We start from the raw sequence: 72089 nt of genomic DNA on the forward strand, positions 1-72089 counted from the left end.
GGTGGTTACTACTTTCATCATCATCATCATCAGCCTGACTACACCCACTGCAGGGCAAAGGCTTCTCCAATGTCTCTCCAATTAACCCTTTCCTTTGTCAGTTGCCGCCACTGTATACCCGCAAACTTAATCTCATCCGCCCACCTAGCTTTCTGCCGTCCCCTGCTACGTTTGCTTTCTCTTGGAACCTACTCCGTTACCCTTAAGGACCAGCGGTTATCTTGCCTTCGCATTACATGCCCTGCCCAAGCCCATTTCTTCCTCTTGATTTCAACTAAGATATCATTAACCCGCGTTTGTTCCCTCACCCACTCCGCTCGCTTTCGATCTCTTATCGTTACACCTATCATTTTTCTATCCATAGCTCGCTGCGTTGTTCTTAAAGGGGTCGTGAAACGTTTTCCGAAAATTTTGAACGACGTGTGTATTTGGAATTCTGACCCTTCATTCTATAGTATACTTTGGTTCGTTTTATCGTCTGTGTTAATTGAATAGCGAAAAAAACTAAATTTCGGTTTCCCAGCGCGCGTCCCCCTCAACTCACAGAAAACGTCATTTTAAGAAGCCAATCAGAGGCTTCTGTCGTCAACACAACATGGCGGCTTAGCGAGGCCTGCTTAGCCATAGTTGACCGAGGTTACAGCACGCATATTGACTCGAATGTGGCACCGTCGTCTGCTCAGAATGGAGTCTGCTAGCTCTCAAGCTGACACATGCGCGAAAACTTGGACGGCGCGCCGCACCAGTCGCCGCTTGCGAACTGCCGCCTACAGCAAGCAGGGACACGGAGCGGCAAGCATCTTTGCGCCACTTGACTCATGCCCGGCCCACATCCGGTGTAACACTTTGCCACCGCACACCAGCGCCTGCGCGCTGCTTGGCTACTGAAGTTCGCACCAGAAAAGACAAAATAGCGATGTTATCAGAAAGACTGCCGGCTGTACTCGGGCGGCCACAAAGCAATCCTGCCCACGTAGCGCGCTTTCGGCAACGGCGCTGGACGCGGGCGCGCCGGGCGACGAACTGCACTGCTCTCTGGCTGCCCTGGTCGTCGCTAGGCCTGTTTCGCACCGAAGCCGCGGTGGACAGCGCTTCGGAAATAGCCTGGGTTATTATAAAATGCCTGCTTTTGGCATCGCTTTACTGTCAACAGCATCGTCTCACAACAAAACATATGGTCATTGTTGCGGTGCGCTCGGCAGCGGAGCTTTATAGCGGACGCCAGGCGCGCAAGCCGGACCGCAACGGCCGCAGGCAGCGGCAGCTGAGCGGCGGTTGTGGCAACAAATTTGCTCGTATTACAGTTGCTGCTTCTACCAGCAACTCGGCATTGTACAACGATCCTCAAAAATGATCTATTTTCCACACTTCTTGCTGCCAAAGTTTATTATTTACATGAAGAAAAATATTTAGCTCATTTTTATCACGCCAGCGGACGGGATCCAGGTTTGCCGGCCGGCCTGCAGCCGCTGTATTTCACATTCGCACCAGAAAAGACAGAACAGCGCCATGCTATCAGAAAGGCTGCCTGTTATATTCGAGCAGTGGCAGCATGCCGAGCTTTCGGAAACGACGCCGCCTGCGGACGCGCCGGGCGATGAAGCTAGCTGCGATCGAGGCTTGCCGGCGGCCCTGGTCGTCGCTAAGCCTACCTGGTTTTGCATCGATACTATCGATACCGCAGCTGAGGGAGCTTCGGAACTGGTCAGCGCTGTAAAAGGTACTACTCTCGTCACCCCTTTAACTGTGAACCTGTCCCATAATAAAATAGATATGCACGATTTCCGCGACGCCAGCGGAGCTAGCAAATGCCAGCTATGCGAGCGGCGACCAGGCAGTAAATAAAGCGGTCATTGGATGAAATTTGCTTGTATCGCCGAATTGAATACTGCCAGCAACTCGGCATCAGCCAAAGATCCTCAAAAATGATTCATTTTTGGCATTCATCTATTCCAGTGCTTGTTATGAGCGTGAAAAAATAATACTAGCGTGTTTTTCTGACGCCTGCGGCCGGATTCCAGGCTGACAGGCCGGCCCCGAGAAACGCGTCCCCACGTCATTATGACGCTGGCGCTCTGCGCGCTCGCATTCTGCCCCTTGTCAGTGCGACGCGCCGCGTGCGGCCTGTCATTGACATCGGTTGGGCGCAGGCGGCGAGCTGCTGTCAGTCGTTGTTACGCCGCTCGAAACGGCACGTCGCGCGCCCGGCAAGTAGCAGTCATGCCGAGAGACCGCGACACACCTGCCTGCGGGAGCCCCGACCGTTAACCTCCGAACCCGGTCGTGGACTCGAGTCATCATCTCTATCGCAAGGCGTGGGTTGACTCGCAGCCCCATCTGCAAATTATGCCTAACCCTCTTCACGCTTCTGGAATATATTTTTCTGCAGCAAAGAACAGAAGCGCGGAGCCGATGCGCGCCGCGATAGCTGACTCGTTCGTATCGAGTTCATGTAAAGAGAGAGTCGTCGAGATGGGCTGGCCTTGCTCAGCTCGATTCTCTGACTCAAACCACCGCTGTCAAGGAACACCACCTAGATAGGTTCACGTAAGCAAGGCTATGTCGAGCCGCTGATACTGAAGCCTGTAGGGTCTGCTCGCGGGCAAGTCAAATCCCGCGCCGCTCACCGCGGTCGGTCTCGGACCCCTTCTTCCCGAGTGGTGGGGCGGGGGGAGAGAGGCGAGGAGAAAGCCTTTATAAGGCGAGACCGGAGAGGCTCGCGGTCTCTCGCTCCTGGACCAGCCCTGCCGAAAGGACCACCTGACCCAGCTGCCACGACGACGACCGTCCCCCCTGCCATGTGAGAATAAACCGTTTGTACGAAGTCCTGCCTCGAGTGACTGCCTGTGCGTCCCCGCGCAGAGGAATCGCCCACAAATAATGGCGCCCAACGTGGGGTTTTAATTAACACCTTGTGGACGATTTCTCTGCCGATTTTGGGACGTGCAGCCAGACTCGTGGCAGGCCCTCTTTGTTCAGGGCCACGCCGGACCGATAGGGTTAAGGAGCGGGTCAGGCGGAATGTTCGCGGGGTAGCGACTTGTGTAGTGTTGTAAATTTGTTAGGGGTTTTGTGTTATTTATGTAGTTTTCGGGCGTTTTGTGTTGTGTATTTCCGCGTGTTTGTAGATAGATTGTTGTGTATGTGAATGTTCTTGTTGCCATGAGCAGTTAGCCGGTGCGGCCGGACAGTTAGCGCGAACTATGCCTCCCAGAAAGGATGTTTCAGCCACGGCTTTGGATGGCGGGGCAGCCGGTAGTGAGACGGCCGACGCGGCGGCCGTAATAGGGGAGGTGACTGAGATGTTTGCCGCATTAGCCCGTCAGCTCGGCTCGGTGGCTGCCGCCAACCAGGCCGCAGCATCGGTAGCATCGGCGACAGCATCGCGCCCGCGGATAAATATGGAGGTCCCCTCCTTTTCCGGGTACACGGACGCGAAATCAGTCCACGAGTTTTTGCAACAACTCGAGGACTACCAGACGGCTCTGGGCGCCCCAGATGACGTAATGCTAGGGCAGGTCCTGCCTGTAGCACTCGTCGAGAGCGCGGCGCGATGGAGGCGCTGCCAGCCGACTTTCCAGTCGCTGGCGGACTTCAAAGACCGTTTCCGCGCCGAGTTCTTGCCGCCTGATTATGAGCGCCGGATGCTGGATGAGCTCGCGTTGCGCACCCAACACCCAGAGGAAAGCCTCCTCGAGTACGTACGCGCAATGCAAGAGCTGTACAAGAGGGCAGACCCGACGGCAACCGACCGAGAGGCCATATAAATAAATAAAATTGATTAAGAAATTGGTCGTGCTCAGGAATCGAACCGCGGCCTCGGGCGTGAGAGACGAGCATGCTATCCACTCCGCCATGCCAGCTCGATAATTTGTAACGAACAAAGGCGCGTCTAGTGAATACGGTGTCTTCGCTCACTATCATCCTCCCCCCTTCCCTTCCGGCCAGGTTTAGGTGTCCACCGAGATATGAGAGACATACATTTCCTTTCCTCAAAAACCAATTTACTGACGAGCGAGGCGTAGAACCGAATGGGCGATAGCGTTCTATGGACTCCTTGGCAGCGTTGCAAGACGCTGTCGCGTTCCACTCTTGGGGCATCAGTGACCACACTTTAGGTCAAAAAAATGCCCCCCTGAATTTTGTGAGACAGTTACTGCGTAATTTCCTTTCCTCAAATACAATTTTCATTTTCTTCATTACGGCTCCTCTTTATCTATCTTCTTTCACTCCCAATTCCTCCCTTCCTCCACGGTGCGGTTCAGGTGTCCACCGAGATGACAGAGAATTACTGTGCCATTTTCTTTCCTCAAAAAGCGTTCGTTCAAAGGGCAAGGCATCGCGCTTAACGGGTGGTGTTCCGTGGACTCCCTGGCAGCTGTTTGCCAGGGAGTCCACGAAAAAAGGGCCACAAATTGGGCTTACGCCGCACGAGGCGGACTTATGGTTGCTTGGCAGCCCTTACAAAAATTTCTACCCAGTTTTAATTAAATACTTATTGACTCTCGGCAATAAATTGTATTGTGGTTTAATTGAGAGATTATAGACTTTTTTTGTCGAGTTTCAATTTAAAATTGGCCACCGTATTCCAATTGACTGTTTATTAACTTAACTCGATAGATCCAAATTGAGATTTTATTGACTGGCAATACATATTTAACTGACTGTTTATATACCTGCAGTTCACATTTAATTGCATGTCAATTAACACTGAATTCATATTAAGTTAACATTTAATTGCCAGTTTATTATGAACTCTTTTGTGGTTTAATTGACAGTTTATAGACTTTTTTGTGTTGAGTTTCAATTTAAAATTGGCCACCGTATTCCAATTGGCAGTTTATTAATTTAACTCAATAGATCTAAATAGAGATTTTATTGACTGGCAATACATATTTAACTGACTGTTTATAAACCTGCAGTTCACATTTAATTGCCAGTTTATTACTTGGCATTTTTATTTAATTGACCTGCAGTTCACATTTAACTGACTGTTTATTAAAAGATCTAAATACATCCAGTCGAAAGTTTACTGGTTGTTTATTACCTTGCCACAGTGTTCCGAGCTACATAGTGCATCCGCTATGTGCGTGTGGTGATCTCAAAATCACAACACTGCGATACACTCGCACAAAAGAAAATTGGCGAATTACCCTTCCTGGTGTTTCGAGACCAGATTTTCAGAAATGAGTTCTGTGACATGGCATAGTGTGTTCTCATCTGGTGTGACTCAGCCGGCTGATACCAGCTCTGGTGTGCTTTGGTTTACTGTTTCCTGGTGCGGTTGGTGTAGCATTCCGGGATGATGATGTCAAAGGAAGGGTGAACCATCCAGAAACAAATTTGTTACCTAACATGTCTTCATAGTGATGCTCAATGTTTGGACATACTATCGTGAGCAAAATTAAGAAACCAATGCAAGTGCATGCTGAAACGTGCCATATTGCATATGGGCATCGGTCTCGACAACAGGATTGCTTCGTCAGGCGGCGCCCACATGCAGTTTGGTAAAATTCGGCAAGAACTCACAGGGGTCTCTCAAATTTGAGCACGGTAGTATGTACGTAGCAGCATGCAAATAAGTATTACATGATTCATGTTCTTGAGAAGCACGAAGAGCAAGTATGTATTGAAAGAACAAAAAAAAAATGCTCACATTTGCCTAAGAGCAACCTTAGCTTTATTAGTAGACAAAAGCAGCGAATGAGTCGCACTGGAGGCCCCTCGCGTCATAGCGTGCATCTTTTCCGAGAAAGTCGAATATCTTTCATTGCCTTGATGGCAGCTTGAATCCATTTGTGTGTAGCGACAGTGCCTGAAGATTAAGGGAGAAAAATTATATTTATTATGATATACACTGCTACAATGATCCCATTGCAAAGACAACTAGCAAATGCTGCTATTTGCATTAGAGGAGGATGGCTAATGTGACAGCACCCATGAATGCCAACACTGAATCAGATCTCTTAGGCCTCAACACTTTTAAAATACCGAGCTTCACAGCACATGGCTGCCAAATACCAACAGCCTTATTTCTAAAGCATGACAGCTGAGCATTCATGAAAATTTGTTAACTCCTGGCTAGTTTTTCTGCTCATGCACTGCCCCATTGGTCTCAGAACCTCGCCATTTAAGCTATTTATACTGTCCCTCACATGAGCTACAAACTATGCCCATCAATTAACCTCTTCTACACAAACCTTCACATGATGACATACCTACAGTGAATTGGTCACTAGCTTCCATCCCATACATTTGTTATTACCCTTTGTTTTGTGCTTCCTAATAAACCACTAACAAATCCTGAGTTGCAATTCTCGAATACACTGACGGAGTGAATATATACTTCTGTGCTAAATCCAGCTAAAACCAGTAATCACCTGTGAGTGCATCCATTTTCACTTGCGTGAGTGTCTTCTGTAGAGCCTTTTCCTTGCCTTCCAATATCCTTCTCCTGAGCAGCTGCCAATGAAGCTGCGCTGTACCACTGCTTCTCTTCACCACACAGTTGTGGTGGCCCGCTTCAGAAATACTGCATCCTTCTGGATTCCGTCCAGAGTTTGTACACAGCCTTTTCAATCTCGAAGCAATAAATGAATGCACCTGCAGGAAACAGAACACAGGAATAAAATTTCTATGCTATAGTCACAGCCAGGAATGAGGCGTTAATTGCGGGTTTAACGTCAAAGCGACTCAGGCTTTGAGGAACACCGCAGTGAAGGGCTCCAGAAATTTTGGCCACCTCGGGTTCTTTAATGTGCACATACATCGCAGAGCACACGGGCCTCTAGATTTTGCCTCCATCGACATTACACCGGCGCGGCCAAGATCGAATTGCATTTGTTGATTGCATAGTGTCATATGGTAATATGCTTTCATGCCTGTTGAAGCATGCAAGTCAGAAATCATGTAGTTGTTTAAAATAAACACAAAACTTACACCCTCACAATGATGGTGTCATGCAATAGTAGTAGGTTCCGATGTAAGAAAGAAGTGAAAACGGTAATTGTGTACTTTGCCTTTTTATAACGTTAACTGCACAAATCATTTAGGAAAATGATTTCATGCTGATGAAAATCACAGATTAGTGTGTGTAATAGCAAATATTCAAAAATAAAAATAGTATGCAACAGTAGGAGCACTGCCTGTATATCACACGAGGCTGGGCTTGCTAAGAGCAATTCTGTAATTCCAGCTTTTCCACATGCCCTTGACACAACACTGAAATGTGCAATACCTAAAAAATTTAAATGTGATAAAGAAGGAAGTGTAACACACACTGACGACTCACTAGTAGACAGAGGAAGTAGAAATAGTAATGCAATAACCAGCACTAAAACGCACTAGCCTTCATAACAAAACATGATGCAATTAGTCACATCAAGATGCAGAGCCATGCCAGACAAGCCAGTTTCTTAGAATGGCAAAAGCACCACTACACTCTAGTATTTCCAAAAAGGTGCGCATGTTACAAGCCAAGTGCTTCTTTATTGCTATGCTATTTTTCACTATGACCATTGCTGCTAAGTGCATGAGAAAAAGAGGGTAACATTTCGCATTTTACCTCTTTGTTGTTTGGTTTGCTTTTCTTTGTACTTGGCTCCTTTCTATTTCTGAGTATATACAGTGCAACCCATATAATGTGGAAAACTGATAATATAAACAGTTGTTAGTGCAGCATGCATTCATGTCTTATATCCTATTCTTTTCAAGTTGTTTAGCCATGCCATCAGGTAGCAAGCCAAAAATCTGAGTCAACCAGGTCGCTACAATCTCCTAGACAAATATATGTGAATTAGAGCAAGTATACTCACCGAAATGGCAAAAATCTTAAGGTTTACAGTTAAATTACTATTAATGCCTTTCATATTTTGCTCCTCAAGTGAAATCAGATGCCTTCGCTGGAAAGGTCTCTGAGGATCAATAACTTTGTGTGGGCTAGTCGGTTAAGCATCGTTGTAAGAGGCAGCGCAAAAGAAACCAGGATGAAAGGGAAGACACATATACCACAGGACGAGCGCTGAACTACCAACTGGTAGTTGGACGAGTGCTGAACTACCAGTTGGTACTTCAGCGCTCGTCCTTTGGTATACGTGTCTTCCCTTTCATCCTGGTTTCTTTTGCGCAGCCTCTTACAATGGGTCTCTGAGGAGTGTCATGTGACACTGGCGTTACAGTAGAAGAATGAAAGTTATCCTACGGCTACAACTGTTTAGGAGGAGTGCTATGTGACACAGGTATTACAGTAGAAGGATAACAAGGCTGTCCTCCTGCTGTAATATCGCCTTAAAATGCTGCTCTGTAGCCCGCCACTTCAAATCCAGAATCAAAGTTGCAGTATTGGATGACGCCTTATTGAGAAGAAACACACATATACTATTTCAAAGGCAAATGCCAACATATGCCGTCAACACTGGTTCAAAGCACACTGGTGCAACACACTGATCTCAACACAGAGTTCTAGAAAAACGCACTTTAGAAAACTCAGTACTTACATGTGTTCTGCAATACACGTTGAACGGGCACAGACAAGGAAGACAGCCCCACAGTTGGACAGCGGAGACATCCTTTTCAGTGACAGCTCTTTTCAGACCACTTCACCATTGGACAGCAGGCACTTCACCTGCATAACATCATAATTTGAATTTCACCTGTGCAATCTATGGAAGATGACGTACCCACAATGACTGTGTTAATGGGTAAGAATTCGTACTGCCAGTTTCACACAAACACAAAGCAAAGTTTAAACAGACAAAAGTTATCTTGCTCACACTTGAATCCACAATAAGCTCTGCACTGTTTAGGGTTCTTCAGAAATAATTAATCTGAAAGGGCTGTTAGAAAAGGCTGCAAAGTGCTCGAGCCTATTTTTGGACTGGTTATTCTTCAACATCTAACAATGATTTTTCTTCACGGTCGCCTGCCACTAAAAGCACTTTACGGCTACACTAATGATCAAACAGGCAGTTTTCTCATTGGGGAAGCCGCATCACTCCTCTATTTACGCGAATACGCGTTCATACAGCCTGTTACTGGATGTGGCTTTTTGAGGCGATTGCAAGGCGATTGCACCGACAGTTCAGCCTTGGAGGACGACGTATTCAGTCTGCCTTTGACTCCAACGCGATTAACCGCCCGCCACAGTGGCCAGTAGCGCGTATCGCTTGGTTTGGTTTGGTTTATTGGGGTTTAACGTCCCGAACTATAAGGGACGCCGTAGTGAAGGGCTCCGGAAATTTCGACCACCTGGGGTCTTTAACGTGCCCTGACATCGCACAGTACACAGGCCTCTAGAATTCGCCTCCATCAAAATTCGGCCGCCGCGGCCGGTATCGAACCCGCGTCTATCGGGTCCGGCAGCCGAGCGCCGCAATCACTGAGCCACCGCGGCGGGTCTGGTGCCGCACAGTCCGCTGCAGCGAACACGACTCGATGTCGTATCGAGCAGAGTATATCAAATGCCGAGCCCTGACGCGTACTCGCGTAGCGCAGTATGCAGCGCCAGAGACCGAATGACGCGCACTATGGGCCACCGAGGCGGGCAGCTATGGGTTAGCTGCGTCGAATGCAGAGCGAACACAGCATACCCCTAGAGCTCGACAGCAGGTTTAATCGTCTCGCATAGGTGTGTTCAAAGCTTACGAAGCCACTTCAAGAAATTGTATCGACGCGTGTACGCGCAGCACATAATGCAACGCTAAACAGGTCAAGTTGCGTGCACTATCGTCAAACCGCTGCGAGCGAATAGCGACGAAAAACATGCGTGCAGGCAGCAGTGCACAACCACGTCGAACAATGATTTTAGCTTATTTTCACGGCGTTCGCGTCGCAACGGATACACTGTGAACACAGACAGGCCAGCTAGTTATAGTGACTCAATTAGAGTGCATTTTGCCACCGCAGAAATAACCGTGCACAATGGCGGCAGCGCCTCATCTCTTCCGTTTCTTCTCGCCTTAGTGCTAGGTGGTTAATTTGCGTGGTGGCAAATTGCGCGCATTCCTGCGCATTATTACAGGTCTTACCTGAAAACGAAGACTCGACGCCTTCCAGTAACCGCTTTCTTCTTTTGTAAGGCGGTTCCGGTAGATAAAAGATGCAGCAGCTTCCATCGGTGAAGTCCAACGTGCTGTCATGACGAAAAGCCAGCAGGGTTCCCGGCGCGGTCGCTTTTTCACGAAGCACACGAAGGGCTGGAAATTGTACTGCCAGCGGTGCCAAAAGCTACGATCACAAGTCAAACCAAACACGAGTTTGAAGCAGCGATTTTGAAATAAATACAACACAAAACATGCCCCAACGACCGAGCGGCGAGCACAAACGGCAGCACGCCGGAACGACCCACGTGGTCGCGTGGTGCCCGGATGTGTTCGTCTTGTCACGTGACCTGCCAGCCTGCGCGCTCGATTTGAACGGCGTTAGCAAGTCCGCGGCGCGGGCGCAAGGTACATATGCTGTATATTGGTTTCTCAATAGGTGTGTTGAATACTGGTCTCACGAGGCATTTCAACAGCCTGTATGCTTATACTCTATGGTCCAATCAAGATGATGCCATTTTATTTCATGTGTTTGCCTCCTTTTTGTTGTAATAGTCTTTAGTTACCCTCGTGTACATACGTGTGAATGCTCCCTTTGTGAGCAAATGTGTACGGCCCCTTATAACCCACACCTGTAAAAATCCCCAATTGGATTGACATCTTCAATCGTAATAAATATCAGGTTTTTCAGGGAAGACTCGAAAATTTTCAAAAATAGGCTTTTTGGGGTAAAAATATGGCTTTTGCGGCACATTATTACCAGTATCGCTGGACACCGGGAAGCCGGTAAATTGTCTTAGGTAGTAAGCTGGTAAACTAATTTCTAACTTTTTAACTATCAGAGATAGGCAATTCGTTGCAATTAGAGATTTGTAGCCGGTCGTTAGTAGTAGCCATATCAGTTTTTAGAATTTCTAAAACGCGATTACACTCGCTGCTGTGGCTCGACAAAATTTGGCTGCATCGTGCGAAAATACATTCGGTTTCGAAAGCATGCAGGCAAAGCAAGCCCTCCAGTGCATGTAACTAGTCGAAAAAGCCAAATTTTGTCGAGCCGCAGCCCCAAGGGTAATCGCGTTTTCCAAATTCTAAAATCTGATATGGCTATTACGACCAGCTACAAATCTCTGATTGCAACTAGGCGCCTAATTAAAAAGTTATTTATTAAAGATTAGTAAACCAGCTTACTGAAGACAATTTACCGGCTTTCTGTTGTCCGCCAACACTGGTGATAGCACAAACCATATTTTTACCCCAAAAAGCCTATTTTTGAAAATTTTTGAAGGTGATTGCTGAAACGCCCGGTATTCAGGTAATGCTGCCTCCGCACCATTATGCTGTCACATTTATGAATCAGTAACTCAAGTGAGCTCTCCCTTACATTGTGCAATTTAATTCCAACCTAAGGATAGTTTCATACCACATTTCTCACTTGGTACCAAAAAAGAATACTGTGTTCAGTTGTACGTTAAATTTTACACTGCGGAGCGACCTCATGAGCAGTGTTTTTCCGAGTCACAACCTACAACCAACTTCAACATCATGACCTCTCCCATAGCAGATATAATATGAATAAAGGCTGTTCAGCTGAAATGGGAATCGTTTGAGCTGTTGTTGCGGTTGGTTCTAAAATTTGTGAGAAATCTGTTGTAAATTTAATTTTTGTTGCTAAAGTTTTAATTCACTTGTAGTCAATTAAATTTATATTGGGTCATATCAGTCAATAACATATTGACTTTTTAATGAGTCGTGAGAAATGGGCTGTAAATGGAATTTTTGTTGCTTGAGTTTTAATTCACTTGAAGTCAATTAAATTTATATTGGGTCATATCAGTCAAGAACTTATTGACTTTTTAATGACATAGTGAGAAATCGATGTAAATTGATTTTTTGTTGCTTGAGTTTTAATTTACTTGTGGTTAATTAAATTTATATTGGGTCATATAAGTCAAGAACTTATTGACTTTTTAATGACATAGTGAGAAATCGATGTAAATTGATTTTTTGTTGCTTGAGTTTTAATTCACTTGTAGTCAATTAAATTTATATTGGGTCATACCAGTCAAGAACATATTGACTTTTTATAGACCAAAGTCATTAGGATTTGAGTATTAATAGACTTTTTATTGACTCAATAAATACTCTATAAACAGTTAATTGCATCTCAATGTTCATTTTTGTAAGGGAGGGGAACTTATCACTCATCCGCCAAGGCAACTGTTTGGTCTAAGACCCTTTTCCCAAGCATTTCACCCTAGAAGAGCCGAGCACCAGGCCAGGGGAAATCTTGTACCCATTAAAGAAACCGGTGGGTACCCGGCGGCACTGGGGATCGAACCCAGCACCTCCCGAAGGCGAGGCGGATGCTCTACCACAAGGCCACGCTTCGGTTCATGGTTCGGAACAATGCACGCCAGGTGAGCAATATATTCGATGTTGGGAACTGTTTCTGCGATTGCTATCAGGCTCCCCGCGTGGAGCAGTAAGAGTATGATATCACATAATACAGGTAGCAGGGAGTCAGTGTACAGTCGTGAGGAAAAGTGGTATACAACACGCAGCCGGCGGCGGAGCGCAGGAAAACTGCACTGGAACGCCATCTAGTGACAGCTCTCTGGGATCGAGACAAACGTGGCAGTGCCCCTTTTTATCGACAAGCATGTCAGATAGCTCGGCTTGATGCGTCGCGCTCTTTCTCGCCTAATCTCTCTGGCGCAACATCAGTCTCACTCCGGAGCAAGCGCCGGCCGTCCGTGGTATCTTGATCGCTGAAAAAAAGAAAAAGGGTGCCACAGGTACGGTTCTGCTGTGGCACCGCTAGGCATTTCACCAAGCGGTAGCGCGACACACCGAAAGGATTCAACTTACATGCCTGCAGATAAGACGGGTCCCCCTTCAGCTGTCGCGACCCCTGTCGCTGTGGCTAGATGGCGTTTCGATGCAGTTTTGCCGAGCTCTGCCACCGGCTGCGTGTTGTATACCACTTTTGCTCACTACTGTACTTTAAGAAGTCGATAGCCGCCATCACGCTGAAGAGTTCATGGCAACGAAGACTGTGTCTGGGCCAACGAGACCCGTAAATTGTTCAGAAGCAGGATCGGCGCCTCCGCAACCAGAAGCAGTCAGCGGAACGTCAAATGATCACGAGGATTCTACTCACTTCGAGGAGCACTATCCATGCTTGACGGATCCCCAAGAATGAAGGCACGATGCGCGTACAGAGATTTCAACGGGGCGCAGTGCTGATGTTACCGATGAAGAACCCCTCCAGGGGTGGAAACAGAGCCACTGTGAGAGGAGAGAGATCGGGCCTAGAGGTAAGGAAGGCAAGCATTAGCAAACTTCCGAAATCTGCGCTGCCAGGCGTCCACTAGCGTGACTCAACAATTCACCCTATCTCTCGTCCACTGACGGATTTCTCGCATTCGTTTCCGAAGTGGAAGGCGGAGATGCCTCTTAACGTTCCTGAGTGATAGGTTGTCGAATGATCGCAATAATCACCGAGAAACGCTTCCACTGAATGCAAGACTGCCTTTAGTGTAAAATCTTGTTCCTTCAAGTGCACTGGCCTCTAGTTTATGCATAATAAAAAAAATGTAGAGTCACAGCCGCGTGGGAGCTCGCGCTTTTCCTTTTGTGTTCAGGGCAGGGGTGCGAACACGAGAACCAAGAAGAGGTAGGTACTGCTTAAGGAAAAGGCACCAGTTTATATAAATTACGTACTGCCTGTAGCAAAAGTTTACAGTCGTCCGTGCCGTTGCTTCTAATGGCGCAGCGGACTGTAAACTGTGGCAACAGACAGTGCATGGGAAAAAAATGAGTTTCTTGCACAAGATAAATGCATGCAGTGTGTTCATCTATAAGTAAAGAGCAAGTAACACCAGAAGTGACTGGTTAAAGATGAAGATTGCACATGTATTTGTGTAAGTTAAATCCATTTCTAATTTTCATTAGGTAGTTAGTTAGTTATATTGATTTTAATGGCGCAAAAGCAACTGAGGCTATGATGCGCCAAACACAAGGTTGGAGTTTTTGTTAAAGGTGAAGCTTTTTGTACCTAGAGTTTGTTTAAAACGGTGGCTTCCGTGAGAAACCTAAAAATACATGAGGTGTCAACCAGTGCACGATCGCCTAAAAGTAACATGGGGTGTAATGGGAGTCTTTCCCTATAAAATGTTGTAAAATATTTCTTTCTTAGTTCTTCTAGTTTGACACATGAAATTAAAATGTGGTTCACTGTGAGTTCGGCACCACACATTTCACAGAGAGGTTTGTTTTGTTTGGTTAGCAGAAAGCTGTGCGTGAGGTGGGTGTGTCCAATGCGGAGCCGACATAAAATAACTTCGGTAAAACGTTCTTGATGCCTACATGATTGCCATTCCCCTAAAATGGGCTTAACAGAATGTAATTTGTTGTTTACGTGCTCTTGCCATGTAGCCTGCCACTTAATTTTGAGTTTACTGTATATAAACTTTAAACAATCCCTGTGCGGTATGTTCACTTGCTTTATTTGGACATTCCGGGCTTGTGCAGCGCATACATCTGCTTTCTCATTACCTACAATTCCAACATGGCTAGGAACCCAGCAGAATTTAATGTTATGCTTTTGTTTTGTGATTTTAACTATATTATGTATGATGTTTCCTATTATAGGTTCAGATGCATTTCTGGAGTGCAGTGCTTTAAGCATACTCAGGGAATCAGTGTAAATGACGCTATTTTTGATATTCTCTCTTACTATTTTTTCTACAGCTACAAAGATGGCATAACACTCAGCAGTAAAAACCGATGCGCATTCTGGTAGTCGCATTATCTGTTTATTTTTTCCTTGGATTACTGCACTTCCAACGTGACTTTCTGTTTTTGAGCCATCGGTATAAAATTCAATGTAGGTGTCATACTTTTCTTGTAGTGCAAAGAATTCCTGTAATATGTACTCATTTGGCGTTTGCTTTTTATCTAAAAGTGTCATTGTGAGGTCACATACTGAAGGCAGGCTGTACCATGGTGGTAAATGTTCATTCCTTTGTGCAATATTCGGTAGGGCATCTAGTACTGTTAGCTCTTCACATTTATATTCAAAGCGCAGTAGTAATGGCCTGATAGAATGTGGTTTGTTGATGAATAATCTTTTAGATGGGCACTTGGTGACAATTGGATGGCAGAGATGTTTCGGAAGAGAACGGTTTTTTTAAGACATATGAGCATGTAAGGGCGATTCTTCGATCCTCAAGAGCGGCTTCATTAGTTTCAACGTAAAGGCTAACTACTGGTGATGTTCTGTATGCTCCAGATTATAGGCGCGAACCAAGATTATTAATGGGGTCTAATCTTTTCAAGTAGGATGCTCGTGCCGAACCATATACTATGCACCCATAGTCCAGCTTGGAGCGCACCAGAGAGCGATATATTTGTAAAAGGCTTGCTCTATCGGACCGCCACCGCTTCCGTGAGAGCACTTTTAAGATATTGAGGGTTTGAGAAGCTTTCTTTTTAAGGTTGTTAATGTGTGGTAGAAATGTGAGTTTCTTGTCGAAAGTTAGGCCTAAAAATTTGTGTTCTTGTTTAATTGGTAGCGCAGTGTGATTCAGGTATAGATTGGGATCGACCTGTAGGCCTCGTCGCAATGAAAAAAGAACAGCTACTGTTGTTTGAGGAGAAAATTTAAACCCGTTTCTGTCTGCCCAAGCACCTAGTTTATTTAGTGTGATTTCTATTTGTCTCTCACAGGTTGATATACTGGAGGACGTGCATGCTATCTGTAGGTCATCTATATAAACTGAATACATTATGGACTTGGGTATTACTTTAGCTAAGGAATTCATTTTTACTATGAAGAGTGTCGTGCTTAGAATGCACCCCTGGGGTACGCCGTTCCCTTGGGTGAAAGTCATGGAGAGAGTTGCTCCTAGGCGGACTCGGAATGTGCGGTTAGTCAGGAAGTCGTTCAAGCAGTTCAACATCCTGCCGCGGATACCTAGCTCTGCTAGGTCACGGAGGATGCCGAACTTCCACGTAGTATCGTAGGCCTTCTCCAAGTCGAAGAGGACCCCAATACAGTGCTGCTTGTGGATGAACGCCTCCCGGGTGGTGTTTTCTAGGCGGACAAGATGATCTGTGGTGCAGCATGTTTTCTTAAACCCACATTGGTGTTTATCTAGTAGTTGCCGAGATTCAAGTACGAAGGTTAGTCTAATGTTTATTACACTTTCGAAAGATTTAGCAATGCAGCTGGTGAGGGCTATTGGTCTGTAACTGCTAGGACTTGGTGGTTTTCCGGGTTTGAGAAAAGGTATTATGACTGCTTTTTTCCACTCGTCAGGTATATTTCCAGTTATCCAGATTTTATTAAAGAATTTTAACAGTGCCTCTACAGCAGCCTCGGAGAGATGTGCAAGCATAGCGTAATGCACGTTGTCTGGTCCTGGTGCTGTCTTTTTTCCAGAAGATAATACTTTATTTAATTCTTGTAGTGTGAGAGGCTGGTTGTAATCCTCATGTACACCTGCTCCTGATGGGAATTTTTGTTTTTCAGCTATTGCTTTGTGTTTCTGAAATGTGTTTGTGTAATTGGATGAGCTTGAGATCTCAGCAAAATGCTCGCCCAATATGTTGGCCTGTTCTTCTAAAGATGTTTGTGTCCCGGGTGCTGTCAAGAGAGGAAGTGTGAAAGGGGTATGGTCACCAGTAAATTTACGAACTTTTTCCCACATTTTCTTTGATGTTGTTGAGCTGTTTATTGAGGAGACATATTTCTGCCAAGAGGTTTTTCTGCATTTCTTCAGACATACCGCGCTCTGGCTTTTGCCTTCTTAAAGGTAAGTTCTCTGCAGTGGGATATCGACGCAGAGCGCTCCAGGCTTTGTTTTGTTGTTTTTTTGCTAATGTGCATTCTTTTGTCCACCACACATTGTGTTTCTTTTCTGCAAGTCCTGTTGTTTGTGGTATAGCGAGTGTTGCGGCCGATATTATGCATTCAGTAAACTTCTCATTAATTTCATCTGTGCTAAGGTCGTCACAAAATTCCTTTTCCAGAGTGGCACTTTTTGTAAAAAGTGACCAGTCGGCGAGCTGAATTTTCCAGCGCCGTGGCCTTGTGGGGATGATTGGAGTGGATGATGAGAGCCTGATGACGGTAGGTAAGTGATCGCTGTCCATGGGGTCATTTAAAACGTCCCATTTAAAATCGTTAAAAAGTAATGGTGATGCGAAAGCTTAATCGAGAGAGCTCATTTTTGCTGAGTTTGGACAGCAATATGTGGCTTTTCCCGTATTTAAAAGACAGATATTATTCGAAAGTATAAAATCTTCGATTGTTTGGCCTCTAGAGTCACAGCGTTCGCTTCCCCAAAACGGACAGTGAGCGTTAAAATCGCTAACTACCAGAAATGGCTCCGGCAGTTCATCGATCAGGCCTTCTAGATCTTGGCATGTTAATGTGATGTGTGGGGGAAGATATACAGAACATATTGTTATGGTTTTGTAGCTGATGACGCTAACCGCAACCGCCTCAAGTTTTGTTTTCAGTTTGATTTCTTGAGCCGGGAGGCCGCTTTGGATGATGATTGCGCCTCCCGAGAGTCTATTTGCATGTTCGCGATCACGCCTAAAAGTTGTATAATGTTTTAAGATATGTGAATGTTGTGGACCAAGATTGGTCTCCTGGAGACATAGAGCTGGAGGCATCACTGACCCTAGAATATGAGTTATATCACTGTAGTTCCTCAACATTCCTCTACAGTTCCATTGAACCACAAATGTCATGTTTGTTTTTTTTTTGGGTGGGAATGGAACGGAAGAAATTTACTATTCTGGGCCCGTTACCGGGGTTCTATCTTTTCTTCGCTCGTGAGAGCCGGTCCGCCGCTGCAAAGCGGGCGGAGTGGTAGTTGTATCCATCACCTCACCAGAGGTGCTGGAGGACCGCGAAGCCGCGGATGTGTTGGTGTCAGGCCTCCCCCGACGGGGGGAAGTCCTGCGGGATGCTGGCCCATGGGCCGGCACTCCCTGGCTTGTAGTTGGCAGAGCAGCCTTGGCTGTCTCTGCCTGGGGCGTTGATGGCACTGCCACAGGCGTGGTGGGAGTGGCCGCGGCAGGTGCCGGAGTGCTGCGTGGTGCACCGCCCCTGCGCGCCACGTCAGCAAAGTTTGGTTTGGCTGTGAAAGAAAATGTATTTGTCAGTGCAAAACGCCTTCTGGCTTCTTTGAATGAAATGTTTTCTTTGGTCTTAATGATGATGATTTCTTTCTCCTTTTTCCAGGACGGACACGCCCTGGAGTACGCAGCGTGGTCGCCTTCGCAGTTAGCGCAGTGTAGAGCTGCGTCGCATTCCTCAGAATGGTGGTCCTTTGACGCGCATTTCGCGCAAGTTTTGCGGCCGCGGCAACTCTGTGAGCCGTGGCCAAACCTCTGACAGTTAAAGCACCTTCGGGGGTTAGGGATGTAGTGCCTTACATTTACTTTAAGATATCCAACGTCGATTGTTTCGGGCAAAGTGCTTGTGTTGAAAGTCAGAACCAGATGTTTGGTATCTATTTCGTTGTTGTCCTTGCGGATCTTTATTCGATATACATCAATGACATTTTGCTCGGAAAGCCCTTCCAGCATTTCTTTCTCGGTAAGGTGTAGAAAATCATTTTCTGACATGACGCCACGGACAGTATTGAGTGATCGATGTGCAGTGATGGAGACAGGTGTGTCCCCAATGTACACTATGTTACAGAGTTTTGTGGTTTGGACATTGTCTCGGCGTTCCAGCAATAAATCGCCACTGGTCATTTTGGATACTTTGTAGCCGGGGCCCAAAGCTTCTGTTAAGCATTTCGATACCATGAAGGGGGATAGAATTCTGGCTTGTTTATCTTGAACTTCACTGTGGACGACATGGAATTTGGCAAATGTTGGTTTCTTTTTAGAAAAAAAGTTCTCTGCTTCGTTCCGCCCTCTCTTGAGAGCGATCAGGTTTTGAAAGGGGGGGACCCATAAAAAATTGATGTTTTTCGGTCATGGTGCCAGCCACCCACCATGGAGCCCAACAAGGGGACGGGACAGGAACTTGCAAGCAAGTCCTGCCCACGCCAGCTGTACCCTTAACTATAACCTAATATGACTCAACTCAGGGTAGTTGGTGACACACGGTTAACCCTCGCCGCCAGGAAGGACAGGAAAAAACGAAGAAGAGAGGAGGATACAGGAAAGTTGTTAGAAAGGAAATAGGAAAGTGAAAGATAGAGGGCCGGACAGGAAAAGGCGACTGCCGATTTCCTCCGGTTGGGTAAGGCCGGAGGTGCGGTCTACAGGAAGCTGGGGCCGAAGTGGTGTGTTGCCTCCGCCGAGGGGCCTTAAGGGTCCAAACGCTCGGCATCGGCTCAACCACCAGGATCCCCTTTTCCCCGGACACGGCAATGCCACGCACTGCTAAGCGCGGATGCTCGGGTCCGTGGTGACGCATTGTTCACCATCATCCCCTTGCGGGGATGTCCCTGCGGATGCTCGGTTAACCCCGTGGTGTCGCCACTCACCAACGTCTGCATGCTGCAAACGCCTCCCTGCGGGGATCTAATTTTCATTAGTTGGATATCTTAAGAATATTACATAATCACAAACGTCATAAAATAAACAGGAGCATAAATACTAGGCACTTCGATATTGCTATGTTAGCCACTTAAGTGCAGAAAGAGTGTACTTTTAAGGTCTGTCACGTCGCCGCAGTGGCTAAGTGGTTATGGCGCCAGACTGCAGAACCAAAGGTGCACTTTCCATACCTGCCTGCACTATGACGTCCCTCATAGCCTGAGTTGCTTTGCGACGTTAAATGCCGGAAAACTCTACTATAATATTTCAACAATTCTGCAGCCAACCTTACACAAGCGGTGACTGCTTTGAGGGTTTATGGGGTTTAACTTCCCGAAGCGACATGGGCTATGAGGGTCCGGGATCAAGAAATGTCGCAGTTCATTCATGTCAAGTAAGACAGGGCAAAAAACGGGAACTTCTTGGGTTAAGTACAATAAAATCTGGTTTAGCATATGTTATATTGAGTATTATAAATTATAGTAAATTGTAACACATAAAAAGGAATCTTGAAAATGACAGTAGAAATCGCATATTATTTCTATAAAACATTTCTAGTTCACGAAAAATAAAAGCATAACAACACTATTTCAATTATTCAGTTCTACTCTGCACCTGAAGCTGATACGTCATCATCTTAATTTTGTGCATCAAGTCGTCGGCCAAGTGACGTGGCAGGCATTGCTGACGAGAATACAAAACCATGCACAACAGCCAGATGTATTTTCTTTGATTTTCCCCCTGCACCACATTTCCGTCGCCTGTATTCCTGTAGACCAAGCATTTTAGAGTCGTGGAAATTGATGAGTCAGTTCACCAAAGTTCTTTGAAAAATTTTTAGCAAAAGATATGGGACAAGGGAAAGCAGCAGGCAAAGCAAAGTCGCACAATTAACATTACTCTCAATGCTTTGGACTGTGGGAACAAAACGTGTGCACTCTCAGCAAGGAACAGACTGTGAGATCTGTTTTTTTTTTCTGCGACATCCTTGGCCTACAGTGCAACACACACTTTTCTACATTATACTAAAGAACTTTTCTTGGTACGCTTGTTTTACCAACTAACCATTCTTACAGAAACTCTGCCCACGTACTGCACCTGCAAGACGAGTATTATTAAGGCACTCTCCTTTTACATGTAATTTACAGCGAAACAAAGCCTACTGCGAAGTAAGTGGCTTACAAGAATGCAAAAACCTACTTGAGAATTTCAAATTTCTTTCACTGTTGTCCCCAGGATTCTCCCTCAATATCACTGCCAGTGGAATGAGGCAGTGGCTCCACAAGCCCCTGCATTGCCTGTGTGGAGCTGCGATGCCAGATATCAAGGATCAGTATGGTTTAGGATTAGGCTTATGGGGTTTAACGTCCCAAAGCGACTCAGGCTATGAGAGACGCCGTAGTTGAGGCCTCTGGAAATTTCGACCACATGGGGTTCTTGAACGTGCACTGATATCGCACAGTACACGGGCCTCTAGAATTTCTCTTCCAAAGAAATTCAACCGCCGCGGCCTGGATCGAACCCGCGTCTTTCGGGTCAGCAGCCGAGCACCATAACTACTGAGCCACCGCGGCGGCCAATAAACCACAATCAATCAGACCTTTGCTATTACGCTTTGAAGATGCATGTTATGAACTAGGAATACTAGATGCTCTACCTGAAATTGTGGCACTAGTTTTCTGTGGCACTAATTTTCCGTTGCGTGCGACTTCACATTAACACAGGTTCGTAAAAAAAAACACATGAACACTTACCACGAAAATACCAGGCCTTGAAAGAGAAATATGCAAACTACATGGAATTTTACACAGATGGCTCCAAAACAACAACACACGTTGTAAGTGCAGTAGTACAAGGCAAAGGGGACAAAATAGTAAGATTGCCAATTTATGTATCAATTTTTACTGCCGAATGTTATGCAGTGTGTATTGCTCTGGACAAAATAGTACATGGGACCATCGAAAAAACTATAATCTACACTGACTCACTCAGCCTACTCACAGCGCTACAGTCAAGAAATGCAGCTGAACCATTAGTAGGCAGCATCATAGAAAACATAAAAAAAAGAAAAAAAAGTCGCTACACAAGGACATATGCTAAGGTTCTGCTGGGTCCCGAGCCATGTCGGTATTGAGGGTAATGAGAGAGCAGACTCAGCAGCAGTACGAGCTCAAAATGGCGAAATAAATGCGATACCTTATAAAGACTTTCTAAAGTTTATATGTAGTAAATTTAAGAATAAATGGCAGAAAGAGTGGGATAATGAACTTAACAAGCTACACTTCATAAAGCCCTCCTTGGGGAAATGGAAGTCATGCACACACCAGCAACGTTTCATTGAAGTAATCTTGTGTCGCCTTCGCATAGGACACACACACTTGACTCACAACTACTTGCTGGCGAAACATGACAAACCAGTTTGTGAAACATGTGGAGAGGAACAAACATTAAACTATATTTTGTCGACATGGTCAAAACTAGAAAAACTAAGAATACATACTTCTTAATTCAGTCCTGCTCTTAAGTGATAATTCAATTGTTAACGCGTCTCATGATTTCAGTTTTCTAAGAGAAACAGGTTGTCTTCAGAAATTTTGAGTTCTTATCCAGTGCCCCGCTTGATTTTACAATACACGTCAGCCAATTTGTCACTCCTGAGAAAAAGGCTGAGGTCTTTATTTTATTGGCTGGGAGCCTCAAGATCCTTGCTCTGCCAAGGATGGTCACAGATGTTACCAACCCCTTTTAAAGCTTTTGCTAGTTAATGCTTTCAAAATTTCCTTCCTTCATCATCACTAAGCAGCAATAAGTAACATTCTAGGCCCTTAACACCAGCGATCGCTTTTCACTTCCGTATAAGATTCTGCAGAAGACTTTCTTCTACACCTTGTGCTTGACGCATGATAGCCTTAGCCGGTTATGCGCCATTAAACTCAACACACAACACAACAGCCATCACTGTGGTTTTAAAAATGGATGCTCTACTACAGATCTTTTAGTTCGTCTCGAAAAGACGGTTCGACAAGCGCTTGTCCCCAAGCAGGAATGTCTTGCTGTATTTTTCGATTTGGAGAGGGCATATGACACGGCCTGGAAGTTCGGGATTCTTCAAGACCTTGCAGAGTTTGGCATCCGAGGCAGAATGTTGAACTGCCTAAGAGTTCTTGACCATCCACTCATTCCATGTGCGCCTAAGTGCAACCCTTCCGAAGAACTTCGTCCCGGAGAATGGGGTGTACCACAGGGGTGTATTTTAAGCACTACACTCTTCGTTGTAAAAATGAACTCTCTTAGTAAAATAATCCCAAGATCCGTTATGTATTCGGTGTATGTAGATGACCTCCAGATAGCCTGCACATCCTCCAACATATTAACGTGCGAAAGACAAATACAGTTAACATTAAATAAACTGGCAACATGGGCGGATGGAAATGGTTTCCGGTTTTCTCTACAGATAACAGTGGCCATTTTTTTCTCGCTCAAACGAGGTTTACAGGCAGATCCCACCCTACACCTGAGCGAAATAAATTTACCCGTAAAAAATGAACATCAGTTTCTAGGCATAACATTTGACAGAAAACTCACTTTCCTGCTTCACATAAACACGTTAAAAAAGAAAGCCTCTCGATCCCTTAACATACTCAAAGTACTCTCCCAAAAACACTGGGGTTCTAATAGGACATGTGTTTTGCAAATTTATCGCCGTGTAGAGAGCTCTTCGCTGGATTATGGTTGCATAGTGTATGGGTCAGCGAGACCATCGTACCTGAAACTACTAGACCCGGTATATAATTTAGGTTTGCTTCTTTCCAGTGGTGCATACAGGACGTCACTTATAAGCAGTCTTTATGTAGAAACAAACGAACCATCACTTGCAGACAGAAGAACGATGCTCCCGTGTGCATATATTTTAAAAATCCGTTCACTACCTTAAAACATATGTCACCAAATATTCACAAAGTGGCCATCAAGAACACTATTTAATAACAATCCACAGACAACTAGGCCACTGCTCTTGCGTTTCGAGGAGATGTGCGAAAACCTCGGCATACTAGACACATTAGCTGGCATTGCTCCAAGACGAGATTCATTACCTGCATGGAACCTTTTTCCTTCAATATGCGATTTCGCTCTTACAAAGTTGCGTAGAAAACACCCCACAGCAGCATATAATACAAGAATTCTTTGCACTCGAGGCAAAATACAGTACTTTTACACCTTTTTATACAGATGGCTCAAAAACAGATGTTTACGTTGGAAGCGCAGTGGTACAGGGGAATTGGAATCAAATAGTAACGCTTCTGCAATCTGCATCAATCGCCAGTGCCGAATGTTATGCCGTCTATGCAGCCACTCAGCAAATAGTAAAGAAAAAGCTCACAAACAGTATTATTTACACAGACTATCTAAGTTTACTTACTGCTCTCCACTCTAGAAGTGCATTCACTCCGTTACTTGGTGACATCATACATAACATAGTAATATCCACAGGTCAAAGACAGAACATTAAACTCTGCTGGGTCCCGAGTCATGTCGGAATAAAAGGAAATCAGAGACCATACTTCTGCGCTGCTCAAGCTCGTGGCAACGAAATAAAGTAAATATGACCTTTATGGATTGCGTGAACTTAATACAGCGTAAAAATAGCAGTAATCTTACAACGGTGAGGTAAATAGCAACCTGCACTTAGTAAAGCCAGTTTTAGGCCAGCGGCAGTCCTGCACCCACAAGGAACGTTTCAAAGAAGTCATTATGTGTCGTCTTCGTATAGGGCACACGCACCTCTCACGCATAATTTCCACTAACAATACAGGCAAAGCCACAATGTGAATTATGTCATGATGAGCTAACAATAAACCATATTTTATTCTCATGCAGAGAACTAGAAAAACTGAGGAAGAAGCATTTTAAAGTTTTTTTTTATAATGAACACATACCATTCCACCCAACTTTGCTCTTAGGTTGACATACACTTGTGGACATTTCACAAGTTTTTAAGTTTTTAAACATAGAAGGTGTTTTAGACAGATTGTAGATGTACTAACTAACCAGTGTTTTACAACAACCACATTTTTTTGAACCACACCTCAGCCACTCTCTCGTCCTGAGAAGAAGGCTGAGGTCTTTATTCCATTCGTCGGGAGCCTCGAGATACTTGCGCCGCCAATTATGGTTGCAAAGGTACCCGAAGTTCTTTAAAGCTTTTACCATAAGTCACTTGTAAATCTTTTCTTACATTTTTACTAGGTTGCACGAAATAACTTTTTAGGCCCATTACGCCCCCGTTGATTTACACTTTTGCATAACAGCCTATATAAAACAATTTTCTATACCCTGACCTTTGCGCATGATAGCCTTAGCCGCTTATGCGCCATTAAACCCAACACAACACGAGCGCACGCCGACTACGGCGGCGCCGACTACGGAACGACACATTGGCTCAGACAAACAAGGCATTTATTGCTACAACAACAATAGCGCCAGCAAGCAACAAAATACGCTGAGGAATCGAGGATGTCCGACTCACCAGCACGGTTACGAGCGAAAGTGCGCCTGCGCCGGGGCACGAGCGTAACTCTGAGGCCGGACAAGACGGCTGGCGGGAGGATGTTCCCACCACGAAGCCGCCCGCCGGCGAAGAGTCGAGCCTCGCGCCGTACTTCCGCGCGCTTCCCCGGTCCCGAGCAGAAGAGGCCCATCTCCCCCGCGCTCGCTCAGCAAACACGCCATCCGTGGCGCTCGTGTCGCTGCGACGCCAGCGCATTCACCTGTTAGTTAAAGCAACACAACTAAGGAGAGTCCATTGCGGGGAAGCGAATCACCGGGGACGAGTTTAGGATGCACTGCGGGGAAGCGAACCACAGGGGACGAGTAAAGCGGGTACATGTGACAGTATTTCTGGCAAAACGTTGTCAATGCCAAAGCATGTAGCGCACATCTGTCACTACCGCCACGTAGCTTAAAGCACGATTGAGGTGTCTACTCTTCCAATAGGGTAGTTATGCGCCTTCCCTCTGGTCCAGGTATCCATCGTGATGTGTGAAAGATACTGCGTATTTCCTTTCCACAAAAAAAAGCCCAAGACACTTTGGAAATTCTAAAGTGTGCTTGGCGAAAGCCTTATGGTCTACTCACTGCTGCTTCTCCGAACCGCTTGGCGCGGAATCACTGGGCCACTTCGAAGCCATGCGTCTGACTCACTCGACTGTAACGAGACGTCTGGCGAAGAAGCGGCGGTGTAGCTGCCACCGCCGACGCGCGCGCGCGCGCGCTCACGGTTGCTATGCACAGCAGCTCCCCCCCCCCCCATTGCCAAGCCAGTTGCTAAGGGGGGGGGGGGAGTCGCGCTTTTACTTTGTCCTTTCCAAGCCCCAGCTTTATTGCTTTCGCAGCTTAAAGTGTGTCCACCGCTGGTTACTAAGGACAACGGCGACGGAAACAGCAACGGCGACACCGCGAAACGCAGAAACGGGTGCCTATGATCTGCGCTCTAAAAAGTTTACATCAACATAGGCACATAACTTCAAGAAGCGCCTTCATGGGTGAATAGGAAATGCCAAGTGCTTAAACCACGTCACCTCCGAGTGCGCGCGTACTATGCCTTTTTCAGGGCGTACGTATTGCAACCGGCGATCCGTGGCAGACACCTGAATCAAGCACAAATCCGTCTCGGCCAACTAGAGCTCAGAATTTGAGTCAAAATCGCTCGTTGAAGTACGCCTTTCGGTTCGTGTAGCAGGAAAACGTGCTTCTGATCGCTGATTGAAAAACGCCTCAGATCTCACATGCGGTTATTGTGACATGGCTCAAGTTAACGTCATGAACACTTTTAGGGGGTCAGTGGGGTGTGAGCTGGATTGCCGTCAAAAATAAATAAAGTGGTCATGACATGGGGTACCTACAAATCGTGCTTTTACGTTGAAGCTACTAACCACGACATTATTATGGATATTCAAAACAGAAGTAGGGCTCTATGCGCGCACCTGAGCTAGGAATAGTAATTCGAAGTTATTGGTGCGAAGGCCCTCCACCTTGAAGGGACGGCCATTTTAGTTAGTTAGTTATATGGGGTTTTATGGCGCATAAGCAACTATGGCTATCATGCGCCAAACACAAGGTTAGATGATGTTATGTCAAGTGTATAAACGTTACATTATAATAGGTTTAAAACATTGGCTTTCTTTAGAAACTTACAAACAAGTGAAAACGCGACAAGTGTCTGCTCGCCTAAAAGCAATGCGGGATGAAATGGAATCTGTTGATTGTAAAATACAGTAAAAAACTTTCTCCTAAGTTCTTCGAGATGGGAACAAGAAATTAAAATGTGATTAACTGTGAGCTCCTCACCACACATTTCACACACAGGTTTGTCTTTTTTTGTTAATAAGAAGTTATGGGTGATGTGTGTGTGACCTATGCGTAAACGACATAAAATTACTTCCATAAAACGCTCTTTATGGCTGCATGATTTCCATTCTTTTAAAATGGGCTTTATGGTATGCAGCTTGTTGTGTACTTCATTTTCCCAAGAAGCTTGCCACTTGGCTCTTAGTCTGCTATGCACTAACTTCATGTAATCCCTAGGAGGCAAATTCACATTTTTTATTTCCATGGTTCTGGCATGAACAGCACACATGTCTGCTCTCTCATTGTCCCTAATACCAACGTGACTGGGAACCCAGCAGAATTTTATAACATGATTTTGTGCTGCAACCTTTACTATATTGTGTATGATGCTCCCTATCAGTGGCTCCATGGCGTTTTTGGAGTTTAATGCTGTAAGGACGCTCAGTAAATCTGTATAAATGATGCTGTTTTTGATGTTTTCATTTGTCATTTTCTGTACCGCAACATTAATGGCATCACACTCAGCGGTGAAAACTGTAGCACATGAGGGCAGTCGCACTGCATTTTCATTTTTTCCTTGTATTACTGCGTTTCCTACATGAGCATGAGTTTTTGACCCATCAGTACAAAAGCCAGTATAATTTCTGTATTTTTGTGGTAGTGCTAGATATTCTTGTATTATATGGACGTGTGGTGTACAGGTTTTGCTGAGGCGTGTTAGTATGACGTCACACACTGTGGGGAGAGTGTACCACGGTGGTAGCGCTTCGTGTCTTGGGGCAATATTTTTGATTTCGTTTAGTATGTTCAGAGTTTGACATTTTTCTTCGAAGCGCAAGAGCAACGGCTTAATCGCATGGGGCTTGTTGTTGAAGAGCATTCGGGATAGGCATTTCGTCACAATTGGGTAACAGAGATGTTTGGGCTGAGAAAGGATTTTGAGGATGTATGTACAAGTTAGTGCAGTTCTTCGATCTTCTAAGGAAGGTTCATTAGTTTCCACATACAGACTTGCTATTGGTGAAGTTCTGTAAGCACCGGAAGACAACCTTAAACCAAGATTGTGGACAGGATCCAGTCGTTTTATGCAGGACGGTCTTGCTGAGCCATATACTATGGACCCATAGTCTAACTTAGAGCGAACCAGAGAGCGATATATATGCAACAAGGAAGCTCTATCAGACCCCCAGCGTTTTCTTGATAGTATTTTCAGCACATTAAGGGCCTGGGAAGCTTTTTTCTTTAAGCTGTTTATATGTGGCAAGAAAGTGAGCTTTTTATCGAAAGTTATCCCTAGGAATTTAAGCTCTTGTTTGACAGGTAGTGGGGTTTGGTTTAAATGTAGTGTGGGGTCGGCCTGTAGGCCTCGTCTCAAAGAGAACAGAACCGCTACTGTTTTCTGAGGGGAAAATCTAAATCCGTTTCTATCTGCCCAGGTAGCCAGTTTATTTATTGTTATTTGTATTTGCCGCTCACAGGTAGGTATGCTGGAAGACGTGCATGCTATTTGGAGGTCGTCTACGTAAACTGAGTACATTATGGATTTTGGGATTACTTTTCCTATGGATTTCATTTTGATGACAAATAAGGTCGTGCTGAGGATGCACCCTTGGGGCACACCAGTTTCTTGGATAAAAGTCTTGGAGAAGGTTGCGCCTAGGCGGACTCTGAACGTTCGATTGGTCAGGAAGTCGCTCAAACAGCTCAGCATCCTGCCGCGGATACCTAGGTCCGCTAGGTCACGGAGGATACCGAACCTCCACGTGGTATCGTAAGCCTTCTCCAGGTCGAAGAAGACCCCGATACAGTGTTGGTTGTGGATGAACGCTTCCCGGACTGTGTTCTCAAAGCGTACAAGGTGATCGGTTGTGGAACATGTCTTTTTAAAACCGCACTGGTGTATATCTAAAAGTTGCTGGGACTGAAGTATGAAGGTTAGTCTGATGTTTAAAATGCTTTCGAATGATTTTGCAACGCAGCTAGTGAGTGCTATTGGCCTGTAACTGGTGGGACTAGTTGGTGGTTTGCCAGGTTTTAGAAAGGGTACTATGATTGCTTCTTTCCATGCATAGGGAATTTCTCCACTCATCCATATTTTATTGAAAAATTTTAAGAGAGCCTCTGTGGCAGTCTCCGAGAGGTGAGCAAGCATGGCATAATGTATATTGTCTGGGCCTGGTGCTGTCTTTTTACCGGATGTTAGTACTGCGTTTAGTTCCTGCATGGTAATAAGGTGATTGTAGTCTTCATGTATGCATGTTCTGAAGGGAAGTTCTTGCTTTTCTACTATTGTTTTGTGCTTTTGAAAGGAGTGTGTGTAGTTGGATGAGCTTGAAACTGTAGAAAAATGTTTACCTAATATGTTGGCCTGCTCTTCTAATGTTGTTTGAGTACCGGGTGTTGTTAGCATTGGAAATGTGAATGGAGTAAAATTTCCAGTGAATTTCCGCACCTACTCCCACATTTTTTTGGATGTTATTGAGGTGTTTATCGAGGATATGTACTATTACCATGATGCCCTTTCTGCGTTGCGTCTAATGTATCGTGCTTTGGCTCTAGCCCTTTTGAAGGTGAGCAAGTTCACTGCAGTGGGATATCTGCGAAGGTTGCCCCAAGCCTTGTTCTGCTGCTTTTTAGCTAATGTGCATTCATTTGACCACCAAACTTTATGTGTTTTTCGTGCAATTTCAGATGTTTGTGGGATTGCTTCTATTGCTGCAGATGTTAAGCATGTCAAAATTATTCATTTATTTCTTCTATCGTAAGGGTTCGGCATATTCTTTTTCTAGTGTGGCCTTCGTTCTGAAAAGTGCCGAATCGGCGAGGTGAATTTTCCATCGCCGTGGCTTAGTAGGGAGGATGGAGGTAGCTGATGTTAGCTTTAAAACCGTAGGTAAGTGATCACTTCCCCGAGGGTCGTCTAAAACATCCCAAATAAAATCATTAAAAACCGATGGTGATGCAAACGCTAAATCTAGGCAGGTCATTTTTCTAGAGCTGGCGCAGGAGTACGTTGCTTTTCCTGTGTTCATTAAACATATGCTATGTGAAAGAATAAAATCCTCGATGAGCTGACCCCTGGAATCAGTATGCTCACTTCCCCAGAATGAGGAGTGTGCGTTAAAATCCCCAATTATGACATACGGCTCAGGCAACTCTCCCAGAAGTTCTTCTAGGTCATGCATGGTAATTGTGTTGTGTGGTGGTATGTACACAGAACATATTGTTATTGTTTTATGGCTAATCATGTTTACTGCGACCGCTTCTAAGTTCGTCTTTAATGATACCTCTCTTGCAGGGACACCGCTTTGCGTAATGATAGCGACGCGTCCTGAGAGTCGGCTAGCTTGTACTCGGTCTTTCCGGAAAATATTATATTTTTTAAAGATGTTTGTGTGCTGTGGCCCAAGGTTCGTTTCTTGCAGGCACACAGCTGTAGGTGCCATTGTTTTGAGCATATCGGTTTTGTCTGTGTAGTTTCTGTGTAGACCTCTACAGTTCCATTGTATTAGATACGCCATTGTGATAAGTTGGGGATTGGGGAAGTTACTTATTCTCAGGAGCAGTGATCCGTGGTGTCCCTTTCTTCTCTAGGGAGTCTCGCCGCCGCTGCAGCGGTGGCGAACCAGCAGTTGTATCCATCGCCATTTTCGTGGCGCCGGATTTCCGCGGAGACGCCGCGGATGTGTGTTTTAGATGTCGGCGGACTTTCGCCGACATCCATATCCTCCACGGTGGACGTGGGGGATGCTTCATGGTTGCGATGGCCCGTGGCCTTCGCATTCGTCTTTTTTGTTGGCACCGCTGAACCAGGCCCTGCTCCAGCGGCAGTCTTTTGGGCCAGCAGGTGCCTTCTTAGAGGGGTGGGGCGACAGGTACAGTTCAGCTGAGCTGTTCTGGGTGTCTGTCGCCGAGGATGCCGCTGCTGAAAGTGGGGCCTGAGGGCCTCCAGCGAGAATCGCGGGGTCTTCTCGCGAAAGTTTCAGCCCTGTGGACTGTACCACCGACTTCTGTAGTGGGGACTTGGGTGTCGACACCAGGTCCACCGGATAGACCTGTGTGCCGACAGAAACTGAAGGCGGCGGCCGTCCCCGCGTCACCGCTTCAGAGTATGTCCCTTTCTGTTGGAAAGAGACGCGTTTTTTTGCCTCAAGGTAGGACAGGTTTTCTGTGGTCTTCAAACTTATAATTTGTTTTTCTGTTTTCCACACTGGGCACGACCTGGAGTACGCGCCATGTGCGCCATTGCAGTTGACGCATTTTGCTGTGCGTTCGCATCTTTCTTCTGTATGTGCGTCTTCTGCACATGTGACACAAGTGGGTTTACCGCGGCAAGCCAACATGCTGTGTCCAAAGCGCTGGCACTTAAAACATCGTCTCGGATTTGGTATGTATGGGCGGACTTTGCAATGGAGGTATGCGGCGTCGATGGAGTCAGGCAGAGTTGTGCCATTGAAAGTTAGGACAATGAGTTTTGTTTTGATTTCTGCATGTTTCTCCGGATGGTTATTCTTCGGGCTGCTATTACTCCTTGTTGAGCTAGTTCTTCTTCCATTTCCGCATCGGTACTCTGTAGGAGTTCATATTCAGATATGACTCCCTTCGAGTGGTTCACGGTGCGGTGCGGGGTTACCTGTACGCTCATTTCTCCAAGATTCTGTAATGACATCAGTTTGATACTTTGTTCTTTTGTGTTTACTTCTACAAGGAGATCTCCGGTTCGCTGTTTTTTTGCTTTGTAGTCTTTGCCTACACAGCTTTTTAGGGTGTTGGCGATGACAAATGCAGAGAGGTTGGCTACCGGTTCATCAGTGTTTGAGTGAACCATAAAAAGTTTCGCGAACATTTCTGCCTTCTGTGGATTCAATTTCTTGACATCGGTGCGACCCCTTTTTGGTGGCCGATCAGATTTTTTTGCAGATTTTTCCATACGGCATGTATAAACTAAGGGTTCCTGACACTTTGTCGCCTCTGATTCACCCTTATACACAGAGGAAGGTCCCGGGACTCCCCGCCTGGTAGACAGACGAGGAGCCCATCGGCCGAGGATTGACCACTTCCTCTACCGCCACCGTTCAAGGTTTCTTCCCTCCACCTTTCAACCTATCGCCACGGTACGGATGACAGCTTCGGTATGGGGGCTAAGGGTCCGTGGTGGCGCCAAGCACCAACACCTCGTTACACAAGGTGCCCTTGCGGGGGACGGCCATTTTCAAGCAGCCTCTGCCGTCATAGACTCGCAGTGTCGCCTGCTACATAACAGGGTGCGCGATTACGGCCTTAGATTTATCCTTGCGGTGACTCCCCAGAAGCGACAGCCGCATGTAGAAAGTTCCGCGTACAGAGATGCCGAGACCTGCTGCGGTAAGCGCTACCTCTTCGCCTATGTCACGTGACATACTCAAAATACTTCAGCTGGTGGCGAGTACGCGTTCAGTCTGCACGAGCCGTGAACTTCACAGCACTGAACAGCAGCTACCAGAGAGAAGAATCGTGAGGAAGAAAAAACAATATCAACAATATCTCTATGACAGCGCCTGCAAGGTTCCAGCTCGTACAAAACGCGCGCTTCGAAAGAATGCTGAGCAAAGGCTGAGTAACTTTGTTACGGCGCCAGAGCAGAACGACTTTGACAACACTGGCAAATGGGAAAAGGCTGCGGACACGCCGCCACTTCACCGCAGGATAGAAACCCAGCAAAGGCATGGACAAGAAGAAGGAACCAATTCAAAGGACAGTGGCGTCGATGTTTTGACACCTCACAACGAGAGCATGGAAATGTTCACGACCGAAGAAAGCCTAGACTCATCCTCTGATGACGACGACAGAGACGCAGCGGTCGACAGTTCAGAACCTGGCGTTAAGGGGAGTAGCACACTTGTACCTATAATGTGCTGGTGCTAGCCTGAGCCAGACGAAAATATCAGTCCTGTATTTTTCGTAACATAACTATAATGCATTATTTTACTGCATAGTTTCCGCCGGTGCTTCAGTTTATTGATTTTTGTTGCTTTGGTTTGGTTTATGGGGTTTAACGTCCCAAAGCGACTAAGGCTATGAGAGACGCCGTAGTGGAGGGCTCCGGAAATTTCGACCACCTGGGGTTCTTTAACGTGCACTGACATCGCACAGTACACGGGCCTCTACAATTTCTCCTCCAAAGAAATTCAACCGCCGCGGCCGGGATCGAACCCACGTCTTTCGGGTCAGCAGCCGAGCACCATAGCCATTGAGCCACCGCGGCGGCTTATTGATTTTGTGTAGATTTTTCTAGTACGGCAGTGCTCCAGCTGCCCGATAGCGGCGCTAGCCACCTTCTTGCTTATAAAGTCTCCTCAATATCATTTTATATAGGAGCAGCTGCTGTATCCTGAGGCCAAACTTGCTAAAGCCCAGAGCCTCGTCATGGTCATGGCCCACAGCTGGAGGCATCATTCTTGGAAGAAAGGCACAGAAAGCCTCCTTAATGTGATTGATGCCCACATGCCACGAAACACAAGTTTTCCGAAGACGAAATACTTGTTTTTCACGAAGTTTTCATTGTTGTATGAGAGCAAACACACCTACACATGTCTATTGTCCTGAGTGCTTCGAGTACCTTCTCAAACTCCCGTGTAAAGATACTGCTGTTCTTTGCAGCAGTGTGGACCCCTTCAAAGTGTCCCACCCACTTCTTTTGGAAACGGGAATTTTTTTTTCACACCGTGGATATTGCAGTAGAAATCAAGGACTTGCTTTTAGGTAAACAACTGTTCAAGCGCCGTCCAGAGGCTTCCTACGATGTAGACGACATTACACACAGTGTACTTTACAGATGCTTGCCTTGAACTGAGAACGATGTATATGGAACCCAGATGGCGTTCCTTTGTTTGAATCTTCAGGGGGATTGTATGTGGCATATGTTGCTGCAAGTTAATGAGTTTCCATATTAAGATACGCTTCAGAACCTAATTTTTTCTGGTTTGTGGTACGGAACACGAAAACCGAACATGAATACGTTTTTGAAGCCGTTCACGAAAACTACGAACCCCTTTTCTTCAGAAGGAAATACCTGGAAAAGGAAGAATGGTGTTACTAACACGCTTCGCGTCTTTCCAGGCCCATGCACTGCCGATAGCGTTGCATGTTAATGAACATGGGGCAGTTTAACGGAGCATATGGATGTGCATGGTGTGAGCACAGTGGTGAAGTGGTGCAAAACGGAAGAGCGCACACTAGGGTGTACCTGTATGAGGAGCCTGCGGCAAAGCTGAGGACGCAGAATAGCTTTGTTAAGCATGCTGCAGAAGCGGAGAGGACAGGGCAGCCTCGCCGAGGAATAGAAGAGGCTAGTATCCTTTTTTCTAGCATACTTCTGCTTTCCTAGTTTCTTTTTTTGTCGTGGATTTGTCGTGATGATGATGATGACATGTATGCTGTGTGCAACGGCTTAGTTAGAACCACAACATCTATGTGGATAAGTCACAAAACACTCGGAATAGTCTCTTCGTCATATCATCATCATCATCATCATCAGGCTGACTAAACCCACTGCAGGGCAAAGGCCTCTCCCTTGTCTCTCCAATTAACCCTGTGCTTTGTCAGTTGCCGCCACTGTATCCTCGCAAACTTCTTAATCTCATCCGCCCACCTAACCTTCTGCCGTCCCCTGCTACGTTTGCTATCTCATGGAGTCCACTCCGTTAGCCTTAAAGACCAGCGGGTATCCTGCCTTCGCATTACATGCCCTGCCCAAGCCCATTTCTTCCTCTTGATTTCAACTAAGATGTCATTAACCCGCGTTTGTTTCCTCACCCACTCCGCCCTCTTCCTATCTCTTAACGTTACACCTATCATTTTCCTTTCCATAGCTCGCTGCGTTGTTCTTAACTTAAGTTGAACCCTCTTTGTTAGCCTCCACGTTTCTGCCCCATATGTGAGTACCGGTAGGATACAGCTTTTGTATACTTTTTTCTTCAGGGATATTGGTAAGCTACCATTCATGATCTGAGAGAACCTGCCATATGCGCTCCACCCCATTCTTATTCTTCTAGTTATTTCCCTCTCATGATCCGGATCTGCGGTCACTACCTGCCCTAAGTAGACATATTCTCTTACTGCTTCCAGCACCTCGCTACCAATTGCAAACTGCTGTTCCCTTGCTAGGCTGTTCAACATTACTTTGGTTTTTTGCATGTTAATTCTTAGCCCCACCGTTCTCCTCTGTGTGTCTAAATCATTGATCATGCTTTGCAGTTCATGTCCTGAGTGACTTAGCAAGGCAATGTCATCAGCGAATCGCAAATTACTCAGGTATTCTCCATTAACTCTTATCCCCAACTGTTCCCATTCCAGTCCCCGGAATACCTCCTGTAAAGGCCGATTCACACGACGGACCGTTCGCCCGCGGCCCGCGCACTACGTGTGCATACGTCAGCACTTTGAGGGGCGCGCTGTCGGCCGCCATCCATCCATGCATCCAGCGCGCCTCTCAAAGTGCTGACGTATGCACACGTAGTGCGCGGGCCGCGGGCGAACGGTCCGTCGTGTGAATCGGCCTTAAGCAGGCAGTGAAGAGCATTGGCGAGATCGTGTCTTCCTGCCTGACACCTTCCGTTTTGGAATTTTATTACTGACTTTATGGAGAACTATAGTAGCTGGTCAATCGTTATAAATATCTTCCAATATTTTCACATAACACTGTTCTACACCCTGATTCCGCAATGCCTGCATGACAGCTGAGGTTTCCACTGGGTCAAATCCTTTCTCGTAATCAATAAAGGCTATATATAGGGGTCGGTTATATTCTGCGCATTTCTGTATCACCTGATTGATAGTGTGAATGTGGTCTATTGTCGAGTATCCTTTACGAAAGCCTGCCTGATCATTTGGTTGACTAAAATCCAAGGTTGTCCTGACTCTATTAGCGATTACCTTTGTAAATACCTTGTAGGCAACGGACAATAAGCTGATTGGCCTGTAATTCTTCAAGTCCTTGACGTATCCCTTCTCATGAATTAAGATAACGTTAGCGTTCTTCCTAGATTCTGGTACCATCGAGGTCACAAGGCATTGCGTATACAGGGTGGCTAGTTTTTGTAGCACAATCTCTCCACCGTCCTTCAACAAATCTGCTGTTACCTGATCATCACCAGCTGCTTTCCCTCTTTGCATTGCTCCTAAGGCTTTCTTTACTTCCTCCTTCGTTACTGGCAGGATGTCCCATTGCTGTGCTCGACTGCCTTCCTCAGTAACTTGGTGTTTAGATTCGCTACTGTATAGATTTGTGTAGAACTCTTCGGCTAATTCAACTATCTTATCCATATTGCTGATGACATTGCCCTGTTTGCCTTTTAGCGCATGCATGTGGTTTTTACCTATGCCCAGTTTTCTCCTCACTGATTTTAGGCTACCTCCATTCCTTAGAGCATGCTCGATTTTCTCCATGTTAACCTTTCTTATATCGGCTACCTTGCGCTTATTAACTTCGATAGCTCTGCTCGTTCTCCTGTCTGTGGAGTTAGACGTCCTCATGCTTTGGCGTTTCTTAATCAGATCTTCAGTCTCCTGAGATAGCTTGCTCGTATCCTGTCATACCATCCTACCACCCACTTCTGCGGCGCACTCTAACGATAGCTGTAAGATTATCATTCATTGTTTCAACACTACGGTCGTCTTCTTCAGTTAAAGCGGAAAATCTGTTCTGCAGCGGCATTCTGAATTCCTCTACCTTCCCTCTTAATGCTAACTCGTTAATAGCCTTTCGCTTCACTAGTTTCCTCCGTTCCCTCTTCAAATCTAAGCTAATACAAGACCTTACCATTCTGTGGTCGCTACAACGGACCTTACCGAGGACCTCCACGTCCTCTACAATGCCAGGGTGAGCCCACAGTATGAAGTCTATTTCATTTTTAGCCTCACCATTGGGGCTCTTCCAAGTCCACTTCCTGTTTTCTCGTTTGCCGAAGAAGGTATTCATAATCTGTAAATTATTTCTATCTGCGAACTCTACTAATAACTCTCCCCTACTGTTCCTAGAACCTATGCCATAGTCACCAACCTCATATACCTCAGATAAATGACAGGCTCAGACAGGTAACTCAAATTTCGTAAATGAGTAAACTTGCGCGACCATTGTCACAATTCAAATTCTGGAAAGCACCGGAATGGAGAGATTGGCTGTTGTTTTATTCTCCCGCTGTTTTAAGAGAGTTCCTGGCGCGAAAATATTATAAGAATTGGATAAAGTTTGTTAAGATCATGCATTTTTGCTTGCAGTCTTCGATTCCAATGGACAAAATAGAACACGTGAAAAAACAAATGGTGGCATTCTTCTCTGAATACCAAGATGTGTCGAAAGCAATACATGTCATACAATTCACTTCTTCTTTTATACATGGCGGATCATGTAAACCAGTAGGGATACCTGTGAGGCTTCTCGGCTTACCCTTTTGAATCAATGAATGGTAGAGTGGTACGCTTTGTGAATGGAACGCGGTATGCGGAAATTCTGCATCCTTCAAAGCCTTCCACATGTTTTGCCTGCAATACAATCGAAACATGACGATGTCAGTGTTTTTGTGGGTTCTTTGATTAAAGGCTATAATTTAAGAAAGAATTGCTCCCAGAATGGCATGGTGGTGCTCTACGAAAAAGGGAATCTGTATGCAGGTGGAACAAACTACAAGCAATCCTCTGTTGGCGCTTTCAGGTACTGCCTAGGTTCCGTAGACAAACCTCGAACGAAAAGCTTATGTTCTGGCTAATGGAAATACATACGGGCGGGTAATAGAGATTGTTGCACTCAATGACGAGCGTTTGCCTAGCAACAATCAAGTACTGTTCAAAATTAAAATCTAGGTGTACTAGGCCTCTTTTTAGAGTGTATTCTGGTGCAATTCAGTTCAGTGTGTGTGTTGAAGAAACGAATGAACATTCTCTTGTCCGCGTGCATTCCATGTAAAGAAGTGGATGATGCAGTGCTCTTCTCAGAACACCGTATTTTCTGCAGTTCACGAGACTTATGTTTTAGTATCAGTTAGTTAGTTAGTTATATGGGGTTTTATGGCGCATAAGCAACTATGGCTATCATCACGTATAGTATCATATATAGTATCATCATATAGTATCAAACTAACACTTGAATGAGCGTCATTTGGTAGAACCTCTCAGATATTCGAGCTTTTACAGGCCGACGGTGCTCGCCTCCTGACCCGATATACGCGGGTAATTCCTCGGTAATAGGCAAATTGGTTTCATATTAAGAGCAGGCATACCTCCAAATGCCTGATTAAACACTGCGGCAAACATCCTTACTGTCCACAATAATAATGAGCACGGCTGTTTGCTGATATACAGCCTTGATTTACTGCGCAAGACATATTGTGAAAATGTATCCAGGCGAATATTACTTGAAATTTATAAATTCATTACATTTTCTCCTCCAAAAATCTAGAGAATAACCTTGTTTTGAATTCGGTGCGGATGGCGCCTAGTACGAAAGTATATATGTATATTGTTCAGTTCCCTCATAAGGACTCCTTGCAGGGAAAAACTTCTTCATAGGATATGTGCGTAGTGCTTCTTTCCTGTATGTTTAAATTGAGAAGTTTGTGTTGCAACCGCTTATATCTTCTGAGTGCATAAAGTAAAACGCCTTAAGCTCTGTATCTTGCTGATAACGTTTGCAAAACTGTCGTAAAAATACACGTAAAATACACGTAAAACCACACGTAAAAACACACGTACCTTGCGCCAGGGTCTTCGTCGCCGGCACTTCAACGTGCCTATAAACCGCTCTACATTTGGTGGAGGTTGCTGCGTTCACCTTCCCCATCACCGTGGCCCTTCGCAGTCGCACCATCCCGATGTCCAAGGCCGGTCAGCAGCCCCCCAGGCAGCAGCCAGCCCCCCCCCCCCCCCCCCCCCGCCGGAGCCAGCCATCTGCTCCGGTGCCGTCCGGCAGCGGGACCCCGCTGTTTTCAGCGGCCACAGCGACCAAGATGTGGAAGATTGGCTGGAGTCGTATGAACGGGTGAGCCGCCATAACAACTGGGACGACCGCGTCAAACTCACCAATGTGATATTCTACGTGAGCGACGTCGCGAACCTGTGGTTCCGGAACCACGAGGCCGACATTCCCACCTGGGCCGTTCTAAACACCACACTCACGGAGGTTTTCGGTCGTCCATTCCGTGCGGAAACTGCGCGCTGGGCAAAGCCTGCGTGTCCGAGCTCAGCACACGAATGAGACTTTCACGAGCTACATTGAGGATGTAGTTGACCTTTGCAAGCGTGTTGACCCGGCTATGACCGAGGCTGACAAGATCAAGCACATCCTGAAAGGCATCGACGACGACGCCTTTCAGATGTTGTTGGCGAAGAGCCCCAACACCGTTGCCTCGTTGTACACCCTGTGCCAAAGTTTCGACGAGTTGCACAAACAACGCCTTTGCGCTCGTCGCTCTCCCCACCTGCCGACTCCATCTCCGGCCTGGGCGACACCAATGACTTACTCGCTACAATCAAAGGCTTCGTGCGGGACAAGGTCGCCAGGGAACTCGCTCCTATCTCACCAACACCCATCACCGCCCTTCCTCAGTCCTGAGATCCGGCAAGCCATCACGCAGGAGGTCGCCGATGCACTTCCTTGTCTTCGGCAACCGGCACCCTTGGCTCCCCAGGCCAGCCTTTTCCGAATCCAGCCCACTCCTGTTGCCGCCCCGTTGAGCTACGATCCTGAAGTATCCGTACCGCCTGCGCCGGCACCTGTGCCTCTCACATATGCCGACATTGTCAGAAGACCACCGCCGCCGCAAGCCTATGCATACGCTCCTCCTGCGGTGCCTGCGCCTGCTGCTCCCCGGCACCGTTTCGCGCCCACTGCCTACAATCCTTAGCGCACGGCTGACAATAGACCTATCTGCTTCGCCTGCGGTCTTCCCGGCCACGTCGCGCGCCTCTGTCGACGTACTCTGCCTGCGCCTCTGGACCCCCTGCCGGATTACCCCGGTACAGATCGCACCTTTCGCGCACCTTTCGAACCACCCCATCGGGGCACCTCACCTGATCGCGCGCTTGGTCTCCAGCCCTATGTTTCAAACCTATCGCCCTCCCCTCGCCGCCGCTTCTTGTCGCCTATGAGGCGTCGCAGCGTCACCGCCGATTCGGAAAACTAGCAGCCGCAGTTCCTGGGGCACGAACGGCGCTCTCATCTCAATGCTCAAGTCGCCGCCTTTCACCGCCGAATCTTCTTGACGTGAACCAACGATCGAACAATTCAGGGTAAAGCTGGACAGTTTAGGACAAAAAGTTCAGCAGGAGCCGAACTTTAAAAGCAGTCCTTTTTAAGTGGCCTTGTTTACGCGGCCTCCATTAGGTGAAACTAGAACAAAAGGCTTTAGGGCACAGTGTTCGAAAAAAAAGGAAATCCTGCGGTAGTACTCATGAAGCATAAACCTTCACAATCAGTAATATAGCTAGGATTTAGGGAAAAATTAGCTGTGGCTTAGCTCTGGTTAACCTGAGTGATTGCGAAAGCAATAGCTTCCTGGCTGCGCTTGGCTCTGCTGGTGGTTTGGCATGGCTTCGCCATTTGTGCAACTAAAGGGGACGGACGCCGGCGTCGAGGAGTGTGGGCGCATCCTATGTGCGCTCCGCAAATTTTCGATGTTTTCGTCGGTTTTGTCGTTTGTGCTGGCAAACTACTGAGCTATTTCAACGCCGGCAGTCTTCGCGACCACCGGGATACCACTTTTTCGGCAAAGTGAAGCCCTCTTTTGCAATTTCTACAGACTTTTGGACTCACGCCATCCGGCCAGGCTGCTAAGCCTAACCTGGTGAGCGACTCTTCGAGCCGCCCGCCGAGCGGACGCACAGGCTGGCTTGTCGCGGTGTAACTCAGCTGCGCCATGTCTCGCATGGAAGTAACTGTGGAAGGAGAGAGTATCCAGCCTGAAGAGTTCCACTCTCAAGTAGGTTGGTTTAAGGTTAATTATTCCAAAGTCAAGGCCCTCTCGCAGACAGGGGAGGGAGAGCAAGCTGGCGACCCGACCCGAGTTGGGAGGCAAGACAAAGCTTCAGCGCAAATAATGGCGATAAAGAGAGGGGGAAGGAAGCTGGCGAGGCAATCTGTTGGCACACAGCAGACGCGCCTCTCCCCCGAGCTTCATAAAATAGTGCTCAGACCGAAAGGGTGTCTCAAACTGATCATGGAACGCACTGACGCAACAGTGGCAAACGCGGTGAAGATAGCGGCAGGTTTTAAACCGGCGGAAGTTAAGGAAGATATCGTACTCGTCAACCACAAGCAAAACTCGATTCTCATAGGCACTGACAGCCAGGAGAGGATGCAAAAGTACCGAAAAATCGGCTCCATTCCAACGCCAGAGGGACGCGTTGAAACGTTCGTCTACCTGGCTACTCCGGACGGCTGTGGGAAAGGAGTTATATATGGAATTCTGGTCTCGCACACCGTGGAATTCATTCAAGATATGTTGAAGTGCTCGCGTAACCCGGAGGTGATGGGAGTCAGGCGACTTGGCCGTGAATCTCGCACCGTGTTGTTACTCTTTGAAGATGAGACAGTGCCGCACTGGATTTATTATGGAGGCATGCCGCTACGCTGCCATCTCTACAAGATAAAATATCAGGTCTGTGTGACATGTGGCCAACTCGGACATCGAGCCGACGTATGCCCGAACCCAGACAACATTAAGTGTCGAGGATGTGGTATGAGCAACCCCCCTCGGGAACATACTTGTGACCCAAAGTGTGCCCTATGTGGGAAAGGGCACATACTCGGAGACAAGAAGTGCCGGGAACTGTACAGAACCCTGCACATAATTAAGAAGCGACAGTGGAAAGAACGAACGCAAAACAGTGAGAGCAAGGCAACAAAAGACAGCGAGAACAACGCATCTGGACGACAGAGCAGACCAAGAACCAGGGCAGAAGGGGGATTTCACATGCGACAGGACTCCTTCCCGCGCCTGGTGTCGGGGAGAGGCTCTGGTGGTCACGGCCAGTCCACGGGACGCTCCAACTCCCGAGGTCGCTCGGGATCCCGGGACCGCCTTAGCTGCAAGGGCCCTTCCAGCTCCCAGGGTCGTTCCAGCTCCCGGGCTCGTTCCGGCTCCCGGGGCCGTTCCGGCTCCCGGGGCCGTTCCGGCTCCCGGGGCCGTTCCAGCTCCAGGGGCCATTCCAGCTCTCGCAAGCGCTCCGCTTCCAGGGGGCGGGACAACACTGGCAGCAAATGGAACATCGGATGACCACAAGAGGGTGAGCTTCGTAGATAAGGTCTCCCATACTCATCCAACCGGTGGGTCTGAGGACATCTTACAACTTAAACGCACGGTGGAAAAATTAACCGGGGCGGTTACGGCCCTTCAAAATGAAAACGCGGAACTTAAGAAGCAGCTGCAGCATAACATCCAGATAGATAACAAACGACAGGAAGCCGAAAAACCTCCAAATATTACCCAGGAAAGTACGACGGTGGTGGAGAAATCCCTACCATCACCCAGTAGAGAAAATCGTTAGAGGGCGCACAACCCGAAGTTACGCTGGAGGAAGTCTGCCATAAACTGGAGACCAACATTGAGACCCAGATTCAGGCCCTGGATACCAAAATGCAAGCGCAAATCCGGCATTGGAAACTAACATGCAAAACCAAAGTCAGTCGATTCTCTCCGCAATACAGGGACTCACAGACGTAACACAAGGACACAGGAATGAGCTCTTAGCCATCAATATATGGCAGCAAACTGTGGAACATACCATTCAGTATATTCAACATGGCCATATACACAAATACTACTCGCTTTGACAATGCAACTACCGGGGGTATCGGCGGAAAAGGCCGATCCTCCAGCAGCTCCTTGCGTCTCTGAAGGTCCACCCAGAGGTTATCGCCCTCCAGGAGACTGGAGGCGCGTCAAAATTAATTGGTTATCAACCTTTTAACGCCGCAGGCGACAAACCTAATGTTACCACGTTCGTTAGAACGAACATTACGGCCATTGAACATGACACGGGCATCCGCCACATAGAGCACGTCCTCGTCGAACTTCTTCCGGCCAAAAAGATAGTTAGTTTAAGGGTTTTATGGAGCATAAGCAACGATGGCTATCATGCGCCAAACAAAAGGTTAGATGATGTTATGTCAAGTGTACAGAGGTTACATTATAATAGATTTAAAACACTGGCTTTCTTTAGAAACTTGCAAACAAGTGAAAACTCGACAAGTGTTTGCTCGCCTAAAAGCAATGCGGGATGAAATGGAATGTGTTCATTCTAACCACCGTAAAAAAATTTTTTCTAGGTTCTTCGAGATGCCAACAAAAAATTAAAAAGTGATTTACTGTGAGCTCCTCACCACACATTTCACACAGAGGTTTGTCTTTTTTTGTTAATAAGAAGTTATGGGTGATGTGTGTGTGACCTATGCGTAAACGACATAAAATTACTTCGATAAAACGCTCTTTATAGCGGCATGATTTCCATTCTTTTAAAATGGGCTTTATGGTATGCAGCTTGCTGTGTCCTTCATTTTCCCAAGAAGCTTGCCACTTGGCTCTTAGTCTGCTATGCACTAACTTCATGTAACCAATAGGATGCAAATTCACATGTTTTATTTCCATGGTTCTGGCTTGTGCAGCACACATGTCGGCTCTCTCATTATCCCTAATGCCAACGTGACTGGGAACCCAGCATAATTTTATAAGATGTTTTTGTGTCGTGATCTTTACTATGTTGTGTACGATGCTTCCAATCAGTGGCTCCGTGGAATTTTTGGAGTTTAATGCTGTAACGACGCTCAGTGAATCTGTATAAATGATGCTGTTTTTGATGTTTTCATTTGTTATTTTCTGTACCGCAACACTAATAGCATAACACTCCGCCGTGAAATCTGTAGCACATGAGGGCAGTCGTACTGCATTTTTATTTTTTCCTTGTATTACTGCGCTTCCTACATGAGCATGAGTTTTTGACCCGTCAGTATAAAATGCAGTGTAATTTCTGTATTTTTCTTGTAGTGCTAGATATTCTTGTATTATATGGTCGTGTTTGGTTTGGCTTGGTTTATGGGGTTTAACGTCCCAAAGCGACTAAGGCTATGAGAGACGCCGTAGTGGAGGGCTCCGGAAATTTCGACCACCTGGGGTTCTTTAACGTGCACTGACATCGCACAGCACACGGGCCTCTAGAATTTCTCCTCCAAAGAAATTCCAGCCGCCGCGGCCGGGATCGAACCCGCGTCTTTTGGGTCAGCAGCCGAGCACCATAACCGCTGAGCCACCGCGGCGGCTATATGGTCGTGTGGCGTACAGGTTTTACTGAGGCGTGTTAAAGTGACGTTACACACTGTGGGGAGAGTGTACCATGGTGGTAGCGCTTCGTGTCTTGGGGCAATATTTTTAATTTCGTTTAGTATGTTCAGAGCTTGGCATTTTTTTTCGAAGCGCAAGAGCAACGGCTTAAATGCGCGAGGCTTGTTGTTGAAGAGTATTCGGGATGGGCATTTCGTCACAATTGGGTAACAGATATGTTTGGGCTGAGAAAGAATTTTGAGGATGTATGTACAAGTTAGTGCAGTTCTTCGATCTTCTAAAGAAGGTTCATTCGTTTCCACATACAGACTTGCTATTGGTGAAGTTCTGTAAGCACCGGAAGACAACCTTAAACCAAGATTGTGGATAGGATCCAGTCCTTTTATGTAGGATGGTCTTGCTGAGCCATATACTATGGACCCATAGTCTAACTTAGAGCGAACCAGAGAACAATATATATGTAATAGGCATGCCCTATCAGACCCCCAGCGTTTTCGTGACAGTAGTTTCAGCACATTGAGGGCCTGGGAAGCTTTTTTCTTTAAGCTATTTATATGTGGTAAGAAAGTGAGTTTTTTATCGAAAGTTATCCCTAGAAATTTACGCTCTTCTTTGACAGGTAATGGGGTTTGGTTTTAATATAGTGTGGGGTCGGCCTTTAGGCCTCGTCTCAAAGAGAACAGAACCGCTACTGTTTTCTGAGGGGAAAATCTAAATCCGTTTCTATCTGCCCAGGTAGCCAGTTTATTTATTGTTATTTGTATCTGTCGCTCACAGGCAGGTATGCTGGAAGACGTGCATGCTATTTGGAGGTCGTCTACGTAAACTGAGTACATTATGGATTTTGGGATTACTTTTCCTATGGAGTTCATTTAGATGATGAATAAGGTCGTGCTGAGGATGCACCCCTGGGGCACACCAGTTTCTTGAATAAAAGTGTTGGAGAAAGTTGCACCTAGGCGGACTCTGAATGTACGGTTGCTTAGGAAGTCGCTCAAACAGCCCTGCATCCTGCCGCGGATACCTAGGTCCGCTAGGTCACGGAGGACACCGAACCTGCACGTGGTATCGTAAGCCTTCTCCAGGTCGAAGAAGACCCCGATACAGTGTTGGTTGTGGATGAACGCTTCCCGAACTGTGTCCTCAAAGCGAACGAGGTGATCGGTTGTGGAACATGTCTTTTTAAAACCGCACTGGCGTATATCTAAAAGTTGCTGGGACTGAAGTATGAAGGTTAGTCTGATGTTTAAAATGCTTTCGAATGATTTTGCTATACAGCTAGTGAGTGCTATTGGCCTGTAACTGGTGGGACTAGTTGGTGGTTTGCCAGGTTTTTGGAAGGGTACTATGATTGCTTCTTTTCATGCTTGGGGATTTCTCCACTCATCCATATTTTATTGAAAAATTTTAGGAGAGCCTCTATGGCAGTCTAAGAGAGGTGAGCAAGCATGGCATAATGTATATTGTCTGGGCCTGGTGCTGTCATTTTACCGGATGTTAGTACTGTGTTTAGTTCCTGCATTGTAATAAGCTTATTGTGGTCTTTGTGTATGCATCTTCCACGGGAAGTTTTTGTTTTTGTACTGTTGTTTTGTGCTTTTGAAATGTTTGTGTGTAGTTGGATGAGCTTGAAACTGTGGAAAAATGCTCACCTAATATGTTGGCCTGCTCTTCTAATGTTGTTTGAGTACCCGGTGTTGTTAACATTGGAAATGTGAATGGAGTAAAATTTCCTGTGAATTTCCGCACCTGCTCCCACATTTTCTTTGATGATATTGAGCTGTTTTTGGAGGATAGGTACTGTTGCCATGATGCCCTTTCTGCGTTGCGTCTAGTGTATCGTGCTTTGGGCCTAGCCCTTTTGAAGATGAGCAGGTTTTCTGCAGTGGGGTATCTGCGAAGGTTGCCCCAAGCCTTCTTTTGCTGCTTTTTAGCCAATGAGCATTCATTTGACCACCAAACTTTATGTGTTTTTCGTGCAATTTCAGACGTTTGTGAGATGGCTTCTATTGCTGCAGATATTAAGCATGTGACAAATTTTTCATTTATTTCTTCTACAGTAAGGGTTTCGGCATATTCTTTTTCTAATGTGGCCTTCGTTCTGAAAAGTGCCCAATCGGCGAGGAGAATTTTCCATCGCCGAGGCTTCGTAGGGAGGATGACTGTAGCTGATGTTAGCTTTGAAACCGTAGGTAAGTGACCACTTCCTCGAAGCTCGTCTAAAACATCCCAACTAAAATAATTAAAAACTGATGGAGATGCAAATGCTAAATCGAGGCAGGTCATTTTTCCAGAGCTGGGGCAGCAGTATGTGGCTTTTCCCGTATTCATTAAACATATGTTATTTGAAAGAATAAAATCTTCGATGAGCTGACCCCTGGAATCAGCATGCTCACTTCCCCAGAATGAGGAGTGTGAGTTAAAATCCCCTACTATCACATATGGCTCTGGCAACTGTTCCAGAAGTTCTTCTAGTTCATGCATTGTAATTGTGTTGTGTGGTGGTATGTACACAGAGCATATTGTTATCGTTTTATGGCTAATGATGTTTACTGCGACCGCTTCTAAGTTTGTCTTTAATGCTATCTCTCTTGTAGGGACATCGCTTTGCGTAATGATAGCGACGCCTCCCGAGAGTCGGCTAGCTTGCACTCGGTCTTTCCGTTAAATATTATATTTTTTAAAGATGTTTGTGTGCTGTGGGCCAAGGTTTGTTTCCTGCAGGTACACAGCTGTAGGTGCCATTCTTTTCAGCATTTCGGTTATGTCTGTGTAGTTTCTGTGTAGACCTCTACAGTTCCGTTGTATTATATACGCCATTGTGATAAGTTGGGGATAGGGGAAAGTTATTTATTCTCAGGAGCGGTGATTCGTGGTTTCCCTTTCTTCTCCAGGGAGTCTCGCCGCCGCTGCAGCGGTGGCGAACCAGGAGTTGTATCCATCGCCACTTTCGTGGCGCCGGATTTCCGCGGAGATGCCGCGGATGCGTGTGTTTTAGATGTCGGCGGACTTTCGCCGACATCCATATCCTCCACGGTGGACGTGGGGGATGCTTCTTGGTTGCGATGGCCCGTGGCCTTCGCATTCGTCTTTTTTGTTGGCACCGCTGAACCAAGCCCTGCTCCAGCGGCAGAGTCTTTTGGGCCAGCAGGTGCCTTCTTAGAGGGGTGGGGCGACAGGTCCAGTTCAGCAGAGCTGTTCTGGGTGCCTGTCGCCGAGGATGCCACTGCTGAAAGTGGGGCCTGAGGGCCTCCAGCGAAGATCGCGTGGTCTTCTCGCGAAAGTTTCAGCCCTGTGAAGTGTACCACCGACTTCTGCGGTGGGCACTTGGGAGTCGACACCAGGTCCACCGGATAGACCTGTGTGCCGACAGAAACTCAAGGCGGCGGCGGTCCCCGCGTCACCGCTTAAAAGTATGTCCCTTTCTGTTGGAAAGAGACGCGTTTTTTTGCCTCAAGGTAGGACAGGTTTTCTGTGGTCTTCAAAGTTATTTGTTTTTCTGTTTTCCAGACTGGGCACGACGTGGAGTACGCACCATGTGCGCCATTGCAGTTGACGCATTTTGGTGTGCGTTCGCATCTTTCTTCTGTATGTGCGTCTTCTGCGCATGTGACACAAGTGGGTTTACCGCGGCAAGCCAACATGCTGTGTCCAAAGCGCTGGCACTTGAAACATCGTCTCGGATTTGGTATGTATGGGCGGACTTTGCAATGGAGGTATGCGGCGTGGATGGAGTCAGGCAGAGTTGTGCCATTGAAAGTTAGGACAATGTGTTTTGTCTTGATTTCAGCATTGTTTCTCCGGATGGCTATTCGTCGGGCTGCTATTACTCCTTGTTGAGCTAGTTCTTCCATTTCCGCATCGGTACTCTGTAGGAGTTCATATTCAGATATGACGCCCTTCGAGTGGTTCACGGTGCGGTGCGGGGTTACCTGTACGCTCATTTCTCCAAGATTCTGTAATGAGATCAGTTTGATACTTTGTTCTTTTGTGTTTACTTCTACAAGGAGATCTCCGGTTCGTTGCTTTTTTGCTTTGTAGTCTTTGCCTACACAGCTTTTTAGGGTGTTGGCGATGACAAATGCAGAGAGGTTGGCTACCGATTCATCAGTGTTTGAGTGAATCATAAAAAACTTCGCAAACATTTCTGGCTTCTGTGGATTCAATTTCTTGACATCGGTGCGACCCCTTTTTGGGGGCCGATCAGATTTTTTTGCAGATGTATCCATACGGCATGTATAAACTAAGGGTTCCTGATATTTTGTCGCCTCTGATTCACCCTTATACACAGAGGAAGGTCCCGGGACTCCCCGCCTGGTAGACAGACGATTAGCCCATCGGCGGAGGATTGACCACTTCCTCGACCGCCACCGTTCAAGGGTTCTTCCCTCCACCTTTCAACCTATCGCCACGGTACGGACGACAGCTTCGGTATGGGGGCTAAGGGTCCGTGGTGGCGCCAAGCACCAACACCTCGTTACACAAGGTGCCCTTGCGGGTCCGGCCAAAAAGACTCAACGCAGTCTTTTCATTCTGAATATTTATAGCACTACAAGTCAAAAGAAAGTTAAATTCGGCTCCCTCTTCAGGAAAGTGATGCGTATCGGCAACAAGCACGCACTGGTTATTCTAGGTGACTTCAATGCCAACCACCCTGCGTGGGGCTACCCGCGGCCCTGTACGAAGGTGAGAGAGCTATGGCTAGACATACAGCAAATGGGCTTCACCCTGCTCACGGATCCTCTCACCCCCACAAGAATGGGTAACAGCGTGTGCGCTGACACGTCCCCAGACCTCACCCTGGTGAAGAATGCAGGTACAGCTAATTGGTCCAACTCCTTGCTAAACCTAGGCAGTGACCATTACATACTTGTCACGGAAACTGACGTTGGCCCTGCCAAGCGCCAAACGCGCTCCCCGCATATTATCCAATGGGACGCTTTCCGCGACGCTCGTAAGCAGGACGGGAGAAAGGCAGAAATCACAAACATAGAACAATGGGGGATGCTAAGAATGCGACTAAAACGCTCGACGAACACGCGGAACTTGAAGTACTAGACAGCCGCCTTCTTCATATGTGAGAGGCCAAAGCTAGTATGGAAAAGCGATTAAAGAGACAAAAGTGGAATCGCAATCTCAGAAGACGCCTAGCGCGCCACAACGAAGAGATTGAGGCATATGCACTTTGTTTCCCAGTTCTGATCGCAGAGTCTATGTGCGACCAGCTTGAGGGCAATATCTGCCTCGCCAAAACATGGAACCTCCTTCGGCACCTCCTCGATCCAGAAGGTAGTAAATTAACACAGCGACAAAATTTACAGAAATTAGGTTTAAATTTGAAGGTTCGGAGCAGGAACTCCTCGATGCAATTCGTTGTCGATATATAGGCTCCGCTACCAAAACTTCCTTACCGCGCTATGAGGGTAAATCCAACAGCGAACTAGACGCCCCTATTCACGAATTCGAGGTTCGAGCAGAAGTACTAAAACTGTAAACCGAATCAGACCCCGGACCCGATGGTGTAATCAACAAAATGCTTAGAAACCTATATGACAAATCTATAACGGCGCTGACCAATTTCATGCAAGAATGCTGGGAGAAAGGTGAGATCCCAAACAATGGAAAACCGCTAAGGTAATTTTTATACCTAAGCCAAGGAAACCGCTCAGAAAATCTAAGGCATATATCCCTCACACCTTGCGTTGGAAAACTGATGGAGCCTGTCATACAAACGCGACTAAACAATTTCATGGAAGACAACGACTTATACCCCCATTCGATGATAGGTTTTAGATCGCATTTGTCCACGCAAGATGTCATGATACAGCTCAAACATGACATATTAGACACTAAGTCGCTGGATGCGAAAGTAACAGTAAGACTTCATCTCACTAAAGCTTTCGATAATGTAAAACACGAGGCGATACTAGAAAACCTGGCTCTTTTAAACGTCGGGGAGTGTACATACAACTACATTGCCAATTTCCTTTCGGGCAGGATAGCGCGCATCCACTTTGGTGAAAGTCAGTCTCAAGACATACACTTGGGCAGCATAGGCACCCCTCAGGGTTCGGTACTTTCCCCTCTTCTCTTCAACGTGGCTATGATACGGCTTCCGAAGAGACTGGAGGGGATAGATGGCTTGAATTTCTGCATGTATGCGGACGATATCACCATGTGGGTGACCCGTGGACACGACGCGCACATCGAAAGTACGTTACAGAAGGCCATAAATGTCGTCGAAAACTATGTCAGCCGTAGGGGCTTGCAATGCTCGCCGCAGAAGTCTGAACTTCTTTTTATCGACCTCTGCATCAAAGACAAACTAGAACCATCCCTAACATCAAATTACAAACTCAAGGGGCGGAGATTCCTCATGTTGAAAAAATCAGAATTTTAGGAATGATTATACAAAGCAACGGGTTAACGGTGATGCAAAAACTAAGATGGAAAACTACGCGCAACAAACTATGCGGCTCATAGAGCGGATTGCCAACAGAAGACACGGCATGAAAGAGTAGAATCTCCTACGGCTGGTACACGCATTCGTAGTAAGCCGTATCTCGTATGCTGCCCCCTTCCTTGATCTTAAAGTTTCAGAAAAGGGAAAGATAAATGGAATTATCAGGCGATGCACGAAACAAGCTCTAGGATTGCCCATCCGTACATCCACTCCGCCTCCTAGAGCTAGGAATGCATAATACCCTGGAAGAAATTACGGAAGCAGTGAACGTCCCAAATCGAACGCTTAGCCGGGACCACAACCGGCAGGGCCATTCTAGAAAAACTCAATCTGAGCCGAGATAACAGAACAACCGCCAAAGTTGACATGCTCGGAAAAATTCGAGACAATATAGTTGTACCCCTATTACCCAGGAATATGCATCCTATTCATCACTCAGTGCGCCGGGCCAAGCGGGCAGAGGCGCTAGAGAAACGCTTCCGCTCCTACAAAGATGAGGACGTGCTCTACATGGATGCCGCTGAGTATGGTAAGAACACGATGACCGTCGCGGTCGTCAATAATAAACAACTCCTCAAAATAAGTGCCTCCATACCCTCGGGTAACCAAGAGACTGCAGAGGAAGCTGCCATAGCACTGGCCTGTGTAGGCACAAAAGCGAGATACATCATCAGTGACTCCAAAGTTGCCATACTAAATTTCAGCAGGGGCCGGGTCTCCCCTCTAACGAATACAATTCTAAGCCGTCATGTAATAGACCGGAAAATTACACTAGTCTGGACACCAGCACATGCATCCTTGCCTGGTAATAAGACGGCCCACGAGTTCGCCCGAGGCTTTTCTTTCCGGGCGGACACGAGCGAGGTGGTCTTTACAGACAGGGATCGCAAGGAGACCTAAAGAGCAATTGCACAACACTATCGTTTGCAAAGAGCTAGCCTTCCTCCAGTGGATAGATCCTTGTCCAGATACCAAGCCATCAACTGGCGCCGGTTACAAACTTACACCTTTCCAAACCCGGCCCTCTGGAGTCTTATGTACCCAGGGCAATTTTCAGAAAAATGCGCAAACTGCGAACTTAGGGCCACCTTGGACCACATACTATGGGAATGTCCTCATGCTCCCCGGGAGGGACGAGGTATAAACACAAAAGATCAATGGGAGACCTTACTACTGAGCTCCGACCCGGCGACTCAGTTACAACTCGTCCGACTGGCCGAAGCCGCCGCCGAGAGTCAAGACCTTTCGGCCGTCGTCTAGGCGGATAGCCCTCTGGCTACCCTCTTTATGTTGGACATTAAAAGTTTTCCTATCCTATCCTATCCTATATTGGGCAACTAAAGGATTTACTCTGGACACAACATGGTTTCTACCGTTTGTTTATTCCAATGAACACGCTTTGGTGGTCCGTAAAGTAGTGACTCTTCTGAGCACTGGTAATTACATCGTCGTCATTATATCGCTCTGCACTACTCATAGACGATTCTTCGGCATTGAAACTACTGAAACTACTCTCGCTCACTGAACTTGTAGAACGCCGCCGGGCTCGCCATTCTGCGGCATAGGCGCGTTGCTTAGCCAACCGCTCTTGCCTTTCTTCATCTGTCTCCTCGGCACGGCGCCGTCGTTTGCGCGCAGCACGTCGCTCCAGCGACGCCTTGTAAAACTCCTCAGACATGACTAAGCGGAGCGTGCCTGCGGCATCCCGTTTATCCTCTCCTAGCGAGCGCCCTCACGTGGTGGGCCGAGCAGGCCGTCACGGGGTAGCCGCCGCGCCGAGCGAAGGAACGACTACGGCCGAAGAGACGAGTTGGGGCCCCTGCTCTCCTCTGGTCGTGACGTCACTCTGCCACGTGGTCGTGCCGGAGCGAAGGAACGACCTCCATCGAGGCAAAAAAGTGCTAGCAGTATTGCTTTCGCAATAAAAATTGTGGTCTTTCCATAGTCCGTTATCATCCTGCTGCATACTGATCCTTGATCAATGGCATCGCAGCTCCACTCAGGCAATGCAGGGGCTTGTGAAACCACTCCCTCAGGCCGTTGTCAGTGGTGTTGAGAAAGAAGCCTGGGAACAACAGTACGAAAAATTTGAAATTCTCTAGTAGGTTTTTACATTCTTGTAAGCCACTTACTTCGCTGTAGGCTTTGTTTCGCTGTATATTACACGTACAAGGAAAGTGCCCTAATGATACAAGTCTTGCAGGTGCAGTACGTGGGCAGAGTTTCTGTAAGAATGGTTAGTTGGTGAAACGGCGTACCAAGACAAGTTCTTTAGTATAATGCAGAAAAGTGTGTTGCACTGAAGGCCAAGGACGTCGCAGAAAAAAAAAACAGAACTCAGTCTGTTTCTTACTGAGAGTGTACACGGTTTGTTCGCACAGTCCAAATCATTGGCAGTAAGGTTAATTGTGAGACTTTACTTTGCCTGCTGCTTTCCCTTGTCCCATATCTTTTGCTAAAGATTTCCTTCAAAGAAGTTTGGTGAACTGACTCATCAATTTGCACTACTCTAAAATGCTTGGTCAACAGGAATGAAGGTGATAGAAAAATGATGCAGAAGTGTGTTAGTCACCACGCGGAAATTCGGGAGCAGAGGGAAAATCAATGAAAAGAGATTTGGCTGTTGTGCATGCTTTTGGATTCTCGCCAGCAATGCCTGCCACGCAACATGGCCGACGGCTTGATGCACAACATTAAGATGATGACGTATCACCTTCAGGTGCAGAATAGAACTGAATAATTGAAATAGTGTTGTTATGCTTTTATTTTTCATGAACTACAAATGTTTTATACAAATTAATGTGCGATTTCAACTGTCATTTTCAAGATTCCTTTTTATGTGTTACAATCTACTCTAATTTATAATACTCAACATAACAAATGTTAATCGAGATTTTATTGTACTGAACCCCAGAAGTTCCCGTTTTTTGCCCTGTCTTACATGACACGAATGAACTGCGACATTTTTTCATCCCGGACCCTCATAGCCCATGTCACTTTGGGAAGTTAAACCACATATAACTTCAAAGCAGTCACCCTTTGTTTAAGGTTGGCTATAGAATTGTTGAAATATCAGTCCAGTTTTCTGGCGTTTAACGTCCCAAAGCAACTCAGGCTATGAGGGACGTCCTAGTGTAGGCACGGATCGAACGTGCACCTTTGTGTCAAGAGTCTGGCGACATAACCATTGAGCCAATGCGGCGACGTGACTGCCCTTAAAAGTACAAATGGTTTCTGCGTTTAAATGGCTAACATAGCAATATTGAAGTGCCTAGTATTCATGCTCCTCTTTATTTTTATGATCGATGTGATCATGTGATATTCTTAAAATATCCAACTAACAAAAATTACAAAACGATTTTACTTACACAAAGACATGTGCAATCTTCGTCTTCAACCAGTCACTTGTCATGTTACTTGCGCTTTACTTATAGATCATCTCATTGCATGCATTGATCTTGTGCAAGAAACATTTTTTTCCCATGCACCGTCGGGTCGCCACAGTTTACAGTCCGCTGCGCCATTAGAATCAACGGTAGGGAGGACTATGAACTTTTACTACAGACAGTATATATTTTATATAAAGTGGTGCCTTTTGCTTAAGCAGTACCTACCTCTTGTTGCTCGCTTTCGCACCCCTGCTCTGAACACAAAAGCAAAAGCGCGAGCTGTCACGGGCCTATCACTCTGCATTTTTTATTATGCATAAACTAGAGGCCAGTGCACTTGAAGCAACATGATTTTGTACCTAAAGGCAGTTTTGCATTCAGTGGAAGGTTGTCTCGGTGATTATTGCGATCATTCAACAACCTATCACTCAGAAACATTAAGAGCCATCTCTGCCTTCCACTTCGGAAACGAATGTGAGAAATCCGTCAGTGGACGAGAGATAGGGTGAATTGTTGAGTCACGCTAGTAGACATCAGGCAGCGCAGTTTTGAGAAGTTTTGTTGAAGCTTGCCTTCTTTCTCTCCACGTCCAATTTCTCTCCTCTCACAGTGGCTCTGATTCCGCCCCTGGAGGGGTTCTTCAACGGTCACATCAGCACTGCGTCCCGCTGAAATCTCCGCACGCGCTTCGTGCCTTCATTCGTGAGGATCCGTCAAGTATGGACAGTGCTCTTTGATGTGTGTAGAATCCTCGTCATTATTTGACGTTCTGCTGCCTGCTTTTGATTGCGGAGGCGCCGATCCTGCTTCTGAACAATTTACAGACTTCGTTGGCCCATGACACAGGCTTCGTTACCATGAACTCTTCAACATGATGGCGGGTATCGACATCTTAACGTACACTGACTCCCTACAACCTCCACCATAGGATATGACACAATGACTGCTCAACGTAGGGTCCTTGATAGCATTCGCAGAAACTGTTTCCTAAATTAAATATATCGCTTTCCTGGCGTGCATTGTTCAAGGTCTCAAATTCACTCTCGGCACCGACAGGAGCACCATAGCAGTAGTTCACGGAGCGAGAATCCAAACCACGAAAAAAAACAACCTATATTGTTGCACTGCACTTTGCTCCGCAGCACTGCTAAGCCGCAATTCCAGCTGCAGTACCATGCAAGAACTAGACTTTGTGAACTGCGTGATGCAACCACTGGTCCTATTCGACCTGCTAACTGCTAGGTTGAATCAAGTGCGAAGGCTTGAATCGTCGCTAAGGGAAGGCTTGTGCCACAAGATGTGGGCGCTATTCGACGTCCAATCGCCGAACATGAAACTGCAGAGCATGTACATGGAGCTGGCTGCTGCGCAACAGAATGTTTGTCTTTTTCGAACTCATCCTGCAGCAGTGCACCGACTGTAAAACCTGCAATTCCGCGTTGGCTAGAAGGGAGGTTTAAAACTACAGATCGCCGACCTCCGCAGCTGCCCAGCTTGAACACATTTAAATTCATACGGAGCGTGCTATGAATTTTATAGCGGCAGCGATGTGATCGCGATCTTCGGTCCCATGCTGCCTCATTTACGGGATCTAGCCTTAGCTTCCTGCAGCACAACCACCTAGACTCTGACCTGTTGCTGGCCCGGGGATCCAGAAACCTGGGGCGGCTGAACGTTCGGGCGGAGCGCAGTTCGAATGAGCTCTGCCAGCGCGGACTCTGGAAGGTACCCCTTCGATTCAGCGAAGCATGCTTCAAGGAGCTGCATGAGTGGTCCAAGGGGCCACTACATCAACGCAACACAGTTATTCCTCAAAAGTTGCTTTCCGAGCATCGAAGTGTTAAACAGAGCGTGATATCAATTTTATAGCGGCAGCGATGTGATCGCGATCTTCGGTCCCATGCTGCCTCATTTACGGGATCTAGCCTTAGCTTCCTGCAGCAAAACCACCTAGACTCTGACCTGTTGCTGGCCCGGGGATCCAGAAACCTGGGGCGGCTGAACGTTCGGGCGGAGCGCAGTTCGAATGAGGTCTGCCAGCGCGGACTCTGGAAGGTACCCCTTCGATTCAGCAAAGCATGCTTCAAGGAGCTGCATGAGTGGTCCAAGGGGCCACTACATCAACGCAACACAGTTATTCCTCAAAAGTTGCTTTCCGAGCATCGAAGTGTTAAACAGAGCGTGATATCAATTTTATAGCGGCAGCGATGTGATCGCGATCTTCGGTCCCATGCTGCCTCATTTACGGGATCTAGCCTTAGCTTCCTGCAGCACAACCACCTAGACTCTGACCTGTTGCTGGCCCGGGGATCCAGAAACCTGGGGCGGCTGAACGTTCGGGCTGAGCGCAGTTCGAAGGAAGTCTGCCAGCGCGGACTCTGGAAGGAACCCCTCCGATTCAGCGAAGCGTGCTTCACGAAGCTGCACGAGTGGTCAAAGCGGCCACTACATCAGCGCAACATAGTTATTCCTCAAAAGTTGCGTGCCGAGCATCGCAGTGTTAAACGGAGCGTGATGTTAATTTTATCGCGGCAGCGATGTGATCGCGATCTTGGGCCCCATGCTGCCTCATTTACGGGATCTAGCCTTAGCTTCCTGCAGCGACAACCACCTAGACTCTGATCTGTTGCTGGCCCGGGGATCCAGAAACCTGGGGCGGCTGAACGTTCGGGCGGAGCGCAGTTCGAATGAGGTCTGCCAGTGCGGGCTCTGGAAGGTAACCCTCCGGTTCAGCGAAGCGTGCTTCAAGAAGCTGCACAAGTGGTGAAAGCGGCGGCTTTGCCTGAATAATATCTGAGATGGCATCGCTGGATTTCCTGCGTGAGTTCTGTGTTTTCGAGTTGCAATTAAGCCTGAACAGCGTCGAGGTGGAGGTGACGAACACTACCAGCTGTCCCTTTAATGTATTTGTGTTCCTCGGCGTGTCTCCTGAAGGCACCAACGTATAGGCGACAATAAAAATTGTGCGTTTGATGTCTGTTGTTACAGAGTAGTCCTCTATAGTTCCACTTAGCCAAAAATGTCATGTTCAGGTGTGCTCGGTAGTAGGGAAAGTCAGCTTTCAACAGCAGTAGTTCCTGGCTTTCCTGTTTTCGAGAGAGAGTTAAGCGGGCACTGTAGAAAAGCCGTGCTGGGAGAGGCGTCCGTCGCATCAATGGTTGTACTGGTGGTGCTGATGAAAACATTTAATTGTTGAAATAGAGTTTGGGAGCCACAGAGTGGCCCAGCTACATGGTCGGCGTCCCTAGTCCGGGACACCGCATGACAATGCCCCGTCTCTCGCCCGTTTCACCAGAGCCCTTTGGGACTCAAGCGAGGAGCAGCTGAGGAGGGCAGTCTCCCATGCCTCTCTGGAAGGGGTAGGGGAAGGGGGGAGGTGAGGATTTTGAGTACATGCCCACACCATGTGGAAGATATCACAGGTCTCCCCACAGTGCGGGCATCGCCCATCCGTGTTTGGATCGTAATGCTTTAAGATTGCAGGACAGAGGAGAGTACCTGTCTGCAGGCGCCTTAAAGTTCGCTCCTCCGTCTTACTCAGCCCCTTTGCAGGGGCCGGGAAAAGACTGTGGATGTCGCTATAATGCGTTATAATTTCCCTGAATCGCAGCAGCGGCTGGTTAGCCTCCAAGCCAGAAGAGCTGGGATGAGGAGCCCGGTGAAGAAGCGCTCGGGCAGCCGCGTCAGCGGCCTCATTACCTCGTAAGCCCTGGTGGCCAGGAGCCCAAATGATTCTTTTGGGTGTTGGATCAGTGGCAGTCCGTCTTAGAATACAAGCAGCTAAGGGGGAGATCTCCCCTGCCAAGTAATGATCACATGCTTTTCGGGAGTCCGTAATGATGATTCTCGAATTGGCGTGGGCGGCAGCAAGCGCTATCGCTACTTCCTCGGCTCGCATTGAATTCGGTGCTCGAAAATAGAGTCCATCAACGTGCATTTCCTGGTGAACGACAGCGGCCGTGTAAAATCCCGTGGGCGATGGCCCTGCTACGTCTACATAACATACACCGGCTCGGGAGCCGTGTTGTCTCTCAAGAGCTCGAGCCCGCGCTTGTCGCCTGTTTTCGTGCATGTCGGTGTCCATGTTACGGGGGAGCGGGGAGACCCAGAGCATATGGCGCCACAATACTGGGGTACGCTCCGCCTCCTCTGGAGTGCAATCGTGTTGGATGTGTAAGCGGTTTAGCAGGCGGCGCCCAGGGCCCGTCTGCATGTGCCGCGTTTTTTGGTTCACGAGGTGGGCCTCCCGCAGCTCCTGGTAGGGGTTTAGCACCCCCAATGCCTTGAGTTTGGCATTAGAAGTAGCCACCGGGAGATACAGGGCTCGCTTAGTTGCCTTGCGGATGATGGCGTCTATTCGCGCCTCGTGTTGCGTAGTAGTGCGGAGATATGGCACGGCGTAGAGGATCCGGCTAGTCACGAAGACGAGCCGAAGCGCGTCCCTGCCCCGCAGACCACCCCGCTTGTTGGAAACGCGGCGGATCATGCGCCCTACCTGTTCGCCTACTGTCTTTAGTTTCACAATGGTGGAGTCCGGTCTGAGTCTGTGGTGAATGAAAAGGCCCAGAATACGAGCTCCTCCACCTCTCTAATAGGTCCTCCTGACAGAGAGATGTGAATTGCTGTCCTATCCTTTGGGGTCGCTCTGACATGCAGAAGCTCTGATTTCGCTGGAGCATATTGGAGCCCACAGTCAATAGCATACGCATCGACTATGGAAGCGGCCTGCTGAAGGCGGGCCTCCATGTCCCCAAGGCTCCCCTCAGTGGTCCAAATTGTAATGTAATCTGCATATAACGCGTGTTGAATGCCTTCCACCCGGGCCAGTCGGCTTGGGAGGCGCATCATAGCTATGTTGAACAGGAGCGGTGATAACACCGCTCCCTGAGGGGTACCCCGTGTTCCCATCATGTAAGGGCCGTATTCCTCGCCCTCAATCCGAAGAAAGACGATTAGTCAGGAAATCTCTTACATACGCGTAGGCCCTAGCCCCACAATCGGTAGAACTCAAGTTGGCCAGGATGCTTCCGTGTTTAACATTGTCGAAAGCCCCTTTCAGATGAAGGGCGAGGATGGCTTTGTCATTGTGTTGCATAGTTGTGGGTCGTATTACATCCCTGTGCAGCTGGAGAAGGACATCCTGTGCAGGCATGTGGGGGCGAAACCCGAACATGGTGACTGCAAAAAAGCCCTTACTCTCCAGGTATGGAGAGAGGCGATCCCGAACCATCGTCTCCATAAGCTTGCCCGCACATGAGGTCAGTGATATGGGCCTCAGGTCGTCCGTATTCACGGCCTTACCTGTTTTAGGGATAAACGTCACAAGTGACGTTTTCCTCTCGGGAGGGAGTGGACGCCCGTCCCAGATCTGGTTGATGTATTGTAATAAATGTAGGTAGGCTGAGTTCGGTAGGTTCGCCAACAGGTTCACTGTTATGTGATCCCGTCCCGGAGCCGTACCCCGGCGCATTTTTGTTAAGGCCGCCTTAAGGTCGTGCAACTCAAAAGGGGCATCAAGTGTTTCATTAGGCCTGCCAGAGTACGTGTACTCAGGCCGAGGCGGGTCCTCCGTACGACAGAGATATCTGTCGCACAGAGTGTCCGCAAGTTGCGCCGTCGTACCTTGATACCCTTGCAGAGCCCGCCGGAGCTGCTTTTGCGTCTCCCCTCTCGTTTGGGAGGGGGTCGATTACACTGCGAAAGAGACGCCACGTCCCCTTCGAGCTCATCTTATGAGCTGCGGCGTCGCAGCGTGCTATCCAATTTGAATCTGAGAGTTTGGCAGCGTATGCTGCAGCCTGCTCTGTGAGTTTGGCTATGCGGTCGCGTAATTTGCGATTAGTTTTCTGCTTTTTCCACCGTTTAGTTAAGCTGCGGCGCGCCTCCCACAAATGTAGGAGGTGGGTGTCGACTGCGGGGATCTCTTCGGTGGTTTGTAGTGTTGTGACGTGTTGTTTCTGAATGTTGTATATGTGGTTAGCCCACTCCGCATAGCCGCCGGAAAATAGTACGGGAGGGATAGTGTGATTTCTGAATTTGTGCCAATCGGTCAGCTGGGCCTGAACCCATTTTTTGCGCGCTGCCTTCGCCATGAGTGTAATCCGGAGAAGGAGGTGATCGCTGCCTAGAGAATCTTCCAAGTTCTCCCAAACAGTCGCGCTAGCATTTTTAACGAGAGAAAGGTCTGGACACGTGTCGCGGGTTACCGAATTCCCCACTCGGGTGGGATACGCCGGGTCCGTGAGCAACGTGAGGCTGAGGGTGGAGATGAGCTCCGCCAGCTTACGTCCTCTTGCCTGTTCGAAGTGGTAGCCCCAATGAAGGCTGGGAGCATTGAAGTCTCTAACGATCACTAGAGGCTCTTTGGCTGCCATTTTTATCGCGCGATGTAAGATTTCATTAAAAGTTACGCGCGGCTTATGCGGAGGGCAGTATATGTTGAGGATATGTATTGACGGGTCGCGGCGTCTGAGAGGCAGTACCCGGACCATTGTATATTCTTGCTCGGTACTCAAGTCTAAGTCGACCTGAACCACGGTGTAAGCCTTATTCACCAGGATGCACGTAGAGGGGCCCCCCTGAAAGGTGCTGTAGCCTGATAATTTAGCGTCTATGCCGTGCTCCTGCAGAGCAATGAGTGCCGGCATGTCACCTAGGGACTGCAGGTAGAGCTGGAGGTGTGACCGTTTTTTCCAAGCTCTGAAACCCCTGCAGTTCCATTGGATGATTTGGAATTTTTCAACGTTTTTATCATTCCGATTAGATCTGGTAGCCATCTTGTTCTATTTATTTACGGGCGAGCGGACTAGCTCTGGCCGGGAGCCAGCGCAACCCCAGCGAGGGGCCGCACCGACCCACCAGCTGCCGAGCCTGAACCGTGTTCCTCCGCTGCCTGGCGGGAGGCTGTCTTACGTTTGAGGTGAGGGGATTCGCAGCTCAAAATTTAACGCCACCTTTATGTCACTTTACAAGAAAAACTTGCGTTTGGTTAAACCACATTTTCCCGAGGGTTCCATTTGGTGGACGGCTGATTTGAGCATGGAGAGGTCCCGTGTGCGCGCTCTTCGTCGCCGTTTTCAACGCATTTCAGACCCACAGCTGAGAATTCTTCAGCGTTCAATTTATTATAAAGCTCTTGCTTAGTATCGCTCTAACATCAGAACCACACATGATAGTTATATAAAAGAGATCTGCTCCACAGCTACACGTAAATATCTCTTTGGTAAGCCATATAAACATGCTTTTGGCAAGCTCAGGTGCCCTTCCATTATCCCTCCTCTACGGTACGCTGATGGCACATATACTGAAACGCTTCCTGACGCTATACAGTTACTCCTTCGTACTCACGTCGCTACAGATGATTCTTCCCGTGATCTCCCTTTTCATACTCATGTTCGGGACATTACTGCGCAGCCTTACAATAACCCAGTCCAAGATTTACCGTTCACTGCTGCGGAGATCGAAGCTGTCATCAATTCCTTAGATTTGTCGTCTTCTCCAGGGCCTGATCTTATCTCTCCCCGTTTTGTTGTCGCCTTGTTTAACGCTCATCCCTTGTTTTTCGTCTCCCTCTTTAATTCTGCCTTGCACTTGGGTTACTTTCCGCAGACATGGAGAATTGGCAGAATTACTTTCATTCCCAAACCGAACAGACCAAAGCACCTTCCAAATTCTTACCGACCGATCTGTATTAATTCGTCTTTCGGTAAGGTGCTCGAGCGTTTAATATATGGTCGGCTGTATTACTTCCTGCGCCAAAACAAATTACTTCATAGAAATCAGTATGGTTTCACGCATGGTCGCAGTTCTGTTCAGGCTCTATATCATTTGCGGGAGTTCTTACATAGTTATAAACAACAAAAAATTCCTGTGGTTCTAATTTCTCTGGATTTCAGAGGAGCATTTGATAGTGTTTGGCACCCTCTGGTTTTACATTTTTTACGAAAGCATCGTTGCCCTCGAAATCTATATTCCCTTCTGGAGTCTTTCCTTCATAACCGCCATTTGACCTATCAATCTCCTTCTTGTACTCTTTCTGTGCCTTCTTCCCTCGGCAGTCCGCAGGGTTCACCACTTTCGCCACTGCTTTGGAACATTTTGCTATATGATCTCCTAAACCTTCCTGTGCCCTCACCTATCCACAATCAGGCATATGCAGATGACACCATTGTACTCATCCCTGGCAAAACTAGCCGCGAGTTGTCAAGGCTGGGCTCAAATGTTTTAACTTTAATCCAAAACTGGTGTACCACGTCCCGCGTTCAGTTAAACCCAGAAAAGTGTTCTTATGTTTTGTTTTTTAATGGAGCTCCGGCGTTACATAAGCGTAAGCCGACTATTCGACTAGACACTTACAGTCTCAAGTGTGAACCGAGTATTAAATTATTAGGTGTTGTCTTTGACTCTTACTTAAGCTTTATTCCCCGTGTTAATTATTTGCAAACGAAAATTCTTGCATCTACCACCAAGCTCCTTAACTGGTTCCATTTCCATTTTCGCGTTTCTCCTTCTCATATGCGCCAAATTTATCATCAGGTTATTCTCCCTACAATTACCTATGCCGCCCCAGCTTGGTGGTTTCATTGCCCCCTTTCTCGGCTAAGAGATCGTGTTTTATCGCTTCAACGAATTCCCCTTCTGGCTCTTACTGGTGCCTATCATACTACGCGAACCGCTGCTCTTCATGTTCTTGCGAACGTTCTTTCTCTGCCTATCTATCTGGATCAGTTATGTGCAGAGTTTATGCTTTTCACGTTACGTCAATCCGTAGTGTACGGTAATACTTTTTATGATCCCTCTCACATTCAACCTTTATTTGATCCCTGGTCAGACCATCCCTCATTAAAATTTAAATTTTCTTTTGTTCAACTTAGTTCTCAAGAAGCTGTATTCTTTTCTTGTCAACGTGCCCTGCATATTTACACTGATGGGTCTTTCACTCCTCGCTCAGCTGGTGCAGCATTTGTTGTTCTTAGCTCAACACAAAATATTGTCCATGTACACCGTCTATCTTTAGAACCACCCTCTAGCGCCTATGCCGCTGAGCTTGTAGCCTTTCATTCTGCTGTTGTTTATGCTATTCAGAACCCTCCCTCTACGCCTGTTCATTTTTACACTGATTCTCTGTCTCTGCTTTCTGCGCTGTCTTCAGTTACTTCTTACAATCCGACTATTATTGCAATTAAGAAAGATCTCTATCGTTTGTCTTCTTTAGCCCCATTTCTTTTATTTCATATCCGGGGTCATTCTGGAATCTTTGGAAACGAGTTAGCCGACCAAGCTGCTGGTAGTGCCGGCCAGTTTGGAAGTTTATATATTTCTACCCTTTCACGCCGTTGCGTTCGTTCCCGTTTGCATCATTCTTCACTTCTTTTATGGAGCATTTTTTGGCGCGAGAATAATGGTGGCACTGAACTATTCAACTCGATCCCAGTTACACTTAACATTCCCCTTATTCGTCTACACAGGAATCCTCTAATAACGTTACTTACTGGGCATGGTAGATTTCCGTTCTATTTTAAAAGATTTGGCCTCTCTCCGTCTTCAACTTGTTCCTGTGGATTGTTATGTGAAAATATCCGTCATTACTTCCGGGACTGTTCTGTTACTGCTTCTTTAGTTTCTCGTTTAAAATCTCTTTGCTCATCGGACATCACACCATCTGTTTACCCCTCCCTTCTCCGAAACCCTGCTGCTTGTGCTCTTCTCCTTCAAATGGTTCACCTCATAAGTAGTACAATTCCAAATTATTCACGCTGATTTCTCTCTTTCCTCTAATCTCTCTTCCCCAAGCTTTGCACAGTGGAGCGCCCCGTGCTCCTTTATTGAGCATAGGTGGCTTTGTCGTGGCGTGACTGTGACTACGTCCTTGACTGTGTGACTGCGACTTTGTATTGACTGCGTGACTGTGACTGTGTCCTTGTCTGAGTGACTGTGACTTCGGTTTTTTTTCTTTTGTCTTGATTATGTTTTTATTTTTGTGATCTTTATTTTGTGGCCGGCGCTCAGTGCTTTCTTTGACTGTTACGGTGACAATGACTTTGCAGTGACTTGGGTTTTCTTTTTATTATTATTTTTATTTATTTCGCGGACTGCACGCTGTGCTTTGGCTATCTGCCTGCGTCTAACTTACTATGACGAGACTTTTGTTTTCTTTTCTTATGAGTTTTTTTTTATGCTCTGTTTTTCGCTTAATTTTTTTTTCTTCTTTGAAACATTTAGTTATTTTTCATTTATTTTGAATTGGCGTTAAGCCTGGCAAAGCATTGCTGGTCCAGGCATCCTCTCTCTTTCTTTTATGTTTTTTACCTCTTTTTTTTTTTTGAGAGGACCAATAAAAGGGTAATAAAAGGGAAACAGCACTGCCAATGCTGCGTGTATGTGCGCGCCTACTCTGGCGCGTAGAACAAACAGACGTGGAAGCGAGCCTATAAAAGAAGGCGTTGGCCGCTATCAGTCAGTCCGGACCACCGTTTAAGCTTCATCGAAGCGCGCCCGTTCGACTCCCGGGAAAACACCACTCGGCCAGCATCGGACCAACGAGGCAACGTTCGCCAGTCTGCGGGACGGCATCGTCGTGGAACACTGGTCGTCGGACTGCCGCAGTGCCCGGTGAACAAATTGTGTTTTGTTTGTTTTCCTCTCTCTCTTGTGTTAGTGCACTTTAGGTGCAATATTGCCTCTGTATTGTATTCTCTCTCGAGGTTAACTTTGCACGCGTTGCATTCTTTGGTTAATCACTTTGTATGTGTATGTACTAGTGATTGTGAAATCCTCTGTATCGTCTCATCGCTGTATAAACCTTGTTTTGTTTGTGGACCTTTGGCTCAGACCCATTCTCTGGCTTGCGACCGCCGAAAGCTGGGCACCGAACGCCCAAAAACCTCTTGTCACTTGGTAGCTGGTCTCCGCTGAGTTTGCCACGCTGAGTCGAGGGCATCTCCTTCGAGTCCGAGACCGCTACCCCCACACGCTCTAAGGGTGTCTGGGACCTTCTCGCTATAAGTGCGCGAAGTGTGGGTGACACCTGCCTTGGCCCCGTCTTTGTCTTCGGTTTGGATCCCGATGGGGAGCTAGGTTTGATGGCTTTCCGGAACCGCCCGGCACAGCCAGGAGCTCCGGTACGGTGGCCGCCTCCGCAGATGAGGCAGCTCAGAACACAGTCATGTTCTGCCGGGCCGTCAGGTGTGGCATCGGGAACCTGCACTCCGCAGCGTTTGCAGCGTCCCGGCTGCGGTCGCGGGCACGCATAGGCCCGATGGCCCACTGTGCCACAGCGGTGGCATGCTGGCACTGTTTTCTTGTACAGGCGAACAGGTAGCCGTTCGTGGCTGTACAACACCGTCCGTGGCACCTTGGTCCCCGCGAACTAACGTCTTTCGCTGCTCATTCTTTCCGGATGCTATTGAGCACTGGAATAAACTGCCCGCTCACATTGCTGAGTCTACAGGTGTAGCGGCATTCTTGAATGCACTTGGGGATTCCGTCTAGGCATGGGATTCTTGTAGATGGGCGCGTAACTGATTGTCCAATATTGATTTTTGTATAGCAGGTGGTTCTACAGTGGTGTGAACTGTATTGCGTTTCAATGCTCTCTTGTATTGTATGCTCAAAGAAGCTTGTTCATTCATGGTTATATATGCATTTTTTTGTCTCTTCACTTTCCCTCCCTGTAATGACCCTCAAATGAGGGTCGACAGTATTCATAAATAAATAAATAAAATAAGGTGATCACCGCAACCGGGGTTCCCCCTAGCTTGCGCACAGACACCGCATTTTGTTCCGCACTGTTTTTTCGTTTGATGCTTTCAGACGTTTCGTCTGGCGAAACAGTCACGACGCCTCGACAGAACGCACCGGAGAGTTTGGGGTGTCCCCGGAACGGTAGCTCGCGTTCCCCAACCCGCAGCACAATATCCCGGAGTAGCTTCTCCGCGGCGTCGACTGATTTAAGTGCACATACAATGACGTTTTGGTCCCAAACGGGCCAGACCGCAAGTCCAGCATTTGCGTCGTCCCCGAGGATGCTGCGGACTGCAGCGCCGGCTTGTCCATGACCAAAAGTTGCCTTGAGGTCGACCGTGTTTCTTGGTTTCAGCACCACGATGATGTCATCTTTTTCAATGCGCGGCGTGTTCTGCGGCCGCCACCGGAGTTGCTTGGAGCTCTTCGAGGCTGCGTTCAGCGCACTCCCGCCCTGCGTATGCGCAGAGCTAGCCGGCGCCTGTTGTTGGGTGCCACCAGCATCCCTCGATGCCGCCGCCGCGTTCTTCTTTCCGCGCCAGACGCGGACCATATCTTGTAGGTAGTCGTCCACGGTTGGTGGAGGATCCTCGCCTTGAGTCGTGTCCTCGGATTGATCGGTATCCATTGTAACGATCTGCAAGGACTGCGGGTCGTATCCGGTGACTTGATTTGGAGCCGCCAGAGCCGAGGGATCCCCGACCGGGGCCATCGCAGGCCCCGGCGCCGTTAGGCTTAGCACCACCGCGGCGTGACGAAAGCTTGAAATGACAGAAAATTGGTCAAAAATTGGCCCCACCTTAACAAACGTGGTGTAGACGGGTGCCGCTGAGGTTCCTGGAGACGATAATACCAGGCTTGCAGGGGAAAAAGTTGGTGTATCGTAATTGATTGCGATTTGTCACGGAGCCGACGCGGTATGCGACCGCTCCCGTCACCGACGCTAGGTGGCTCCGACCTGGTTGTACTGGAGGCCCATGGTTATTCCAGTGGCGAACGATCCTTAAGCCTCCCCATTTTGGGAGAATCCTTGACGGCTCCCGACTCGGTGGCCGGCGAGCACTATTTTGGAGGGGCCATGGCAGCCTTCACTGCAACTGCTTGGGGTGGAACACCTCTACCTCAGAATATGCGGCTTCGGTAGGAGCCAGTTTGCACTGTGGTGCTCCTCCCCAAATGACCACATCCGCGAAATTGCTAAGGCCAGCCTTTGTCTGGTGTCTCTGAACGATATAGTAAGGCGAAAGCCTTTAATGATTCATTTTCCCGTCCGTCCGTTCGTCCGGCGTTACATCCAGTGCCTGGGGTGACTCATCGACGAGCGCAGCTGCCAAAAGACGATGTCATCTTCGTCGACAGGTGCAGCTGTCGACGGGACGGTGTCGAGCGCTGATCGTTCGTCAGTCGATGTGCGGCAGCTAGTGGAGGAGTGTGGCTCCCATGCGGTGCAGCCATTCATTCGCAGTCGAAGTAGCACGCCAAAGGGTGTCGCCTAGCGCAAATAAGGCTGCCAAAGTACCCCCAAAGTTTTTTTTCTTTGTTTTCAGTGTGACAATTTATCTTTAATTTTTATAGCTTAGGCAAGACTTTCACTAAGTTAGATGGTCTCCTTTGCAGTCTGTCGAGTGGGGCACCGCTGTATCGCAGTTCTGCATCTTTGCATGGCTGTATCTTTGCGTGGCTTTAAGTAGTTTCTAAGCGGATATTTGTTACAATTCACAGGTCACTGTAGCAAATAGTGTCGTACTGTGTTCGCGCGCAGTTCTAAGTGTGGCTGGCGTATCGAAGCAGAACCTGCCGTATCAAAGCAGGCGTATCGAAGCAGAAGCAGAACCTCTATGTGGACAACTTAGTTCGCCACCTTTCAATCTACCTCAGCTTTCCATCAAGGCTTTACGATTAACGCTAAAAGCTTAGCATTTTCTCCGGTGTACCGTGACACTACAACTTCCCGGTAGCGAAATTTCTGTGAAGGAGTTCGCCCATATATGTAAACGGTCAGGTCACCCCGCTGTCTGCCGCCTAGTGGAACTGCATTCGCGAGTCTTCTTCGATTAACATTACAAGAACGTTGCCTTATCACAACTGCGGCCCAATGTGTATCCCGCCTGTCTAGGCCGTGAGCGCACATGCGTGTGGTGCCTTCAATGTTTTCTGCTTCTGGTCTACACTAAATCGAAATGTCGAGAATGCCGGAGGGTGAAAGGCGGCTAATTGCGGATTTAAGTCTGAGGGGCTACTCGCAGAAACGAATTGCATCAGAAACCAATCGTGCAATTCACACAGTGAACAGAGTGATTAATGCATCCCGGAATGAAGGCACGCTTCAGTATACCCCTCGGCAACCTCGTCGCAGTGTGACAATACATCAAGAAGACAGAGAGCCAGTAGCTGCTGTGGCAGACACCCCAAGGACGTCCTTACGAAACCTGCAAGTGGAACTAGATTTGAAAGATGTTTCTGTCACTACAATCAAGCGCCACCTTTACGAAGCTGGCCTAAAGAGCAGAAATGCTGCACAAAAGCCGCTCCTGCGTGCTCAAACCAAGGAGAAATGCCCGCAGTTTGCGCAAGACCATGCAGATTGGTCGGTCGACAACTGGAAGTGCATCGTCTTCACGGACGAGTCTACTTTTTCTTCTACATGGGACCCAAGAGCTCGTGTCTGGCGCCCCATCAACACGAGGTATGTGGCTTTGTTCGTAAACCTTTCTTATAAATAAATTAATAGGTGGCAACTTTGAAAAACTTTTTCTTAGAATTATTCAGCTTGCAAATTAGCGTTCTGGTGAATGTGTATACATTACGTTATATACTTTTCAAATGCGCAGCCACTCATTGTTTTTAACAGCATCGGGCAAAGACTGATCTACGCGTCTGGCTTAGGTGTACGTGTCTAAAGCCAGTAAAAACAAGCTTGAATACAGAACTTGAAGCTTGAAGACAGTTGCGCGCAACCCGTTCCGATTTTGACCCCTGTCTCACCACGAAGCGTCAATTGCGAAGAGCGCAAAACAAAACTTTTGTTATGCATTGTGGACTGACTACTTGGACGACAATACTTATCCGTGCACGAGGTGCTCACGCTAAACTACAGCTCAAAAATCCATACATGCAGGTTGATATTTGAAAACAAAAAAGCAGCATTGAAAAAGCAGCATTCAGGATTGATATTTGCGAAGTTTGCTAATGACACTTTCAGTAAAATCACTCTACGTCAATTCTAAAGCTTTTATTGTTTCTCCGTCACTTGACTGCGCAGGCGATTGACGCAAAGGCGGTATCGCTAAAAAAAGCAGCCAAGCTATTAGTTTTTTCAGTTGCTTGTGGTAATTATCTTGGCTTCTAGGAATACAAGTTCAGTTCACAGACTCAATAAAATTAACACGTAGTATACCTTCAGAAGTATCCCTTCCGTGAAATTCGGTTTCGGATGGCAGATGTATAATTCTCATAGCAAATGTATGCATATAACAAATTTACATGTTATCACATCAAACAAGTGCGTTGTAACAAAAGACAATTACCTCTTCTAGGACACTACAAAGTTTTTTTTTTTTTTCACGGCAACAAAGGAAATTAGAATATAGCAGGTGCACTCCATCTTTCTTACAGGTATATGCCGCAATTGATACGACGAGTTGCCGCAAGTGGAAAGACCTCTTTGACTGTAGGGAGGCCCTCATGAAGGATGGCCTTATCCCTCTCGTCTGAATATCCGGGCGATTCACGTCGAAGGGTTACTCCTCTATACTGGACAATGTGGCTTTGCCATTTTTCGTAGACGACCTGCTCCCTGATATGGACTTCGTTCTTCAACGCGACCGCTCCCCAATACACACATCCAAGAGGGTTGCCTCGTATCGGCAGAACCGGGGAATTGTCGGGATGGATTGGCCTCCGCAATCACCAGACCTCAAAATAAACGAGAACCTATGGGGGAACATTAAAGTTGCATCGTCGGGTAAAAACCTGCATAGTTTGTAGGCAGACCATTTGTGGACACCAGTCCAAGAGCGTTGGGAAGAATTAAGGGCCAATGATGACCTGTGCGGTTCGCTCTACAAAGCCCTTCCTGGCAGGATGAGAGCTGTGGTAGGTGCCGGCGGCGATGCTACGCGCTACTAGGCCATCAAGTACGACCTACAGTCGCGCTTGCGTCGAGACGGGCTGCAACGTTGCCCGCCTCGCTTCACCGTCGGTTCCAGATTCCCTTATTTCTGTTTCTATTTTTTTCAATTCCTTTTTTGCTTGAGGTTATTACAAGAAAACCGTATTTGTGAACTTGTTTCTTTTTCATGTAGTGAGTAAGCCTCTTATTTTCTTGCTTTTTGTGCATATATGCGGAATAAAACATTGGCATTTTCCTTTCCTGTTTTTTATTTTTATAATTGCGCGAGTACCTTCCTACAGTATTCATATTAAACTTAGACATTATCTCCGTAGTTTTTCTCGCCTTTTCAGCGCCGATATTCCGGTCCACCGAGATCTCACCACATGAGAGCACTCGTTTACCAATGCTGAATATTAGTTGCCCATATAATAGGGTCTAAGTTTTAAAATGTTGTGGAAGAGTCGTCCTTGAGTAGAGTCTAAGAGTCCTTTCAGAGAAGTCGTAGCTGCAGTAGTGCGCATCTGTGAGGATTCTTCATCGCGGTGAGCATTCTCTGAAACACAAATCTACAAGTCTGTCTTCGTCCCGCACTCTCGACATTTCGGTTTAGTGTAGCCCACAAGCAGAAAACATTTAAATGACCAGACGCAGCTACGCTCTCGGCCTAGGCAGGCAGGATACATATTTTGGGTTGCAGTTGTGACTAGGCAGCGTTCTTTTAGTCTTAATCGCCGACTGACTCGCCAAAGCAGTTGCACTCGGCGTCAGCCAGCGGCGGGACCTGACCGTTTATGTCTATAGGTAATCTTCATCATAGAATTTTCGCAACCAGAAAGGTGTAATGCCAGAGTACACCGGAAAAAAACTACGCTTTTAGCGCTCATCCGAAAGCCATGATGGAAAGCTTAGAGGTAGATTGAAAGGCGGCTGACTAAACTGTCCACATACCCTACTCAAGAGATTCTGCTTCGATATGCCAGCCATACTTGAAACTTAGCGGGAACGACACTCTTTGCTACGGCGACCTATGAACTGGAATGAATACCGGCCTAAAAACTGCATAAAGCTGCGCAAAGATGAAGACAGAGATCCACGTAAACATTAGGGATTGTTTTCAAATGCTGATGAGCCTACCTCACCATCTAGAATAAACAGCACGCTGTTTATTCAAGATGCTTAACCAACTAGCCCACCAAAACGTGTTAACTCACCGTCTACTTCAATCTGTACGAAGCTAAAATATGAGACTTAAAAGGCAGCAGCAACTCTGTTAGTATTATTCCGCTCCGATTAATTTTCGTTCCGCCGCGATTTCAGAAGAAAACAGCTGTCTTTTGCCAACATATATTAACAACTACTCAGCAAGAGAACAAACATTTAATATATTTGCGGATCGTAGTGGTGCAGCAGTAGTATAAAGCTTTGAATATTACGAGTCTCGCATTTTCTCCCCAGTGTTCTTGTTTGCAGGTTTCAGCTTCACCCGGCACGAAGAAGGCTTTGCTACTGTTGCTGCGACGGGATAAAAGCTGCTGATAAGCTTATCAACAGTCTTTGATTTAATCACAAACGTTTCTCCAATCAACGTTTTGCGGTCGCGGTGCAAAATTGCAGCCCACTTCACCGCAATACAGGGCGCACTGTAGCAGACGACGCGCAAAACACCGCCTGCGGCTCTCATTGCCGTTGCGAAATATTTCCTACGACGCCCGCCAGAGGTGCCCTGTACAATGGTGGCGAAGGCTGGGCCCAAAAAACGGTTTAGCGCGAGTGCAGGGAAAAACACTCATATCCAGAAATACTAAAGTAGAAATTAAAGTGCTATACAAGAACAAAAAGAAATCAATATTATAAAGCCTGGTTTTTCTAAATAAGCAAATTATTTTAGCAAAACATTATGCCGAATTTTTTATTCGTTTGCAACGCTCCTTTCGCGCCCCCTGTGTCGGGTGCATTTGCAGCGCTACATTGCAGACCTTGTTTCGGTTTGCGGCCAGTGGCGGGAGTTTACAGAGCGATTCCTTATCGCCAGCTGTCTGCTACAGCACATCTGGGAAAGCGTATAAATTAAGCTATAGCTTATAAATTAAGCGTATAAGTATAAGCGTATAAGCA

At 47.1% G+C, this 72089-nt stretch overlaps 1 long non-coding RNA gene and 1 pseudogene across 1 annotated transcript; both read right to left on the bottom strand.

The window, feature by feature from the left end:
* Positions 1-5657: 5657 nt before the first annotated feature.
* Positions 5658-8614, bottom strand: LOC149344515 (uncharacterized). Its single transcript, XR_016283206.1, has 3 exons — positions 8496-8614; positions 6381-6603; positions 5658-5815 (listed from the first exon to the last, which is right to left on the bottom strand). It is a non-coding gene; the product is annotated as an uncharacterized LOC149344515 (long non-coding RNA).
* Positions 8615-17752: 9138 nt separating this feature from the next.
* Positions 17753-19020, bottom strand: LOC149344516 (uncharacterized; annotated as a pseudogene).
* Positions 19021-72089: the final 53069 nt, after the last annotated feature.

The sequence above is a fragment of the Amblyomma mixtum genome, chromosome 5 (assembly GCF_055824585.1).
Source record: "Amblyomma mixtum isolate Tamu chromosome 5, ASM5582458v1, whole genome shotgun sequence".
NCBI classification, from domain to species: Eukaryota; Metazoa; Arthropoda; class Arachnida; order Ixodida; family Ixodidae; genus Amblyomma; species Amblyomma mixtum.